This window comes from Cricetulus griseus, assembly GCF_003668045.3.
Source record: "Cricetulus griseus strain 17A/GY chromosome 1 unlocalized genomic scaffold, alternate assembly CriGri-PICRH-1.0 chr1_0, whole genome shotgun sequence".
NCBI lineage: Eukaryota > Metazoa > Chordata > Mammalia > Rodentia > Cricetidae > Cricetulus > Cricetulus griseus.
In genome coordinates, this window is record NW_023276806.1 from 91,832,176 (window position 1) to 91,901,858 (window position 69,683).

Genomic DNA, 69,683 nt, shown 5'->3' on the forward strand with positions numbered 1-69,683 from the left:
TATTGCCCGTCTTTTCCTAGGATCATCAATAAATAACCTTAGTTTATTTGTACCTCATTTAGAAAATCACATAAGAACTCTATCCTTGAATATTGAAGTTTCTGGTTGTTAATCTGTAAGAGTTAGGGACTTACACCAGAGTCCCTGTCCCTTGAGTCCTCAGGTCTTAAGCTTGCACTGACTTACATCAGTGGCATCTCTTGTTCTCCAACTTGTAAACAGAAGACTGTAGAACTTTGCCTCTATAACAGCATCAGCCAGTCTGGTCATTTTATATAGACCTCAGGTAAATATGGGGGTGTGTTTCATCCATTACAAGTTGAAAGCTTGTCTTTTACAGGAAGTATCTTCTTGAACCATGAGCTTAATTCAACCCTTCATCCCTTAAGTTATTTCTGTTAGATGTTCTGTCTCAGAAACAAGAAAAGGATGTAACACATGGCTCACCAGACAGTGAATCCCCCTCCTTTTTTGACTTTTCACCCTCCAGAACTGTGAGAAACAATTCTTTGCTGTTTGTTGTTCATTACATAGATGTTTTCCATAATATTTTACCCAAGTAAACTAAGACAATACCAAAATAGAATGGTGTTGTCTCATTATTTCATATAAGGGTAAATATTAGGTAACAAGAAAACGGACTGAATTCAGGTAATTGACATGAGTCATGAAAGAAACAGGGTGCAAAGATTCTTCTTCTTCTAGTTTTAGCTCCATCATAGACTTTTTCAGTTTTGGGCGGTACACAGGTACATAAAATATGTTTTATAGTGAAGCATAAAATTCAACATGAAGGGCCACAGCTTCAGAATGGCTGTTCTAATTGTACAGAGTTCATTGAGTTGTATAGACTTTTGTTCTGGTTAACTTCACTCTGTGATGTTTCCTTGGTTACAAGTTCTTTACAATAAAGTTTTAATAAACTAAAAGAATGAGGGCTGGTAATATGCTCCTTCTGTGTGTAAAGATGCTTTCCTGGATGCCTGATGACCTGGGGCCAATCTCTAGATCCCACAAGCTGGTAGGAGAGAAATGACTCCAGAGAGTTGTTCTCTGACCTCCACATGCATATATATAAATATATACACATACACTTGCACACAAAGACACATACACATAACAAATACATAGATAAAAGCATAAGAGCATTACAAAAATAAAACTCTACCATATATATTCTAGATTAAGCAATGAATCTACTGACCAAGCCTCTGGGTTCTCCTTGGCCAATTCATTAAAATACAGAAAGAATATGATAAACTGCAAAAAGAGTGTGCAATAGCAAACTGTAGACATTTTAAGAAACTACACAGGTCAATTACAAAGTTTGTTCATCAGATAAATTAGAAAATGTACTGTGCCCCTGTTTAAGGCATTTAAGATGTTAATTTTTTCAACTATGTAAGAATAAGCTAGAATTTTCAGGTATGCACAATGCATGATAATATTATGTAGGAATGTGTAAAGATTTTGCTGTAAAATCCAGTGGAACAGCTGCATTTGGAAAAGAGACAGCTGTGATTTGATTATAGCCTAAAAAAGATATGTGAGTGGCTATCAATGTTTCATTGTTCAACCAGTATTTTGGTTTCCAAATCTATTATAGAATGGCAGCTTATGACTTACACATTTGTGTGATGCATTTTACTATTATTTTTATTTTAAAAGTTCCTAAACACTATCCAGTTACATCACACTGAAAATCTTGTATTCAACAAAGGAAATTGCATGGAAAGTCCATCTTTAAGAAAATTAGATACCTAGGAGGTGGGCGTGGGTTAAAACATAGTCTTATAAGTGCTCAAGGAACTTCCTGGGAGGAGGCAGCAAGAATGCAAGAGCTGGAGAATGGAGGCGAGAGCTGTGAAATGATGCCTTCTGGACAGGGCATGCTATAGTATGTGCAAATGCACACAGCAGATCTCCATCCAGCCAAAATTCCAGCACAGATTAGGGAAGGGTTTAGGAATGCTCATGCCTTGCTAAGAAGCTATTGACAGCTGAGATCTGAGAGGAGAATGAGAGTGATTCTTCCTTGAGATTGTGGCCACTGATAGGTTTCACATGGCCCAATGAATGGCTTGTGCATATAACAAGTGCTAATTGGATCCAGTGAGTTATTTAAAAAAAGAAAAGAAGGGGAGGGGGAGGAAAAGAAGGAGGCAGAAGAGGAAGACATATAATTTGGAAGGAGACACACCGGGGAAGGGTTGACTTGGTTGGATGTTTTACCTACTACAGCAGTTTAACATTTCCTCTCCTTCCCCTCCCTTCCACTTTGTTCATGGGTTCTTGTCCCCCCTCCCCTTCTTTGAGGGACTATGCAATCTTCTCTTGGGTTCCTTGTTTCCTAGCTCCTCTGGTAGTATGGATTTTAGAATGGTAATCCTTTATGTCTAAAAATCATATATGAGTGAGTATATACCATGTTTATCTTTTTGTGACTGGTTTACCTCACTCAGGATGGTTTCTTCTAGTGCCATCCTTTTGCCTGCAAATTTCAAGATTCCATTGTTTTTTTCTGCTGAGTAGTACTCCATTGTGTGAATGTACCACATTTTCTCTATCCATTCTTCAGTTGAGGGGCATCTAGGTTGCTTCTAGGTTCTGGCTATTATAAATAATGCTGCCGTGAACATAGTTGAACATATGTCCTTATTGTATGAATGTTCCTTCTTTGGGGATATGCCCAAGCGAGAAATTGCTGAATCTTGTGGTAGACTGATCCCAATTTTCCTGAGAAACCACCTAAACTGATTTAGGGCAAGAAAGGAGGATGCCTTGATAGAGGGAGACAGTACAGGTATGTGGCACAGTGGAAATGTTAGGGGATCCACAGGGATGACCCCAACTAAGAATCCAAGCAATGGTGGAGAAAATGCCATTGATGCCATTCCCCTATAATGAGATTGGTGTCTACCTTGGTTACCACTCCTAGAGCCTTCATCCAGTAGCTGTTCAAAGCAGAAACAGGCACCCCACAGCTAAGCACTGAACCATACTCCTGTAATCCAGTTGTGGAGAGGGAGAAGGGATGAGCAAAGGAGCCAAGATGGTGCTGCAGAAACCTGAAGAAAGAGTTGACCTGACCTACTGATAGCATGGAGATCCTAGTCATAAAGCCAGGGAAACAGCATTGGACCAAACCAAGCCCTCTGAATGTGGGTGCCAGCTAGGAGGCCAAGACAGTCTATGGGGCCTCTAACAGTGGAGCCAGTCTTTAATCCTAGAGCACAAATGGATATTGGGAGCCCATTCCCTATGGAGGGATACTATTCCAGCCCAGATACAGCAAGGAGGGCTTAGGCCCTCCCCCAAACCATGTGACAGACTTTGAAGGTCCCTGGTGGACAGCCTCACTATCCCTGGGGAGGAGTTGGGGATGGGTTGTGGGAGGTTGGTGGGGAACATGGGAGGTTGAGAGAATGATGGATGGATGTGTACATATGAGTAGTAGCTAGAGAATTTAAATTAAAAAAAAAGGAGAAAAAAAAATTTTCCTCTCTGAGTGGCACTGAGAATTGACCCCTCAAGAGTTTGCTTACTTAAAAGATCTCTAAATGAAAGATGCTTTAAATCTGATATAATTTTAAGTAAAAACACAAAAATACAAGAAACCTGAAAATCAAGAGGATATGTCTCCCACAGAAGATCATTTTCTATAATTAGTAAATTGAAAGACACTAAAGTGTTTGAAAGGATGGACAAAAAACTTGAAGTCTACTTGTAAAACTGACCAGTGATTTCAAAGAGCATATAAACAAGAAGATGCACAAAGATGTCAATTGATGATCAAAACAAGAAAGGGGGCAATATATATGAGAGAATCAGCAATGGAATTCTATTTCTGAACAAAGAAAAATAGCAAAACAGAAATAACAATAAATATGCAAAGTGGCATTCTATTGCAATCTCACCACTGAGATTTACAAACTGAGAGCAGTTCCTCCCCAAAATAGGTATATTAAAAATTAAAATTTAGCAATATGGAAAATATCACCCATAGACAAGTTTTAGAAGGATAAAGAATATCAAGAATGAATAACACGGTTGAGGAAATGTTATGTTCTGATGTTGACAGAGTAAAATAAAATAATCATGGAGCTAACTATTCAGAACTATAGGATGAGATCAATTAAATGTCTTATTTTCTAGGACCTTGAGGTTCATCACTTAGCACACATAGGTGTAAACTTTCCTCTTATGGCTTCTTTTGTTCTGGGAAAGAGCTCTGATATGTTGTGTTTTCAGTTTCATTATATGTAAGAATTTGGTCTATGATGCAGTTTAGATAGGAAGAGTCTCTGTGATTTTTTTGTTTGCTTGTTTAGATGAAAGACAATAAAAGCCAAATTGAAACTAAGCTAGAAAATGTAATGAAAAAAATAGCAGAAATTAAAAGTACAAAGAAATAGTGGATAAAATATTTGATTCTTTGAAAATATAGAAAAGTACAGTCTTTACCAAAATTAACCAAAAGACAAAGGAAAACAAAATTAATAAAATATAATTTATAAAACACACCATTAGCACTGATACTAATGAAATCCAGAAGATCTTGAAAAAATACTTTGAATACATATTTCAAATAATATAAATTATATAAATTCCTAAACTAATATTAACTACTATACCTAAATCAAAACTGTATAAATAACTTATAAGATATATGCTGAACAAGGTAGAGGCAGCATTGAAGACTTTTCCGATGAAAGGAGCTGAGACTGTTGGGTTCACTCTTCAGTTCCACTAGACTTTTAGAGGGAAACAATAACAGTGCTCCTTAAATTATTCAGTAAACTACAAACAAGTAAGACTACAAAAACCAGTCTACAGAGTAGTATTTAATTTATTAAAAAAAAAAACAAAAATGAAAGGAAAGCAGATACCAGTTTCCCTGAAGAATATAGACATGACTCTCAGCAAAACACCTTTATTCTAGATTCAAAAGGCCAGCAAAATATCACACACCATTACAAAATTGGTTCCATTCTAGCAATGTGAGAGTGTCCCAACCAATATAATAAACCAAAAAACAGATAAAGCAAACAGGCTGTTTTGAAAGCAAAAGGGAAAAAAAGAAAGAAGGAGGGAAGGTGGGAGGGAGGGAAACGGAAATGAAATTAAATGAAAACTGAGTGTTTTGAGGAGTTGGCAGAGGGGAAGAGGTTTGGAACCTTCACAGCAAATGTGAAAACCCAGACAAACAAAAGAGGACACAGATTGCCCCACTCCAGGAGGCAAGTCTGAAGTAAAATTTTGGACACACGGATGAATAAGTCATTGTGGGTCAAAGGACATATCGGGGGAGTCACGGAAACATAACACATTGTAAATAGGGTGGCTTGGTACACTCTTTATGTGAGGTCACTATTCGTTCTTGTAGTTTGGACACTGCTATTAAAAACCCATTTCACTCTCAGAATGATCATAGTTTGAACTATAAATTGCCTGTTGGTCCAGTTAATAAAACTATTTCAGTGTAGCCACATGCCTGCCTTATTGTGTAGTTGGGCTCACAGAGAAGACATATTAGAAGCAGTCACAGAAGAATCAGCCCTGAATTGAGTGTTGTGAAAACCCTGAAAAAATGTAACAACAATTTTCCTGTTGCTTCACAAACATCAACAAACCTGGAGTTGACAAACTAAACTCCCAGAAGCATGTAAGCCCAATATGTATTTAAATGATACTATATTACCTCAATATTTTAGCAAAGATAGGAAACATTTGAAGCTAAAAATCCAGCACAAAGAAAAGTGGCAGTCAGGTAATGGCAGAAAAAAAGTCACAAATGAATGCAGACTGAGGTGACATAAGCTATGTGGCTCTCTGAGTTAGTCATAGACTACCTGAGGGGCAAGGAAAGCACCAGGGCCTGAGCTCTGTGAATTGTGATCTCTGTTCAGTTCCTCAGGTGTCTTCATCCCATTCCTCCCCTCTGTCTTCTCCCCTTCTGTATGTCTGGAGTCCCTGGCCTGATATTTTCAACAGATGCTTCCATAAACCACCTCTAATTTCCTCTTCCACTCAAAACCTACTCAGCTTTAAAAAGCTAATCTGATCTTTCATCATAACATTAGTAATTAATTTTGCCTGAGCTTGTATTTATATCAAGAAAACTAGTGCATTCTTAATAAAGAATTATAATCATCGTCCCATACAAGTCTCTCATACATATTGAATAGAAGAAAAGTAAGGTGCAGAAACTTGATGTCCTCTCCTTGAAGTGACCCATACCTCTAATTGCATCCTTGCGTTGGTGTACTGGCCTTCACCTATGCAAAGCTCTCTGCTTTAGCTCACCATCTGGCTCTGTATACTCACATTTAGAACCCATCAGTAAATTGTCCTTAATGTTGAGAAGCCATGAATTTTCTCTGTTTTTTTTTTTTTTGACTAAGGGTGAAAAAATGCCTTCAAGAAAGAGCTATGTGTTCCAAGAGAATATCTACCTACACTCTACCTTCCAACAGACCCAGTACTCAATTGTCCCTCTACTCCTCTTCACTGTGTGCCAGCCCCCAACTCAGGCAAACACCCCCTACCCAAGCACAGGCCATGCCTCCCAGAATATCAGTTAGGCTACCAACCAGCCTGTGGACCCCTTCTTCTCTCCATGTCCCTTCCCAACACTATTCACAATCTTCCCTCCCTTCCTTATCTCCTTGTCCCAACTCCCAACTTGGGCAGTGACTTCCTGCTGGACCAGAGGCCCACACTGGCCACCAGATCTCCATGCGGGCCAGCAGGTCCAGACATTACTCCTCAGTCAGGCCAGGCCTGCCAGATGACCAGTTAGACTGCTTGTCTGTGTACCTTTTCTACCCTCTCTGTGCTACTCCCCAACACTATTGAAAATGTATTCTCCCCTCTTTGTTGATTTGTCCCAGGATGCAATTCAGGTACATTCCCCCTCCTTGGCTCAACAAGAGACACACTAGCTATGAGAAGACCAGCCCCCAATTTGGATGAAGAACCCCTGCTCAGTCACAAGCCACACCAGCCAGAAGACCAGAAAGGAAACAGAAACCAGGGAACAAAATATTCATCCAACAAAAACAAACTCAGAAATTGATACCTAGACCAATAATAATCCCAAACCCAGATGCCCAGACACCATTGTAAGAATGAAATCAACAACAGCCAGGGCAATATGTCACCATCAGAGACAAGCTATCCCACTACAGCAAAGCCTGAAAATTCCAATGCAGATGAAGCATGAGGAACAGACCTTAAAACCAACTCTATGAAGATGATAAGGATAGGGGTCCTTAAAGAAATTAATAAATCCCTTGAAGAAATTGAGGAGCAGACAAACAAAAATTGGGAGGAAATGAGTAAATCCCTAAAAGAAAGCCAAGAAAACAACAACAACAACAAACAGTTGAAAGAAATTAATAAAACTTTTCAAGACCTTAAAATGGAAATAAAAGCAATAAGAAAACACAAACTAGGGGAATTCTGGGAATATAAAATCTAGATAAATGAACAGGAACTATAGAAGAAAGCTGCACTAACAAAATACAAGAGATGGAAGAAAGAACCTCAGGCATGGAAGACACACTACAAGAAATAAATACAGTAGTCAAAGAAAATGCTAAATCTGAAAATTTTCCAACACAAAACACCCAGAAAATCTGGGACACCATGAAAAGACCAAATCTAAGAATAATAAGAATAAAAGAAGAATCTAGCACAAAAGTCCAGGAGATATTTTCAATAAAATCATAAAAGAAAATTTTACTAACCGAAAGAAAGAGATGCCTATGAAGGTACAAGAAGCATACAGAACACCAAATATATTGAACTGGGAAAGAAATTTCCCATCTCACATAATAATCAAATCACTAAAAATACATACAGAACAAATAAAAATACTAAAAGATACAAGAGATATGATCAAGGAACATATAAAGATAGCTGTATTAGAATTAAAACCAGCTTCTTGATGGAATCTGTAGAAGTCAAAAAGTCATGCAGACTCTTAGAAACCACAGATGCCAGTCCAGACTACTATTCCAAGCAAAACTTTCAATCACCAGAGATGGAAAAAGCAAGATATGCTATGATAAAATGAAATTTCCACAATACCTATCTATAATCCTACAGAGGATACTGAAAATAAATCTCCAACCCAAGGAGGTCAAATACATGCAGAAAATAATCTCACACTAGCAAAACCAAAAGAAGCAAAGCACACTAAGGTACCACCACCACCACCAACAAAATAACAGGAGTTAACAATCATTGGTCATTGATATCTCAATAGCAATGGACTTAATTCCCCAATAAAAATACACAGACTAACAGAATGGATGTGAAAACAAAATCCATCATTCTGCTAAATATAGGAAATATACCTCAGCATCAAATATGATATTACCTCATGGCAAAGGGTTGGAAAAAAGATTTTCTGAACAAATGGAGCTGAGAAGTAAGCTTATGTAGCCTTTCTATTACCTAATGAAATAAACTTCAAACAAAAACTAATCAAAAAAGATGGGGAAGGATACTTTATACACAATAAAGGAAAAATCCACCAATTGTTTCAATTGTTTCAATTCAAGATCAGATGTTTCAATTGTTAACACAAGGACACCCATGTTTGTAAAAAGAAACATTAATAAAACTTAAATTGCACATTGACCCTCACACATCAATAGTGGGAGACTTCAGTACTCCAATCTCACTAATGGACAGGATATCCAGACAAAAACTAAACAGAGAAATACTGGATATAACAGATGTTATAAACCAAATGGACCTAACAGATATCTACAGAACATTTCACCCAAACGCATAAGAACATACCTTCATAGCACCTCACTGAACTTATTCCAAAATCGACTACATACTCAGTCACAAAGCAAGTATCAACAGATACAAGAAAACTGAAATAATTCTCTGCATCCTGTCAGACCACCACAGATTAAAGCTGGATTTCAACAACAAAATCCTACAAACACATGGAAGCTGAACAACTCTCAACCGAATGACTAGTGGGTAAAGACAGAAATAAAAAAGAAATTAAAGACTTCCTAGAATTCAATGAAAATGAATGCACAACATACCAAAATTTATGGGACACAATGAAAGCAGTACTAAGAGGAAAGCTCAGAGTACAAAGTGCCTCCATAAAGAAGGTAGAGATGTCTCATACTAGCAACTTAACAACATACCTCTAGACAATAAGAGGTAAACACACCCAAGAGGAGTAGATTACAGGAAATCAATAAAACAGAAACAAAGAGAACAATAAATAGAATCAGTTAAACAAAGAGTTGGTTCCTTGAGAGAATCAATAAGATAGCCAAAACCTTATCCAAACTAACTAAAAGGCAGAGAAAGAATACCCAAATTAACAAAGTCATAAACAAAAAGGAGGACATTGCAACAGACACCAAGGAAATCCAGAGGATGGCAGGGACATGCTTTAAAAGCCCCTACTCCAAAAGGACATATGATAGGTAAGATTTTAGTTGGGGAGGGTGGTAGAGGAGGAAGGGAGGGAGAAGGGAACTGGGATCATCATGTAATTCAATCTTGTTTGTAATTCAAATATACAAAAACTAAAAAAATTTAAAAAAGAGATATAGGATACCTAATAAAATATGAATTTCAAGTAAAAAAAAATGCAAAGCTTGGGGGAACAGGAAGTTTATGTCCTCCAAACTAGAACTGTTAATGGTGCTATCTGAAGCAGGAGAGAAAAACAGGGGAGAAAATGAAGAGAGGATGGAATCCCTGCTCTGGAGTCTGACTGGAGCCTCTCACCAGCTTAAAAGAAAGTTTTGACATAATTCCTTTTTATGAATTGTGTGACGATTGTTATCAACAGAGACATTTATGTTAGGAGTGTTAAAATAACAATACACCAGTCCTCCATATACAGGGTCCCAGGCAAGGCCTCCCTCCTACCCCCTGTGTTTTGTGAACCTCCCAAATAAGAATAGCTTTGTTTACAATGGGATGTCTAACTGCCTGTATCTCTGCAACCTAGACTTGTTGCCCTGCCAGGTGCACCTCAGGGATCACCCTTTGGAGACAGTGACTTCCAAAGCCACCATAACTCTGTGTATAATTTAGACACAGCACTGCACACCTTTAACCTACCACTGGGAGGCAGATCTCTGTGAATTTGAGGCCAGCTTGATCTACATAGTAGGTTCCAGGCCAGCCAGGGCTACACAATGAGACACTGTCTCAAACAAGTAAGATAAATAGTAAATTCTATGTAATAATACTGTAAAGCCCATGAAGGGAGGTTGTTCTCTGGGAAGCCAACAGCCATGGGCCTTGATTTATTTATTTTTTTATTTTATACTTTCAAGTGCCTTATTCTTGGTCCTTGTGTTAAAATGTATGGTAACATATCTTTGTAATAAACTCCAAATATCCTTAAAAAAAGAAAAAGCCCTTACTCCACAAAATTTGAAGATCTTTTAAAAAGGTTAATTTTCTCCATAGAATCTGCTTACCAAAGTTAAATCAAGATCAGATGAACTAAATGGTCATATAATCCCTAAGGAAATAGAAGCAGACATTAAAAATCTTCCAAGCCAAAAACAAAAAAAAAAACAAAAAAAAAAACAAAAACTAAAACAAAAACAAAAACTCAGGAACATTATTCTACCAATATTCTACCAATAATTCTACCAGAATTCTACCAAATTTTTAAAGAAGAGTTAATGCCAATACTGCTCAAATTGTTCCACAAAATAGAAACAGAAACATTGCCAAGTTCATTTTATGAGCCCACAGTCAACTTGATTTTCAAACTACATAAAGTTTCAACAAAGAGAATTACAGAGCAATTTCATTTATGAACATAGAGGCAAAAATACTCAAAAAATATTTGCAAAATGTATCTAAGAACACATCAAAAAGACCATCCACTGTGATCAATTGTCTTCCTCCCAGAGAGTCAGGCATGGTTCAACATACAAAAACCAGTCAACGTAACCCATCATATAAAGAAACTGAAAGAAAAGAAAAACACCTGATCATATCATTAAATGCAGAAAAGATCTTTGACAAAATCAAACATCACTTCATGATAAAAGTCTTAGAGTAGGGGTACAAGGAATATACCTCAAAATAATAAGGGCAATCTACAGCAAACCCAGAGTCAACATAAAATTAAAAGGAGGTAAAGTCAGAGCAGTTCCAGTAAAATCAAGAATAAGACAAGGTTGTCCACTATCTCTATATCCATTCAATATAGTACTTGAAGTTTTAGCTAGAACAGTAAGACAACTGAAGGCAATCAAGGGAATACAAATTGGGAAGGAATAAGTCAAAGTGTCATTATTTGCATATGATATGATTATATATATATATATATATATATATACATATATATATATAGTGACCAAAAAAATTCTACCAGGGAACTCCTACAGCTGATAAATACCTTTAGTGAAGTGACAGGATACAAGATTAACTTAAAAAAAAACAGTAGCCCTCCTATATACAAATGGTAACATAACTTAGAAAGAAACCTTTCATAACAGCTTCAAATATCATAAAATAACTTGAGGTAAATATAACCAAGCAAGTGAATGACTTTATGATAAAAATTTGAAGTTTTTGAAGAAAGAAATTAAAGAATGTATTAGAAGATGGAAAGAGCTCCATAGTCTTAGATCCATAGAATTAACATAGTACAAAGGGCCATCCTACCAAAAACAATCTACAAATTCAACAAAATCTGCACCAAAATTCCAATGCAATTCTTTTGTTTGTTTGCTTGATTTTCATTTTGCTTTGTTTTTTGAAACGGAGTTTCTTGTGTAATTCTGTCTGTCCTGAAACTTGACCAAGCTTGCCTTGAACTCAGAGATCTGCCTACCTTTGCTTCTGAGTGCTGGAAATAAAGCCCGCCACTCGGCTACAACATTAATTCTTTATAGACCTTGAAAGAATAATACTCAATTTTGTTTGGAAAGACAAAAATCCAGGATAGCTAAAACAACCCTGAACAACAAATGAACTTCCAGAGCTATCACCATCCCTGATTTCAAGTTATACTACAGATATGTAGTAATTAGAAACTGCATGGTATAGGCATAAAAACAGACACAGTGATAAATAGCATCAAATAAAAGACCGAGACATAAATCCACAGATGTATAAACACCTGATTTTTGTTAAAGAAACCAGAAATACACAATGAAAAAATAAAGCATCTTCAAAAAATGGTGCTGGTTAAGCTGAATGTCTGCATGTAAAAGAATGCAAATAGATCCATATTTATAAACTTGCACAAAACTCAAATCCCGGTAAATCGAAGACATCAATGTAAAACCACATACACCCTACCTATAGAAAAGAAAGTGGGAAAGGGTCTTGAATGCCTTGGGACAGGAAACAATTAACTGAACAGAGCACCAATTGATGAGCAGGCACTAAGAACAACAATTAATAAATGGGACCTCATGAAAAGCTTCTGTAAGGTAAAGGACACAATCAATTGAACAAAAGTGTAACCTACAAAATGGGAAAATATTTTCACCAACCCCATATCTGATAGAGGGCTAATACCCAGAAGTTTGGAAACTAGAGACTAACAAACAAAATAATCCAATTAAAAAATGGGGTACAGATACAAACAAAGAATTCTCAATAGAGGAATCTCAAGTGTCTGAGAAACACTTAAAGAAATGTTCAACATCCTTAACCATCAGGGAATTGCAAATCAAAGCTACTTGGAGAGTCCATCTTAACACCTGTTAAAAGGGCAAATATAAAAAACAAAAGTGAGACCTACCCACCAGGAGAGGTGTGGGTGGGGCCTTCTCTGGCCTACTTTTCACTCCCTCCCCTTGGAGCCTCCTGACTCAGGGACTGCACATAATAGTCCAATACTACAGACCAAACCATCCAGAGTCTGCCACCATTGCAGTGTTAGACCTGCCTTCACCCAAGGGAAAAGAGACCTGGGGGCAGACCAAACTGTCTAGCGACTACAAACATTGGAGTCCGTACCTGCCTGCACCCACTGGGAGAGGGAGAAACCCCACCTGCATCCACTGGAAGAAGGGATGGGAAACAACAATATAAGAACACATTCGACAACAGAAAGACCAATATGACACCACCAGAATTTAGGGACTCTACACCAGCAAGACCTGAGCATCCCAACACAGATGAAGCAGAAGAGAATGACCTTAAAAACATGACATAGAGCCTCAAAGAGGAAATGAGAAAATCCGTTAAAGAAATGGGAAAACAAAAACAAAAATTGCAAGAAATAGAGGAAAATACAAATCAAGAAATCAACAAATCTCCTTTAAAAAAAAAAAGCAACGAAAGGCAAGAAAAAACAATCAAACATGTGAAGGAAACAATTCAAACAGTTCAAGACTTGAAGGCTGAAATATAAACAATAAAGAAAACGCAGACTGGGGGAATGCTGGAAATAGAAATCCTGGGTAAATAATCAGGAACTACAGATGCAAGCATAACCAGCAGAATACAAGAGACAGAAGGGAGAATATCAGATGTTGAAGATAAACTAAGGAAATAGATTCATTGACAAAAGGAAATCTTAAGTCCAACAAATCCTTAAAACAAAATATCCAGGAAATATCGGACACCATGAAAAGACCAAAACTAAAAATAATAGATATAGAAGAAGGTAAAGAAACCCAGCTCAAAGGTGCAGAAAACATATTCAGCAGAATCATAGAAGAAAAGTTTTCCCAACCTAAAGAAAGAATCGCAATAAAAGTACAAGAAGCTTATAGAACACCAAACAGACTGGACAAATAAGTCCCCTCACCATATATCAGAATAAAAAAAAAAAACATATAGAATAAAGAAAGAATATTAAGAGCAGCAAAAGAAGATGACCAAGTAACACATAAAGGCAGAGTTATACCTGACTTCTCAATGGAAACTCTGAAAGCCAGAGGTCTTGGATAGATGTTCTACAAATACTAAGAGACCACTGATGCTACCCCAGACTACTATACTCAGCAAAGCTTTCAATCACATTAGATAGAAAAAAAGATATTGCATGACAAAACCAGATTTAAACAATACATATATTCAAATCCAGCACTACAGAAAGTACTAGAAGGAAAACTCCAACCCAAGAAAGTTAACTACACTTACAAAAACATAGGCAATACATAAACCCACTTTACCAAAAGCCAAAGGGAAAAAAGGAGGGGAAACCCACATACAATACCACTACCAAACATAAAAGCACCCACATTTGTAAAAGAAATATTACTGAAACTCAAATCACACATAACACCCCACACACTTACAGTGGGAGACTTCAAAACCCCACTCTCACCACTGGACAGGACTAACAGATAGAAGTTAACACATAAATAAAGGAACTAACAGAGGTGATGACACAACTGGATTTAACAGACATCTATAGAACATTCATTCCATACACACACACAAATATACCTTCTTCTCAGCACCACATGGAAGCTTGTCTAAGATTGACCACATACTCAGCAACAAAGCAAACATCAACAGAAAGGAAAAAAATATTGGGATATCCTCCTGTATCTTATTGGATAACCATGGTGTTAAGTTAGAATTAAACAAAAATAAAAATTAAAGAAAGCCTTCAAACACATGGAAATTGAACAGTGCTCAATTACATCTCTCCTGGGTCAAGGAAGAAATAAAGAAAGAAATTAAAGACTTCCTAGAATTCAATGAAAACAAAGAAAAACATACCCAGATTTATGGGACTCACTGAAAGCAGTACTAAGAGCAGAGCACTAAGTGCCCACATGAAGAAACTGGAGAATAGTCACACTACAGACTTAACAGCACAACTGAAAGCTCTAGAACAAAAAGAAGCAAACTCAGCCAGGAGGAGAAGATGCCAGGAAATAATCAAATCCAGGGATAAACTCAATGAAGTAGAAACAAAGAAAACAATACAAAGAATCAATGAAACAAAGAGTTGGTTCTTTGAGAAAACCAACAAGATAGATAAACCTTTATACAAACTAACCAAAAGACAAAGAGAAACATGCAAGTTAACAAAATCAGCAATGAAAAAAGGGACATAACAATGGACACTGAAGAAATCCAGAGAATCATCAGGTCATATTTTGAAAACCTGTATTCCACAAAACTGGAAAATTTAAAGGAAATGGACTTAAAATTAAATCAAGAACAGATAAGCAATTTAAATAAGCCTATAACCCCCTATAAAATAGAAGCAGTCATCAAAAACCTCCCAACCAAAAAAAAAAAAGCCAAATGGTTTCAATCAAGAATTCTACCAGAAATTCAAAGAAGAGATAAACCAGTACTCCTCAAATTGTTCCACACAATAGCAGCAGAAGGGTCATTGCCAAACTCTTGAAGAGGCTTCAATTACCCTGGTACTCAAACCCACAAAAACACAACTAAGAAGAACTACAGACCAATCTCCCTCATGAACATTGATGTAAAACCACCTACCATGATCAAGAAGGTTCCATTTCCAGAGATGAGGGGATGGTTTACCATATGAAAGTCTATTAATGTTATCAACTATATAAACAAGCTGAAAGAGAAAAACCACATGATCATCTCACTAGATCCTGAAAAAGCCTTTGACAATATCCACCACGCCTTCATGATAAAGGTCTTGGGGAGATCAGGGATAACAGTAACATACCTAAACATAGTAAAGGGAATATGGAGCAAGCCAACAGCCAAAATCAAACTAAATGGAGAAACTCAACTGGATTCCTCTAAAATCAGGAACAACTCAAGGTTGTTCAATCTCTCCATATCTCTTCAATATTGTTCTTGAAATTCTAGCTGTCGCAATAAGACAACAAAAGGAGATCAAGTGGATACAAATTGGAAAGGAAGAATTCAAACATTCACTATTTGCAGATGATATGACAGTCTACATAAGTGACCTGAAAAATTCTACCAAGGAAGTCCTACAGCTGATAAACACCTCCAGCAAAGTGGCAGGATATAAGATTAACTCAAAAAAAGTAGCCCTCCTATGTGGACAATGAATGGGATGAGAAAGAAATCAGAGAAAAATTACCCCTTTTAATAGCCACAAACAACATGAAATATCTTGGGGTAACTCTAACCAAACAAGTGAAAGCCCTGTATGACAAGAACTTTGTCTTTGAAGAAAGAAATTAAAGAAGATACCAGAAAATGGAAAGATCTTCCATGCTCAACATAGCAAAAATGGCAATCTTACCAAAAGCAATATACAGATTCAAGGCAATCCCCATTCTAATCCCAGCAAAATTTTTCACAGACCTTGAAAGAATAATACTCAACTTAATATGGAAAAACAAAAATACACAGGATAGCCAAAACAACATTGTATAATAAAGGACTTTCCAGAGGCATCTCCATCCCTGACTTTAAGCTCTACTATAGAGCAATAGTAATGACAAAAGCTTGGGATTGGCATGAAAACAGACAGGTAAAATGATGGATTTGCATTGTAGACCCCAATATTAATCCACACACCTATGACTAACTGTTTTTGGAAAAAGAAGCTAAAATTTTTCAATGGATAAAGAAAGCATAATTGGATGCTGACATATAGAAGATTGCAGATAGATCCATATCTATTGCCATGCACAAAACTTAGTTTCAAATGGATCAAAGGCCTCAACATAAATCCAGCCACACTGAACCTCTTAGAAGAGAAATGGGAGGTATCCTTGAAAGAATTGGTACAGGAGACTGTTTCCTGAACATAATACTATTAGCATAGACACTGAGATTAACAGTTAAATGGGACCTCCTGAAATTGAGGTTTCTGCAAGGCAAAGGACACAGTCAAGACAAAAAGGCAACCCACAGAATGTGAAAATATCTTCACCAACCCCACATCTGACAAAGGACTGATATCCAAAATATACAAAGAAGTCAAGAAACTAGACACCAAAATAGAAAATAATCCAATTAAAAAGTGGGGTATAGAACTGAATAGAGAATCCTCAAGTGAGGAGTGGCTGAAAGGCATTAAAGAAATTGTTCAACATCCTTAGCTATTAGGGAAATGGAAGTCAAAACAATTCTGAGATACCATCTTACACCCCTCAGAATGGCTAAAATCAAAACACCAAGGACAGTTTATGCTAGAGAGGATGTGGAGAAAGGGAAACACTCCTATGTTGCTAGTGGGAATGCAAACTTGTACAGCCACATTGGAAATCAGTATGGTGGTTACTCAGGAAAATGGGGCTCAGTCTACCTCAGGATCCAGCAATTCCACTCTTAGACTTAAACCGGAATGATCCATATTCATACCACCAGGACATCTGTTCAAGTATGTTCATAGCAGCATTATTTGTAATAGCCAGAAGCTGGAAGCAACCTAGATGCCCCTCAACCAAAGAATGGACAAAGAAAATGTTGTACATTCACATAATGGAGTACTACTTTGCAGATAAACAACAACAACAAAAAACAATGAAATCTTGAAATTCGAAGGTGAATGGAATAGTAGTAGAAGAGACTATCCTGAGTGAGGTAACCCAGACCCAGAAAGCAAAACATGGTATGTATTCATTCATAAGTGGCTATTAGACATAATGCAAAGGATAACCTGCCTACAATTAACAACAGCATAGAAGCTAGGAAGCAAGGAGTACCCTAAGAGAGACATCAACAACCAGAGAAGGGGAAAGGGACAAAATCTCCTGAGCAAATTGGCAACATGGGAGGGGCGAGATTTGGGAGGAAGGGGAGGGAGGAGGAGAACATGAGGGATCAGGAAGATCAAGTAGAGGGAAGACTAGAAACAGAGAGCAAGAAAAGAGATACATGAATAGAGCAAGACATTAAAGATTTAAATAGAAATCTGGCACTAGGGAAATGTCCAGGGATCCACAGTGACGACCCCAACTAAGAATCTAAGCAGTAGTGGAGGGGTTACTTTTAATGTCCTACCTCTATAATGAGATTGATGACTACCATAAATGCCAACCTAGAGCCTTCACCCAGTAGCTAATGATAGCAGAAGCAGACACCCACAGCTAAGCACTGAGTGGAACTCCTGGAATCAGGTGTAGAGAGGGATGAGTGATTAGCAAAAAGGTCAATACTTTGCTAGGGAAAACCCACAGAAACAGCTGACCCAAACAAAGGGGAGCTCAGGGACCCCAGTCTGGCAGCTGGTGAACCAGCATAGGCCCAAACCAGGACGGACACTCTGAACATAGGTGTCTGTTGGGAGGTCAGAGTAGTCTATGTGTTCTCTGGCAGTGAAACCAGTATTTATTCCTAGTGCATGAATGGGCTTTGGGAGCACATTCCCTATGGAGGGATACTCTCTCAGCCAAGATACATGGGGGAGGGCCTAGGTCCTGCCCCAATTGATGTGACAGACTTTGATGATCCCCCATGGGAGGTCTCACCTTCCCTGAGGAGTAGACGGGGGTTGGGATGGGGGACTGGTAGGGTTCAGGGGAGGGAAAAGGAACTGGGATTGATATGTTAAATAAGATTGCTTTTAATTTAATTTTTTTAAAAAACAGAAGGTACAGCCCATATTGACAAGGATGTGGAATAAAGGGAATACTCCTCTACCACTAGTGGGGGTGCAAATTTGGGCAGTCTCTATGCAAATCAATATGGCAGTTCCTCAGAAAATTGGGAATATCTACCACAAGCCCCAGCTATACCACTCTTGGGCAGATGTCCAAAAGATGCTCTATCCTACCAGGAGGAAATTTGCTGAACTGTGTTCACAGTGGGTTTATTCTTAATAGCCAGAAACTTGAAACCATCTAGATGTTCCTCAACTGAAGAATGGATAAAGAAAATGTGGTCATTTACACAATGGACTATTACTCATCTTATAAAACAGTGACAATATGAAATTTGCAGGCAAATGATTGGAACTAGACAAAATAATCCTGAGTGAGGCAACCCAGACCCAGAAAGACAAATATGCTATGTACTCACATATAAGAGGATATTAAATGTTAAGTTAAAGATAATCACATTATAATCCACAGACCCAGAGGAGGACACCAAGTAACAAAGAGGACTCTAAGTGACATGCATGAACTTCCCTGGGAAGGGGAAATGGATTTTGTGGTCAGACCAAGGGTGTGTGTGGTTGGGAAAAGGAGAGATCATGTTGGCAAGGGGAAAGAGAAAAGGGAGAGAAGACTGGAATTGAGGACATTGGGGGGTCAGTGTGGAGTCCTGCAGTAGATATTCCTTGGAATCTGTGAGGATGATCCTTTTTCACCACTTTTATTAATTTAAATTAGAAACAAGCTTCATTTACATGTCAATTCCAGGTACGTCTCCATTCCCTCCTTCCCTGCCCCACATCGACCTTCTATGCCCCTTTCTGCTCCTTAGGGAGGGTGAGAACTTCCATCAGGGATCTTTAAAGTCTGTCATATCATTTGGAGCATGATCCAGACCCTCCTCAATATGTCTAGGCTGAGAGAGTATCCCTCTATGTGGAATGGGTTCCCAAAGTCCATTCATGTAATAGGGACAAATGTTGATCCACTACCAGAGGCGCCATAGATTAATCAGACCTCCAACCTGACATCCAAGTTCAGGGGTCTGGAACAGTCCTAGGCTGATTTCCCAACTATCTGTCTGGGGTCCATGAGCAACCCCTTGTTCAGGTCAGCTGTTTCTGTGGGTTCCTCCAGCTTGGTCTTGTTACGATAAATCTTTCTGCCAAAAGCCACCGAGCCCCATAGCCACGTGTGAGCTTTATGCCAGCCGCCAGCCCGAGTTAGGCCCAAATAAATACACAGAAACTTGTATTAGGTTCAAAGCTGCTTGGCCAATGACAAGGATTCCTCATCTGTTAGCTCAGTCTTAATTATCATAAATCTATATATTTCATAAGACTTATCGGACGCCTTATTGGTGTCCCTCCTTGCCCAATGGATCACATTGTGTTGCTGGAGGAGCAAGGAGAAAAGGGACCCTTCTTGTTTCTCCTTTGCTTAAATATGAGTCTCCTTGTTTGTCACTTCTTGCCTGGATCACCACTTCTCTACTACATTTCCCAGAATCCTCTTTGACTCCTAGTCCTGTCTAATTCACTGTTTCATTGGCCAAACAATATTTTATTTAGCAATCAATAAGATAAACATACACAGTGCATTCTCCATCGTGGTCTTGACCCCTTTGCTCATCACTCCTCCCTCTCCGCAACTGGATTCCAGAGTTCAGCTCAGTGTTTAGCTGTGGGTGTCTGCTTCTGCTTCTATCAGCTACTGGATGAAGGTCTAAGATGGCATATAAGCCATCAGGAGAAGGACTTTTAAGGTAGCCTCTCAACTATTGCTAGTGTTGTTAGTTGGGGTCAACCTTGTAGATCTTTGGACATTTCCCTAGTGACAGATTTCTTTTTAACCCTATAATGGTTCCCTCTGTTATGGTATCCCTTTTCTTGTTCTCCTCTATTCTTCCCCTGACTCAATCTTCACACTCTCTCTTGTCCTCCTCTCCCCTCTTATTCTCTCCTTCTCTTTCTTCTAACTCCCTCTCCCCTCCCCATGCTTCCAATTAGCTCGGGATATCTTTTCCCTTTCCCCTTCTCCAGGGGAACATGTATGTGTCTCTTAGTGTCCTCCTGTGTCCTAGCTTTTCTGGAGGTGTGGATAGTGGGCTGCTACTCTTTTGCTCTATGTCTAAAATCCATATATGAGTGATCACATACCAGTTTTGTCTTTTTGGGACTGGGTTACCTCACTCGGGATGGTTTCTTCTGGTTCCATCCATTTTCCTTCGAATTTCAAGATTCCTGTTGTTTTTTTGTTGTTTGTTTTTTGTTTTTTTTCTGCTGAGTAGTGCTTCATTATGTAAATGTACCACATTTTCTCCATTCATTCTTCAGTTGAGAGGCATCTAGGTTGCTTCCAGGTTCTGGCTATAACAAATAATGCTGCTATGAACATTGTTGAACAGATGCCCTTGTTGTATGAATGTGCTTCTTTTGGGTATATGCCTAAGAGAGGAATCGATGGATCTTGTGGTGACTGATTCCCATTTTCCTAAGAACAGACATACTGATTTCCAAAGTGGCTGTATCAGCAGTGTAGAAGTGTTCTCCTTTCTTAAAATCCTCTCTAGGATAAACTGCCATTGGTGTTTTTGATTTAGCTATTATGACAGGAGTAACATGGTATCACAGAGATGTATTGATTTCCATTTCTGTGATGGCTAATGATATTGAACACTTTCTTATGTGTCTTTCAGCCATTTTAGATTCCTCTATTGAGAATTCTCTATATATTTCTGTACACCAGTTTTTAATTGGGTTATTTGGTGTTTTGGTGACTAGCTTCTTGAGTTCTTTGTATATTTTGGAAATCAGCCCTCTGTCAGATGTGGGGTTGGTGAATATCTTTTCCCATTCTGTGGGCTACTCTTTTGTCTCCTTGACTGTGTCCTTTGTCTTAAAAAAGCTTCTCAGTCTCAGGATGTCCCATTTTTTAATTGTCTATCTCAGTGTCTGTGCTACTGATGTTATTTATGTTCAGGAAGCAGTCTACTGTAACAATTTGTTCTAGGGTAGCACCTACCTAAGATGTTCAGTGTTGCTGGATTTATGTTGAGATCTTTGATCCATTTGTACTTGAGTTTTGTGCATGATGATAGACATGGATGTATCTGCAGTCTTCTACATGCCAGCATCCAGTTATGCCAGCACCATTTGTTGAAGATGCTTTCTTTTTTCCATTGTATAATTTTAGCTTCTTTGTCAAAAACCAGGTGTCTGTAGGTGTATGGGTTAATATCGGGATTTTCAATTCGATTCCATTGGTCTACCTGTCTATTTTTGTGCCAATCCCAAGTTGTTTTTAGGACTATAGCTGTATAATAGAACTTGAAGTCAGGGATGGTGATGCCTCTGGAAGGTCCTTTATTATACAATGTTGTTTTGGCTATCCTGTGTATTTTTGTTTTTCCATATTAAGTTGAGTATTATTCCTTTAAGGACTGTGAAAAATTTTGCGGGGATTAGAATGGGGATTGCCTTGAATCTGTATATTGCTTTTGGTAGGATTGCCATTTTTTTCTATGTTGATCCTACCTATCCAAAACATGGGAGATCTTTCCATTTTCTGGTATCTTCTTTAATTTCTTTCTTTAAAGACAAAGTTCTTGTCATACAAGACTTTCACTTGTTTGGTTAGTTACCCTAAGATATTTCATGTTGTTTGTAGCTATTCAAAAGGGCAATTTTTCTCTGATTTCTTTCTCATCCCATTCATTGTCCATATATAGGAGGTCTACTTTTTTTTGAGTTAATCTTATATCCTGCCACTTTGCTGGAGGTGTTTATCAGCTGTAGGACTTCCTTGGTAGAATTTTTCAGGTCACTTATGTAGACAATCATATCTTCTGCAAATAGTGAGTGTTTGACTTCTTTTCCAATTTGTATCCATTTGATCTCCTTTTGTTGTCTTATTGCTCCAGCTAGAACTTTAATACAATATTGAAGAGGTATGGTGAGAGTGGACAGCCTTGAGTTGTTCTTAATTTTAGAAGAATCGCTTTGAGTTTCTCTCCATTTAGTTTGATGTGTCTGTTGGCTTGCTGTATATTGCTTTTATTATGTTGAGGTATGTTCCTGTTACCCCTGATCTCCCCATGACCTTTATCATGAAGGGATGTTGGATTTTGTCAAAAGGCTTTTTCAGCATCTAGTAAGATGATCATGTGGTTTTTCTTTTTCAGTCTGTTTATATGGTGGATTACATTGATGGATTTTTGTATGTTGAACCATCCCTAAATCCCTGGCATGAAACCTACATGATCATGGTACATGATTTTTCTGATATGTTCTTGGATTCGATTTGCCGGTATTTTATTGAGTATGTTTGCACCAATGTTCTTAAGGGATATTGGTCTGTAGTTCTCTTTCTTAGTTGTGGCTTTGTGTGGCTTGGGTGCCAAGGTTATTGAAGTCCTGTAAAAGAGTTTGGCAATATCCCTTCTGCTTCTATTGTGTGGAATTCTTTGAGGAGAATTGGTGTTAGCTGTTCTTTGCATTTCTGGTAGAATTCTGCTCTGAAGCCATCTGGCTCTGGATTTTGGGGGGGGTTTGGGGGGGGTTGTTTTTTTTTCTTGTTTGGTTGGGAGATGTCTGATGACTGCTTCTATTTCATTAGGGGTTGTAGGTCTATTTAAATTTCTTACCTGTTGGTGATTTAATTTGGTAAGTGTTGTCTATCTAGAAAATTGTCCATTTCCTTTAGATTTTTATATTTTGAGGAGTTCAGGTTTTCAAAGTATGACCTGATGATTCTCTGGATTTGTTCAGTATTTGTTGTTATGTACCCCTTTTCATTTCTGATTTTGTTAATTTGCATATTTACTCTCTTCCGATTGGTAAGTTTGGATAAAGGTTTGTCTATCTTGTTGATTTTTCTTGAAGAACCAACTCTTTGTTACATTGATTCTTTGTATTATTTTCCTAGTTTCTCCTCTATTGATTTCTGCCCTCAATTTGATTATTTCCTGACATCTACTCCACCGTGTGAATTTCCTTCTTTTTGTTCTAGAGCTTTCAGTTGTGCTGTTAATTATCTAGTGTGACTATTCTCCAGTTTCTACATGTGGGCACTTAGTGCTGTGAACTTTCCTCTTCGCATTGCTTTCAAAGTGTCACATAAGTTTGGCAATATTATGTCTTCATTCTCATTGAATTCTAGGAAGTTATATGGATGACACCAATTACCACTTCTAGTAATGGAGGATATAGAGATTGAAATGGCTGTCTTCTGTAACCATGCAAGTATTTAATTGCTCAGACTGAGACATCAACCTAGGCACAAAACCTTCAATCTACAACATGTCCTGCCTGTAAGATGTGCTGGGGCAAAGGTGGATCAGAACTTGTGGGTTGTCCAATCAATGACTGATCAAACTTGATGCCCAATCCACAAGAGGGAGCCCATTCTTGAAACTGTCTGGATAGTCAGAAACCAGAAACTGGATGACCCAGAGAAATGATAGAGCCAAACATAACTGGCCAAAATATAAGTCAATGAAATGATTCTTATTTTGCTATACTCATAGATTGGTGCCTAGCCCCAATCATCTTCAAAGAGACTTTCTCCTGCAGCTGATTTAAGCAGACCTGCAGTCAAACTTTAGGGCAAGCTTGATGGAATCCATGCAAGAGAAGTAGAAGTATTATAGAAATGAGAGGAGTGGGGGAGACCAGGAGAACATGACCCACAGAAACAAACTAAGCAGAGTTTATAAGGGCTCACTGAAGCACCATTCCCAGTGCCTGAATGGGTCTATGCTAGGTTCTATGCTTATATGTCCTGGTTGTTTAGCTTGGGGTCTGTGTGGGACTCGTAACACTGGAAGTGGGGGCTGTCTCTAATGCTTTTACCTGCTCTTGGGACCCCTTTCCTCCTATTGGGTTGCCTCACCCAGCTTTGATATGAGAATATGTGCTGAGTCTTATTGCATGTTGTTATGCCATGTTTGGTTAGTATACCTGGGAGGAGAAGTGGATCTAGAGTAGAAAGGTGGTGGTGGTGGTGGTGGTGATGGTGGTGGTGGTGGTGGTGGTGGTGGTGATGGGGAACTGGTAGGAGTGGAAAGAGGGACAACTGTGGTCAGGATGTATTGCATGAGAGAAAAATAAGAAAAAAGCACAGTAAGCACTAAACTTCACTGAAAAATTATTGCACTCCATTGATCAACCACTCTTTGCCATTTGGAAATTCTTTGTCCTTATCTCTCCTGGTATTCCTTATATCTAAATTCATTGTGGTTGGCTTGATCATTACCAAATGGACCATTTACAAAAGACCTATCTTTTGTAAATGATAAAATGCCTTATACCTTCATGATAAATTAAAATAATTGTGTGTGGGGGGAAGGGAGACATTGCATCTCTACATTTTGAGTTATAGAGTTTAATACCTGTTAAATATTTTATATCTCTATGTTGCCTACATAAAGGAAAATAAAATCTCTAGTTATCCTTGAGCTCTTCTGTAAAACTTAACTATACATGTCATTTTGAAAAAGTTATAACATGTCCTGATAAAATACAATCTTTAACTAGACTTATTTTTACATCTCAATGAGAGCCATACATTTTTATTTTCCAGAAAATTATGTATTAGTTTAAAGGTACAGAATTTCCCAAGCCTTAGTTACCATAGTACTGTTTATAATTCAATATGACATTTATTTCATATATATTTATAACTTTCTAAATTTTATATTGCTTTATACTGAATTCAGATTTTTTGAATTGATTCATGATATTTTATATCATTGATGCTATCTTGATTCTGAAGTTTTCCTATCAAACAGCCATTGTTTCATTGTTGCACTGTTGTACCACAGCTTTAAAACAATGAGTGAGTGGTGATCCTTGCCTGGTCCTAAAACATAGTTGATAAGAACATTATATATAAACAGTGGCCTTGTCTGAGGTGTTGTGACTTATAACTTCAGGCCAAGTGTCACACTATCTCTGGATTGAGAAAGAATGAATGTCACAATCAGATTTGATGTTATCTGTCATCTCTTTACACTAGGTTTCCATTAAACTTTGATGATTTTTTTTTACTATTATTATCATTATTTACCAACAACTGAACACAATTATGATTTACAGGATTGTGTTTTTAATATGTGCACATTATTTAATGTTGATTAAATTTCAAGTTGATTAAAATTTAAAATATGCTCTCATCAATATTAAAGTTACAACACTTGATTAATAATAATACTGACTGTGAAATTATTCATCTAATATAATGGAAATATTATATCCATTGACCAACATTGAATTAACACTCCTTGCCATGACTGCCGTAGGTAGCCACTATGCTACTCTCACTCATGAGACCAACGTTCTTTTTCTGTTGTTTTCTTTTTGCAATCCTGGGGCAGTGTACTTAGGCCCTTGCTCATACTAAACCAGTGTTCTGCACTAAGATGTGTCTTTAAACTTTATGAGAAAAACTTTTATAGACCACAACGTCTTGTGTTTCTCCATATGGTCATTCAGTTAAGACAGTGTCATCCATATTTTAGAAAGCGATAGGATTTTATAATTTTATTAGGTTTAAATAACTTTTATCTTTTGCAAATGTGTACCACCTTTTCTTTATCCATTTGTCCAAAATTGGACACTTGGTGTCATTCCTTATCATAATAATTGTTAACAGCAATACAACAAGCAGGCAACAGTAAATTCCTGTTCAACACAGTTTTCATTCTCTTTGTCAGTATACCCAGAAATGGCATTTAGATATTATATGTTAATTATATATTTAAATATTTTAGTCTACTTTCACACTTTCTGTAATTGCTGGTAGTCATTCACCAGCTCATCGAAAGAGAATATAGTATCCATTTTCACCACAACCTCACCAAAACTTTTTAACTTCGGCATTTTCAGTAATATAATTGTCACATGAGCAGACATAATGCCTTCACTTGCATTCTTCAGTAACCAATGGTGTTCAGAAATTTCCTTCCTATGCCACTTGGCCATTTGTGCCTCTTCTATGAGAAAAGTATATTCAATACATTTACTCCTTTTCAAAATCAAGTTATTTATTTAATTTGGGGGCTGTTTAAATTTTGTATATTTTGGGCATTAGCATCATCTGAAATAAGCTCATTGTGCACTGATCAAGACTTGTCAAATTCAGATGAAACAGAAAACCTATCTACAACACCAGCCACATGAAGCAGATTTTCTAGTTGCAGACAGGTAACAAGGGAAAGGAAAGGTCTAAGTTCATTTGAAGTTGGTTCTTCTGACTGCAAGAATCAAATTCAGACTCCACATACCCACTTGCAGGTCAGGTGAAGGACTCCATAAAACAATCTCCCATGGTATTGTTCCCTAGGAAACATTAGATCCTGGGCTAAGGCACTGAAGGACCTGACATTCATAAAGAGGAGTACCAAAAGCTGGGTCTGCTTCTACCAGCTACCCATTCCTAACAATATTCTGTTCCAACACATTTTGAAGTTATGTTTGAGAATTTCAAGCAAGCACAATGAGGACAGCTGTGGGTATAGCTCAATGGTAGCTTGCCTGGTTTGCATGAGGTAGTTCCAATAGCATAATAAATAAATGAATGAGTATATACATGATGTGGAGAATGTGGTTGGACCAAGGTAAAATGAACAGCTGTTGTTCAGTACATACATTTTTATATGTCCAACTCTTCCCGGCTTCATTATGAAATATTGTCTCATTAGTTTGATATAACACCTGAACTGACACATCGAAATGAAACAGTATTGGACTATAGCCAACATACATTTCAATACACTTAAAGCATCTCCTGTTGCAAGAATGATTATTAGGCTTGCCTATGTCAGTGACCTAACCTAGGATCCCAGAAATCCATATAAGTAGTTGCCACAAAGGTCACAGCGGCTCCTTCAAATAATCCCACTGTGCAGCTGGTGGCCCTGCCTCCAGATAACTTCTACCCGAGTTTTGAAAATACTTACCTAGGTGTATCAGGTGGTTTGGCAACAACACACCCATATGCTTGACTAAAACAATGTTGAAGAAAAACAACTCTCTTGTGGCAAATCACATCCCTGTGAGCAGCAAAGAATGTCTATGGAGCAGCAAAGCAGTGGAAATAATGTAAGCAACACCGACCATCAAGTGTGTGTTTCTCAATACTTTTCATGGTTCTTCTGTATGGTGTCAGAGATTTGAAGGCAAGCAAACTTCAAACCAATTATATCTCTGGAGGAACCTAGTGATCCTAATAAACAGCTCCAGGCTCATGACCCAGGCTACTCACCTCATCTCCAGATATGGCAAAACAAAGATCTAACCATACACAGCTTCCAATGCTGCCTGGCCTGTCTTGTATCTGATTGTTTCTGGATACGGGTAAAGGTATAGCTTCTGGAGGCCACAGTGCATTTCCTTGATTTGTTCTTCAATGACAAGTTCATCAATAGGGTGGTATTGGTAATTAAGAGCTGCAAGGAACCACAGAGTTGACCTGGTCTAGTTTCCTTGAAAGGCATATATCATAGGTTTTTCAGGTTAGAGTCTGTGGCTTCTGGGCACTGTGTACCTTTCAGTTCCTGAGGAACTGTGGCAGTTCCTAAGACAGTGAAACATTCAGGCTACTTTGTGTTTCCATGTATGTTCCCTTGGAAGTCAGGGCAACATGGCATCTTGACAGGATAATTGGTCTTTCATACCCAGTATAGCTTGCAAACATCATTGTATCCTGGCAACTACAACTGCATTGATCCTGGCAATTGCCACTATATTCTGTTTCTGATAAGGGTACAAAAACTCTGGTTGCTCTCAGTAAAAATTGCCCCAGCTTCAGGCTTGTTGTGGCCCCTCCAATCCAAGACAGGTTTAATTTCTTTCTGTCCATATCAGGTAACCTTGGCCCAGTAAGTAAGCATAGGCACTTACAGACACAAATCAGTTAAATGGCATCGGTTCTACTCATACAATATTGTGTGTTAATTTGCTATGATGCTGACCTGTCCATGTTTTTATCAATGTTGCTTGAGTAGTTCACCAATATAGTCTCAGCTTTTTGCTTCAATACAACAGCTTACCAAGGGTGTGTTTTTCTGACTTTATCATATTTTCTATTGATTAATTGAATTTGACAAGCCCCAGCTAGGTGCCTCCTGTGAAGTCAGCAACAGATTCTCTTGGTAATCCAAATCTCACCCTCTAGTATATAACTGTAGCATAAGTAGGATTGTGTAGTTGACCACTCGCATGATGAGGGAATCTCTGTGGCGTGGGACAGAGTGAGATCTGGGATAGTATTTCTGACACCTTGCTAAGATGCCTACAGTAGCCACAGGTAAGGCTGTGGATGGTGTCATGTCTTCAGTCTTTACTACCACATCCTTATAAAGAACAAAACATCTGAGTTATGTGACTGAAGTCCTAGGTATTGCCTACCTATTGATAGAAGTCAGCCTGGGTTATTCCAGTCACCTAGTCATCATGCCCTAGTTCTGACTCAACTGATAATTCAATTGATTACCCTGTGTCCTGTTGCTTGAAGCAGACATTTTATCTTTGTGAGCTTAGTCATGCCCTGCTACCAAGGCAATTCTGACAACAGTGTCCACCCAAGAGGAAAGATAAGATGTTCCTAGCACCATTAGCAGGACTTCATTACTGAGGCCCTCCTTAGTCCCATTGTCTACTCCTATATCTAATTGTGCCTACATTAGGGCACAATTAGAATCAGCATCAGCTGGAGATTAGTCTACAAGATCCATGTCTACTTAAGCCACAAACTAGAGCCAGAAAGTCTAAGAAAGAAGTGTTAGGGAGACAGATTGGGATTTCTAAACACAGCATATGTAAGTGGCTCTCCAATCCATTTACACCCCCACCAGTTCAGTGTCCCTGTGCCATTCTCATTTTCTCTGTATTTGAATAGTGTTAACGGGCATAAGTGGGTGTAGCTTCCCACCTCTTGCCTATGCTTCAGTAAGTTACCAGGATTAAACTCATTGGATCAGCAAGTTATACTTAAGAGGATTCATGTCTTTGATGTATTGCAGCTGTCCTATCTGAGGTGAATAGATGTTTGTTCAAAGATCCGCAAAATGGTAAGGAAATGATAAAAAAAAAATTTCCTATGGTAAATCCATGGCATATGTGGAGCAGAATCACAAGGACCTGAGTTTATATCCCTAGTAACCACATAAAACTCCAGATGTAGTCATATGTTTGTAACCACAGCACTGAAGACAGAGCCAAGCAGATACCTATTAGTTCCTGGCCAGCCAGTCAAACCTAAATGGCAATCCCCAGGCTCAGCAAGAGTTCCTCTCTCAAAAACTAAAGGGGAGAGCTAAGAGGAAAGTTGAAGATGTTGACTATCTGCCTCCATATTCAAATGCAAGGATAAGCACATCCACGTGTACACAAACACACATATACAACACACACTAAAACCATTTACACACATGTCTACACTAGGAAACACCAGGGCCATGCCTCTTGAAAAAAGAAACAAAATGTACTCATTTTTCATTTGTTTGAGTGGCTGAGGGTCTAATTCTGCCCCCTGTTTGAGAGCTTTGGAGGAGTCTTGGAACCAGTTTGTTCTATTTTAAAGAACAGAAGAAGAAAAGAAAGTCTTATCCAGATTGCCCTTTCCCTACCCACACTCCCTAGTTTACCTGGAGGGCCATCATCAGTCTGTCAAGTAGTTACAATGGGTGCAGTCTATTCTGTGTGAGGATAGGTTAGAACAAGCAGTAGGATTTCCTCATCTGCCCTTGGTTTCAATCCCCTTCAATCTTCTAGTTTCCTCCTTTGGTCTTTCTCAGGCCATATCACCTTCTTGTCCCTCTTTGCTGGGACTCAGGCCCTGTTTTTCTATAGCCCCATTTTCATTTGAGATATTTGATGCTGGCTGTCATCCTTCAAAACATTCTATTTACCATCAGATTTACACAGAGATTGTAACAAGGAGAGGTCTAAAGCCATCTCTAGTCTAGAAGAGGGTATCCAATTGGGAGGAAACGTTGTCATAATCTCAGGGATTATGAAGCTAGAAGAGTCCTGGGTACAACTGGTGTACATTTGCAAGGACACTCTTGTCCATTAAGATAACACTATAGATTCAGAGATCCCTCCCCATCACTAATGACCAGATCAAGGACAGAATAAGGTCTGAAGTAGAAAATTAACATCCAGACTACAACATGCAGTGAAACTAGATGCTATGCCTGCCTTATATCCATGAGAAGCATGAACCAGGAAGAAGGGAAAACAAAACCTGGGTTTCAGAACATAGCAGAGCCCCAACACTTGTTCCCCTTTTATTCTCCTGACTGTGCAGGAGTGTGTGGTTTCTACCACACATAGTGTGTTCCTCTGTACATTCAGGGGCTTCCCTGAAATTGCCTTCTTTGCTGACAGTGCTTGGCATAAATTGTTAAGTTGTTGGGAAACACAGAGGCCTGCAACAGGTCCTAAGACTCACAGAGCAAGAAAACAACCCATTTTACTCACAACTCAAGCCAGCATCTTCTCACAGCTTAACCATGGAATGCTTAGCTATGATTTATTTTTCAGAGCTGGGGATGAAACCCAGGGCCTCTTATATGTTAGGCAAGCCCTGTCCCTGTGACCCCCTACCCTACAATTAGTGTTTATGTCACTTTATTATACACTCTCCCAGCAGCTTGAGGACCCCCAACCCATAGCTGAACATCTTCTTTAAGGCCAGAAAAGAACATTTGCACATATAACACAGGCATGGGGAGTCCTGGGTTAAAGACTTGGTATGTTTGAGTGGAAGGGAATTTTAAAGGTCAGAGCTAGTGTCTGCTAGATAGCCACCTAAGGGAGATGCTACTCCTGCCACCCCCAAACCTTCCCTCCACAGCTCAGATATCACATCCGTTAAGCAGATCACAGGTAAGTGACAGTGCAGGGTCCCATGTGTAAGTGTGGATTTTGTTAAGAAAGCTTTAAGGAGGGATATTCATTATTCTCTTCTTAAGGACTCTTAGGGAGATCAAGGACAAGTTTTCAGTAGCCATGTGGGTTCCAAATAAACAGCTAAAGTGCCTCAGGGGTGCCATCACCCAATGAAAGTTTCCAATACACGGAAGTTTCACTCCTACCTCACTCATAGCCACCCCCTTTGAATCTCAGGTACTTTCCAACTCAAACTCAAAGCAAGTTTCATATGACTTTCATTTCTCTACATCAGGAAACTTCAGAGCAAATTCAGGTTTTGCCTAGATACAGTGGCTCAAGAAGCAGAGAGAAAGCTTAGAAAGGCTTAGAAACGCCAGCCTACTCTGATGTACCTACACTTAGCTATTTCACAGTGGTTCAAACATAGAGGTGACCCTCTCAATGGGCCTTTCCCAGGAATATTGAGTAGGGAATCAGCCCTCTCTCATCCTTCCATCCTGGGAAGATGATCAGTTTCTTGGGGTCCAGTTGGCAGCGTCACTTGGCTTAGGAGTGACTGTGTAATCCCAGTCCTTGTTGTTCAGGAGAGATTTTTCTTTCCCTTAATGAGATCAAAGACCACCATCATCAGCTCCAGTCTCTCACTCTCCTCACTTCTGGCATAGATGGAGGATCTGACCATACATGGTACAATGGTTAGGGAGGGGGGTCCCCTCATTCAGAAAGAGTAGAGGCAGTAGCAGACTATTATAGCCTTTTCTGATTCCTCCTTTTTCAGTTTGGTATACCAATTCAGAGAAGAGACCTTCTCAAATTCTGACTGAAACTCCAAGTACTGTAACAAGAGTGCAGGTGGTCACTTGGGGAATTGTTGGGCACATTCCATGGTAAGAACAAAGAATTAAACATCCAGGGATGACATAACGCTAAGCCATAGAGAAAGAGAAGTAATAGATGTATTACAAACAGCTCCCTTTGGGATGGGAGATTCTAAGCTGGTCATTTGCTACTCAGGCTCTGGGTTTGGTGCTTTATGGGGCTACTGGGTCCTCATGTTTCCTCTATTATTTATTTTTAGATACCCACTTCTGGCCCATCTCCAGCTATTTTCCTCAAATATCTTCTGGAAGAAGAATCTGTCACCTGAGGGAACCCACTTTCACTTTCCATGTCTGCCTATGTCCTTGTAGCCCTCCTTAGGTTTTCCATTAATAGCTAATGAAGACAAGCAACTTTCATTTTTTTCCATTTTTATTTTTTGATTTCATTTTATATTCCAACTACAGTTCTCCCTCGAACCCCCCCTCCTCACTCCCTTTGCCTTCTCCCACATCCCTCACCTCCTCCAACCCTCCCCCTCCTCCTGCCTAACCCAGCCCAGTTCACTCCTCCTCATGGATAAGGGCTCCCATGAGGAATCAACATAGTCTGACATAGTAGGTTGGGGCAGGGCTAGGCCACTCCCCATGCATTAAGACTGAGCTTTGCATCCCACCATAGGGAATGGGCTCCAACAAGCTAGCTCATGTACCGGGTTTGTATCATGTTCCTACTGCTCTGAGCCTGACATCTCACAGTTTGATATAAGATGATCAATATTCCCTCTCTTTTAGAAATGAAGCAAGCAGAGTGGTGTTACTAAAGATGTATAGTGCCACAAACAACAGCAAAGAAACCTTCTAGTCAACTCTTCTGATTTTCTTGCAACAGCTTAGTGTCTAGATGTCAGTGAAGGCACTCATGTGCTGACGTCTGACAGATTAGTGAGCAGCTCATGGTTGAGATAACCAAACAAGTTCAAGCTGCAGAAAAGCATTAGTGAAAATGTGTTTGGAGAGGAGGGTCAGATTGCCAACTAAATCCATGAGACACAGATAACTTCCATTTCACAAGTTTATTCAGCATTAAGGAAAAAACACAAACAGGTCAAACAACTATACCCAAGCAGCAGAACCACCAGGACATCAGGAAATTGCAATTGATTTCAATGCTCCCCAGCAGAAATGTGAGTATTTATGAGTTGATTTGTGCTGACAAGAGCATAGGTCCCCTCATCACAGAGAAGCAAACAGGTCTGGGCATCACCAACTCAGATACCTCCCCAGATCTGCAGCCTCTGTGTGCACAATGATTCACTACAGAAATTCAAAACAATACTATAAATAACTCTACCTGTACTCCTCAGTTGGCTGGGCATCATCATGCAGTAAGAGACATTGTCTATCAATAAAACCAATCCATGTAGATACCTTCAAGTTTGATCTTACAAAAGTTTAAATAAGGCCAAACTGTTTAAACTTTAGAACAGTTTGTAGTACTGTTAACTTTTTCCTCCAATATACAAAGTGTTCTTGTAAAAGCAATATATAAACCTCATGGTGAATGAGTGAACACAGCAACCAACTTAAACTAGAGCAGACCAAAATAATGTATGGACAGCACATGACTGGAAAAACCATAGCAGAAGTACAGTAGAATGCTCAGTACATTCATGTCATTACAATTCCATTTTATCATACTTTATCCTCATTCATGGTTTCTTTTCATACTCTTCCTTGACTTTCTGAGACAGTATGTCACCATAGAGCAGTGGTTCTCATCCTTCCTAATGCTGTGACCCTTCAATACAGTTCCTCTTGCTGTGATGACTCCCGACATAAAATTATTTTTGTTGTTACTTCATAACTGTAATTTTGCTGCTGTTATGAATCATAATGTAAATACCTGTTTTCCAATGGTATTGGGCGAACCCTGTGAAAGCATCATTCAAACATCAAAGGTGTCGTGACCCACAGGTTAAGAACCACTGTTATATAGCAATGTTTGGCCTAGAATTAACTACATAAACCAGTCTTGTCTTGAACTCACAGAAATCTGCCGGTCTCTGTCTCTGGAGTGCTATAGAGTAATGTGTCAACCCATCCAGTTCTCATTGTACAATTCATTTTTGTTCAAAATTATCTTTTCATAGAATATATTCTGAATTTGGTTTATCACTGACTTGAATCACAAGCATTTTTTACATGTAACCACATACGCAGTTTTTCGATGTTCTACCTTTGAATATTCAAGAATACATCTTTCACAACAAATGGTAATTAATGGTAATTCAGAATTGTGTATCTGCATTTTAGCAATGTTTTTGATGTTGAGAAGATTAAGTAATTTTCTTAAACGTACAAAATAATCTTCATTCAAATTGAAATGTAGCTTTATCTAAAGCCAGATCATTTTGTTCTCATTCATCATACAACAGTTCAAAACATAACTTTCAGGTTACTTTACTAACTGCCTAGATACATTTACCATTGATTTATAGATTTTCCTCTAGCCAACTAATATACTTATCTCTTATTCTTAATCCTAGATGTAAAAAAACTGGAGCTCTGGTAAATGACAGGGCTCCATGGATTCCTTCCTCTATGTGGTCATGAGTAACTCGAACCCCAACATTTCTAAGCCGTGTGATGTAAATGAGACTATCATCTCTTATGGGATCATGTTCACATGTGAGGATATAAGTTAATGGCAAACACTGTAACTGAGAGTCATTGACTAGCAAAGGGGACAGCCTGCTATCTACAAGTGCTGGATAGGAAGCATTCAAATTTCCAAGAATTGGCTCAGTGTAAACATGGTTCTTTTTATACTTCTCAGGAAGGAAATCACTCCAATTAACAAACTTGAAAAGATGTCTTGACTCTGGTGGCATGTGCTCATTTCTCAGTATGGCCTGGGGCAGAGCTTTGTCTTCAGTCACATATAGGGACGCCAACTTAATTGCCATCTCCCTGGGCAGAATTGGACCATGTTCATACTCTCGATGAGATGGCAGAAAAGTATCAAGTGATTGTAGACCAGGGTATATCAAAGCTTGTGCCTTAATTCTGTCTTTAAATTCTGGATCATTCTGTAGCTAGAAATATAATGGATATTAATGAATCAATAGCTTTCAAACAATTTGCAATTTCATTTTAATAGCATGAGACAAGTAAATATTTTAATCTGAAACACTAGTGATCTTTCTCACAACACTTACACATTTATTGAGAGACACGAGAGTATCTTATTCCAATGTCATCTGTGCAGAAACAATTTATACTCTGTGGCTCACACATTGATTGACACATGTCAACCAAACAGGAAGATGAGCAGTCACATCCTAGTAATGATGACTGGATGACTATATTTCTGATGTTGGATTTTTGCACATTTGTTTTTCTTAGAAATGTAGCTTTTATTGTTTATAATAAAGTCATGTTGTGCAACTTAGTGTCCCTCTGTCTCGGTCTCCCAAGTGCTCTAATAATAAGCACACATTGCAAAATCTAGTTTTCCTAAAAGAATTTTTGACCTAAGTAATATAATGAACAAAATCTACAAGTAAAATGAGATACAACTGCCAAAACTCACATATAAAGTAAAGTCAAATTGAACTTGGCATGCTAAAGAAAATACTTAATGTTTATCTAAATAGTGTGGTGTGTTAGAAATGATAGAAGATATAGAAAATAATTTATCAAAACCTGAAGAGCAGAAAAGGATGTGGGATACTTCACGTGTAGCCTCTGTTACTTATCTGAAATAACAGGAGTGTGTAGCTCATTCCTTTCTTCTTGTGCACTCTGCAGTAGTGAACCTAACCTTCACCTGTGAGCATGAGTACTTAAACATCACCATTCTCTACAGAAGCTGTGCACCAGTGAATGCATCTACTGCTGTGCTTTGGGTATCCAAGATTTGCAAAGTGATATCAAGCCTGTGACCTCACAAAAGCAAAGGAAATGAAAGAAATCCTTGAAATTCTCATCAGCTCGTCACAAGTTTAACCATCTTACCAACTTCAAATTGCAGTAAAATAGAAAAGAGGTCCTGCAACTTCAGAAAGAAATGAAGGAGTAAAAACTTTCCTTAAGAGAATCTTTCCATTGTTCTTATTCTTCATAATGACTCTGGGACAGGACTTTTCTGAATAAAAGACAGTGTCTGAAGATTAGCATAAAAGTCAGTCGGAAGCATAGTGTCACAACTGAGGCAGGGTCATGTGCTAACTCCTTCATATGTAGTAGGATTGATGCCTCCAAGTGAGCTAGCACAAACTCTTGTACTTGAGGAACAGCAAGGTTAAGCCTTAGTTTAGCTTTTTAATTTTATATGTAAATATAGAAGGAAAGGAGAAATTAGTAAAATCAGAGTCTGAGGATATGGCTCAGTCAGTAAAATATATGCTGACTTGAGGACAGATGGCCAAGAACAAGAAAGCTGGGCATAGCAGAAAAAAGCTGTTACCCAGCATTATGTGGGTAAGGTTTTCACAAGGGGATCCCATAGTTAACTGGCCGCCCAATCTGGCTGAGTCAGTGTTCTCCAGGCTCTGTGAGATACCACATTTCAAAAATAAGGTAAAAAAGAGAGAGGGAGACACCAAGAGTTAACCTCTGACTCCTACATTTATGATTACATTCATGAACATGTACATGATCGTGCACACACATGTATATACTCACACAAACATGTGCACCCCACACAGAGACATTATATGAACATTATGACATTTAAAGGACAGCAAACAGGACAACAGTTCTGGTAGTAGGTGAAAACTCCACAACCATTAAATCAAAGAAGCTGGAAAAAAAGCCTTAACACCCTGCCCTAAAGGGAAGAATCATGAAGGAGACTGTCTGGGTTTCAAACTTTGCTACTCCTGTGCCGTCCTGAGTGACTCAATCCTGTTTTTCTTTTTCTTTTGTTTTTTTGTTTGTTTTTTCCCTAACAGCACTGTAATTGTAAAGGCGATGAGACCTGCTCCAAACCCTACCCAGGGTCCCAAAGGTGAAATGCTTCTGAGGAGCAAAGGAGGGGTTAAAAGATTTCTATAGTAACTTCTCACCCAATCTGAGGGTCACGTTCTTTATTTCATGTGCTCTTTATTATTCTGTTTCTACACTAATAATCCTCTCCTACTTCTAACATCCCCAATGCTTCTTCTTCTAGCTTCTTTTCCATTCTAAAAACTTCTCCTTCAGGAGCCTTGAAGTGATAGAGAAATTTCTCTCATTGGTCAAAAGCACATGCCTAGAGAAAGTGATAAGGATCTGAGCCATTTACCGTGGCAACACAAGGGTCCCAGACCATAGGAGCAAAACCTCAACCAGACACGGAAGGACACAGTGCCCAATTACAAATGTAAGACATAGATCTATTGTTAGTGGACTGGCAAGTGAAGAATAGGCATGCTTTATGGTTAATATGAGGTTAGCTTGCAACAGTACTTTCCTATCTCCTGGCACAGTGAATCCAGGACACTTTTGTTTTCTCTCTCTCGGAGAGCTATGGCTCAACAACTTTAGACGTAAGTTTTGTCCTTGGGCATCTGTGAATGTCTCAATTGAGGTCTCTTTGCTTTGGATACTAACACTAACCAACTACCTGCCAAGGAAGATAATTGCAGTGGGGCAGACTTCTAAGTTCATACAAAGACCTGGTTGAGAGAGTAAGGGTATTGACTGCCATTACTTTCTTGCCAGGATCAGGAATACCTGAAGGGAGTCATTCAATATACCAATGCACAGGGGAAAATGTGCACAGTATTTGATTAATACAATGCTGGAGTTTTTGGCATGAATTGTACCACAAAAAGGAGTGCTATGACTTCACAAGGAATTTACAGTAAGGACAGTGACTATTCGTAAAACAAGTACTCCCACCACCCTGTGTGTTGACCTCCTCCATCGGAAAATGATCCCATGGGTTAGCTCCAAGAACTGTCAGCTGCATTCTCACTGCATAATTCTGATGTCTGTAACATGTAATAAAGCTAGTAAAACTTCACGGTGGCAACATCTGTCTTTGCTACTAAGAAATCATTTTTTAAACTTTATCATAAAATCTTTCCAAATAAAAACATCATGAATACTCATTAATACCTATGTTTTCATCATAAACTGCAAAAGAGTGGGTCTCAGTACACTAAATCAGTCTCAGAATATCCTATGCCAAGTCCCCTAGAGAGACACTGGTGACCAGTTAAGGGTCTCTTTTCACTGAAGAGGGCAGTTAGACAATTATGGAAGAATTGGAAGTGCCTAAATTTATCTAGGACACTGAAGACCTGAGGAGCCGCAATGGAAATCTTGACTTTGGCAAGTCAAATGGACACAGGGTCTGCTCTGGGCCAAAGCGTCTGAACCCTGGAGCACAGAAAGAAGACCTGGTAGCCACATCTCTGCTCTTCACGGTATTTCCACATCTGACAGCCTTTTGTGGCACTGCACCAGGACTGTGGGAGGGGCATCACCCTTACCACAGAATCAAAAGAAGGCCTAATACTCTGTAAAGTCTTTGAGACCTTCTTCCAATTACCCTACTGTCAGAACCTTGGAATGAAAAACAGTGCTGTTGTCAGACTAACTCCAATCTCTTCAAATATAGAAAACTTAGGATTTTGTAAAGAGGGATATAAAAACATGATGTCTTAAACTGCTTGACTTATAGACTTCTCTTCCATACATTCTAACAGAATTTTAGTAGCCACTCCAATAAAATGCAAAGGCATTTTGGGTAGCAGTAAAGCAAGGTTACATAAGGCTCCCACTGTGGGTGGTGAAATATGGGGCACAAAATGTAGCAGGCAGCATAAGGGCTGTAGGAGCACTGTGGGTCCTAGCATCCCAGCACAACAGAGAAAAATCACCACGGTAGCTCTGTGTAGTGGTTTCTTTTCTGAGCCCTCCAGTACATGCTCCTAATCCCCTAATCATTGTTGCTGATGTGTCTCTTTTATAATCTTATTTTTCTCAAAAAACTATATTACATTTATTTATTATTAATGTACTATATGTGTGTCCAGCACCTTTACCTGATGAGCCTATTTTCTAGTCCTCAGTAATTTCATTTTGTTAAAAATATTATAATCTACCAGCCCTAGGCCTTTCTTCATGTATTTTTGTTAATCAAGCACATAGAGTTTTCCTTATCTTAGTTCAAGTCACAGGCAAAATTGACTTTTGTCAATCAGCTGAGGATTAAAATGTCAAAAGTTAATGAATTTTTACCAGCTACAACCAGAGGGTTAGTATTCTGACAACAACTAACCCATGTATTTTAGTATGTTTTGCCATAATCATATACACTTGTGCTTATTGTACCTAATTCAGAAAATCATTTCTGGTGGACAGTGGTGATGCACAACTTTAAGTCCAGCACTTGGGAGGCAGAGGCAGGTGGATCCCTATGCGTTCCAGACCAGCCTGGCCTACAAGAGTTTCAGGACAGCCTCCAAAGCCACAGAGAAACCCTGTCTTGAAAAACAAAAACAAACAAGAACAAGAGAATCCCTTCCTAAACTAAAGAGCAATTTTCTTTAATCCCAGTGTACCAATGATCATTCCTCATTGTATGTTAAACACTCTGTGTGTGTGTGTGTGTGTGTGTGTGTGTGTGTGTGTGTGTGTGTGTGTGTGTGTATGTGTGTGTTTCAAGACAGGGTTTCTCTATGAAGCCTTGGCTGTCCTGGAACTCACTCTGTATGCTGGGATGACCTGGAACTCAGATATCTGCCTGCTTCTGCCCCTTGAATGCTAGGATAGAATGAATATATATATATATGTATGTATATATATATATATACATATATATATTTGTGTTTGTGTGTGCTATTTATGCTATTATGCTATTTATGTGCACACACACACACACACACACACACACACACACACCCCTTAAAGCTTATTCTGTTAAATACAAAGTTATATCTTTATTCATCACGCTAGTTCTGTTTTTTGTTGTTTTAATTTTTACTCCTGACACTTTCTGAGCCATCACAGCATGTAACTATCATTTATCCTTACTTAACTAATCCATTCATCATTCTTTTACCTTTCTAAATGACTTGGCAGAGCCTTGTGAACTTTAGGTTTCATATGAAAACATCACAGTGCTGCTCCCTAGTGAAGTACCCATTTTAAATCTCTAAATCATTATGTTAGTTTTCAGTCGCAAAGTTTAGAATAGTGTCACTCTGAGGCAAGAGCAGCCAAGGGACCTCAGGCTTATTTACAAGCTCAGCTGCTACAGTCTTGGTAATTTCTTGTTATTTGGGTTTGTGCAAAGGAATTCTGACAGCACAGTGAATCATGCAGATGAGAAGAGGACCTGTCATATCATTTCATTCATGTTGCCATGTAAAACTCACAATACCTTTCATGAGTTAAACGTTTTCTTAATGAGACAGATGAAAGAAAACTTGAAAATCAGAAATATATTATTCATAGAGAATGTAGACAATGTCTTAAAGGACAAGCACAGACAAAGCTCATTATCTATGCCAACAAATAATAATTATGAAAAAGAAAGGAAAATATTCTGTAAAATAAATTAACAAGAACAGACAAGCAGACACCCTAAAGAACTAAATTATATGTACTTTTTACTTATACAGTAAAATATTATAATTTATTGCTAATGAAAGACATGCACCTTTATCTGTGTAAAAGAAAAGATCTTTGTCAATATGATTATGACATGAACCTTATTCATATTAAGATTTCTAATGCCTATGAAGAGGGTTAAACAATGTCTCTCCATTCTTAAACATCATTAGTTTTCCACTCGTGCAAATATTCTGTGTTTATATAATAAAACTAAATACGAAAGAAATGGGATTCCCAAGAAACTCTTTGCACTTTATAAATGAAATCGTTTTATAAATTATATTTTTTAAATCACAAACACACAGATTTATATTCTAGTAATTTATCTTCTGTTTTTATGTTAGAAAACCATGATCTGCTTTAGGACATTGTTTCTTTGTGCAATAATGACTCTATCAAACAGAATAATAAAATGATTAAAGAAAAAATTTTTGAGTATTTTTGGATTATAAGAGATGGCATTTAATTGGAATTTTATAATAGTTGAATAATTAAAAAGATGGTTTTCTTCAAATAAATTAATTAGTTTTGAAGAAGGAAATATATTGGTTGAATGGTTAGAAAAAAATTTCACAAAAACAGAAACACCTGGAAGTATTCAGTAAAATTCAATAAATACAAATTTTGAGACTACATCTATTTTATTAAAAGAAGCTAATCTATATAATGGAAAAGATACAATTTTGTTCTACAAAAGCATTTGGGAGCATATGAGTCATATATTTGACTGAGATAACTTTTAAAATATTACCTATTAGAGAATGGTTATTTAGCTATACTCAGCAAGAATTTTAATATTAAGTATCTTGATTTCATTAGACTATATATCGAGATATGTTATCTTTGACAATCTACATGTTTATCACATGGCTACTCATCAATATCAACTTTCCTGGACTTAAATCATGTAAGAGATTAAAGCACATGCCTGGAAGTATCTCTAGAGTATCACAGAAGGGTTTAACTAAGGGAAAAAGATTCACCCTGAACATGGAGGCACCTCCATATGGGTTGAGCTTCAGGAGAACAAAGGAGAAATAATGAGAAATGGAGCTGAGTACCAGCAAATACCTCTTTCTGAATGTTAGACTTGGAAATAAGAACAAGCAGCCTTCCCATCAGCCACAGTGATAGACAACTGTCACTACCAGACCTTTTCCTTGCTATGATTCACTGAACATTTCAACACAGGATCCATTATAACTCCTTTTTCTCCTTCAGTTTCTTCTTGTGAGATGGTTAGTTTCAGAGGAAGAAAGAGCAACTAATTTACTCATCAACTCCAATGATACAAAAATATTGAGTTTTTTAAACAGTTTTCCTTGTAAATTCAGTAAGTTGTGAACAAAAAAATTGCTTATTAAAATAGGGTTAGACAGTTTTCTTTCTTTTTTATTTTACCACACGACTGTTTTATTTTGTTAGTGCTAAGAATGTCAACATTATTTGTAGCACACCAAATACAGTGGACTGGAATTAGAGACATAGCATGGTTCTTGAGTTGCTAGACCTGTAGGATCATAAGTTCAAGGCCTGCACAAACTACAGGGAAATGTATCAAAGGCCAATGTTGAAATAGTAATTTTAAAAGAGAAGGTTGCATAATCCTGTGGTAGGGTGTCTACCTGGCAAGCACACAGCTCTGGGTTCAGTGCCCAGAAACTGCCTCCTACTCCCTAAAATAGTAGGATTGTAAAAACCGGCTTCCATAGCATTAGGCAAAGCCACATATAAAGCTAATGTTCATCAAAATGAATAATCTATCTTGTTTATTTCAAATTTCACAGACAGAAGTTTAAAAGTAATGCAATTACACCTAAAACCAGCTTTTTGTGTTCAGATTAAAACAAATATAATACATACAACATACCAGTTGAGTCACAGTTGCTACCAAGGTACCCCCAGAACTGTCTCCCATAATGCAGATGCGAGAGGGATCCACTCCATATTCTGCAAGGACTTTATCCTGGAGAAAGAACTTGATCACAAAAACGCAATCTTCAAGGGCAGCTGGGAATTGATACTGAGGAGCAAGTCTGTAGCTGTAGAGGTAAATCAAGTAAAAACACAACAAAGCCCTTGTTAAAACTATACAACTAAATATCTCTCACTCTCACCAACAGATACACTTTGAATCATAAATCATAAGTCTCACCAATTAACCCTAAGCTCACTAGTAACTTCTGTCTTAAAAGTGAGGAGTAGATTCCAGTTGAGGATTTCAGGTACTGGTTTTAAGGAGGAATGAGTGAGACAGGTGAGTTCTCCCTGTGAAGCCTGTGTGCTTCAGTGACCTCAGTGTGCTTGGTGACTCAAAAACAATTCAGAATCACTGTTAGAATTATCGAGATATTTTAAATGCAGAGAATATAATAGTAAATATGACTATTTTGAAGAATGTGAAATATGAATATTTTATACCAATGGATTTACTAAAACTTTTCAATTGATTCATAAGGTTGAAATAAGACTAAAATACTGTTGCATTTGCTTGTCTTCAGTGGTGTGTGTCTGTGCTCCATCGTAGGATTATAACTCAATTTGACTATCTCACTTTTTAACTCTATTCCCTTTAAATCCATGGGAATTGGTGAACTATTCGCATGATTATATATAAGGCAATGTTTATCAGATGGTCCTTGTGTTCATATTTTAATCTGTGCCTGGAATATTTGAAATTACCTTGATCTGAGCATAATAATACATAAACAATATTCTTCAAGGTAAAGAACAGCCAACACCTTAAAATGTAACCTGTAGAAATTTTAAACAAATTTCACTATTTAAAAACCTTTCACTAAAATTATGTTGGGTTAAATGCAGTTAAAATAATCCAGGCATTGGTGGCGCACACCTTTAATCCCAGCACTCGGGAGGCAGAGACAGGCAGATCTCTGTGAGTTCCAGGCCAGCCTGGTCTATAGAGCTAGTTTCAGGAAAGGCTCCAAAACAATACAGAGAAACCCTGTCTCAAAAAATCAAAAAAAATAGCAGCAGTAACTAAAGGCACTGCATATTTACTGTCACAATTTAGATATTTCTTAAAACTTAAGCAATTTGTCTGGTTCCATTTTGAAGTAATTAAGAGCAAGACAGAACTGATCTCTCTAGTATATCCTATCTGCCCCCAATATACCCTCAACCATGAAATTCTTTAGAGTGATTTTGTCTGAGGTCGACAGTTCTGTATATCTCTTTGTTCATCAAGGAACTGGAAAGATGTGCAGCAATCTCTTCATCCTCCTGCTGAGAGTCTCAGTAGTTCAGAGAACACAATGAAGTCCTAAAGTAATAAGCACTTATTCATATTTTTGCTCTATTATTGTAAATGTTTGCAAAAGTCATGTCATGAAATATTAAGACTGATCATTTGGGTAATATCTTGAAATGTTCAAATATTCAAAAACTTTCACCTAATAGAATTAGAACCAAGAACAACTCTAACCCCACTCAATGTTTATAAACAGCTCCCATGACACCCAATGTCTCAAACATATAATGAATAAACTTCCAAGGAATGTTACTTGCAGGTAAAATTAGGTACTTTAGAATCCTGGAGTTAATAGTCCCATAGATTTCATAGCTGTATTAACAAAGATGCTTATTCCTCTGGCCTCACACTTGTTCTACAATGACAGAAATTAAAGTTCAGACTGATGCCTTTGAGTATACATTAACAGTAAAATCATAAGAAAATTAATGTAAACAAAAATCCATAGGATATGGGTATTTGATGGCTTGGTGACAAGCACCTAGAAAGGCTATGATAAGAAGTATTATCATTCTCTTACTCTATTCCCAGAACAACAGCATCAAGCTTGTTTGCTGTCCATCTGTTCAGGTCATCATAAGCTGACATCTCTGAAATGAAAGAAATGAATATAAAATGGTGTCAGAGTCCGGGGGAAAAAAGATTGTTTGCAACTCATTACCACCATTTTTCATAAGACTCTTGGTAGATGTATTAGAAAATCTGAAATTAAGTTGATGATAATATTGTAGACAGTATTATAATTTTCACAAATTCAAAGATTCACCATAGTTATTCTTTTTAGGAACTTTTCAATGAAGGGGTATCAACTTACTTAAGGCAAGGTATACTATTTGGTGTAATTAAAACAACTGAGCTTTTCTTTTGCAGCTTACATATTTACAGAGGGCCATACATATTTAATAATCTTATAACTAAACTTTAGGTTACCTTTCTGTATAGAAGTGACAATTTATATTCTCATTAAAACCAAATAAGGGTGTACTTGTACATTTGTAATTCCTTACAAAAGTTAACCATATTAAAAATAGTTAATAAACTTAAAAGAGGTAGAAGTGAAAATATTTTCTGAAAATTTTAATAGAAGGTAATGCCAAGATTCTTTTTAATTATCAACATATACTAATCCACCTCCAAAGCATAAATTGCTATCTGTCATGTTAAACATAAAAAAACATAATAATTGCCAGAAAACAAATAAAAGAAAAATAGAATTATATTTTAGCAAATGTGTAACTGAGAATTCACAGCTTGGGGAAACATTGCAGCTAATCATGTTTGAAGCATAAAGTCACAGAGAGCAGAGACAGAAAGTGGACAAAATAACAAAATGTGTGCATCTATACTCCAATAGTTGACAAAAGATTTATCAAGATTGAATACTATTCATGAAATGTTTATCAATAATTCATGTGGCCATATTTTCACATTATGGAAGGCTGAAAAAGAAGGTAACAGAAATAAAGAAGTGGTGGCGAGCAAGCAGAAGTGAAAGAACAGGAGACAATATAAATGATAATCTACATAGTGTGGACAAGAACAAGAAGATGCTCAAAATTTTGTGTCCAGAACATGTCATAAAGTGTAGGAGCTAAAAAAGAGTGAAAGTAGAGCATGGTTGTCATTACTGGGGGATAGCTGCATTTATTGTGTTCTTGTGTTATCCCCATTTAATCTTTGAGAAAAGAATATAATGCTATCTGTCAAGGAATCCATGTGATACACAAATGACCAGGTATGCAGCCCAGTCCACAGTTGAATTTATTGAACTTAAATTCAGCAACAATGGTAAAGATGGTAAACAAGGCCAATATCTACAGGATGGACACGAGGGCTAGGGCGGGAACAGCAAAAAATAAAGTAGAAGAACATGTAGGCTCAACACCTAAAACATGTAATAATAAAATCTAAGGATTATTAGTATTTGTAAAGTCTAAACAATAACTTATTTCCACATGGTTTTAGTTTTTCTTTGTTTTATAGTTGTAGCTGCAAATGAATGGATAAAGTTATGGAGAAAAGGGAAGTGCAAAGAAATTTCATTCATTCAATGTAACAATAAAGAATATTAGTGCAGCAAAAGGCACAGGTCACTTTCAGATTACACAGCTTATAAAGAATCATAAGAGAAACAGACAGACACTGCAGTATATGGAAACGTGTGTCAGAAAATAAAACATGATAGCATAATAACTTGAAAGAGAAACAGAGGTTAAGGCAGAAGACACAGTATACATTTAGGAGTCAACAAAGGGGGTACAATTGCAGGTAGAAGAAACACAAATCTGATGATGATTTGGAAGAAATAGCCCAAGGAAAACAGAGAGACTCACTTGACCAAAAGATAACCATGTTTTTTTCCCCAGGATATAAGTAGAGGGTAGTGAAGAGGGGATCATTAAGATTCCAGTAAGATGCCAATAAGTGTGAAATGGGAAAGGGGAGTAGTGGCCTGGGAGATGTCAAACATATGGACTTATGTGCTGGAAGTAGTGGCTAAGGCCGGAAACAGGATGGAAATTTAGAAATGTCATTGAAGTAAAACAGATGGACTAACTGCTTTTGAGAGGTGGCATTTTCCAGCAACAGAGAGAGCATAGATGGCCTGCTCAGCAGGAGCAAGAGCTTGAATACCTTGATTTCTGCTGATCAGACTGTTGCTTCCTCCCTTTCTAACTGTGAGACTTTGAAACATTCCTTAATCTGTTTCTTCACCACTAAAACACTATCTTAACAATGCTTACTTGGTTGGCTGCCCAGCTGAACACAATAGTATTTCTGCTTATCTTGAGATGTTCTAGTTTATGAGGACAAAATAGTGGATATAATAATTAAGCTATAGGTTCTTTGAGGAAAAGAGTGTTATCAGTTGTTTCTTAAGTACATATTGCTATGGAGTGAACCCATAAGTCATCAAAAGTCTAAAATGGTGTGTGTGTGTGCTCATATGTGTGGGTGTGTCTGTATGTGTTTGTGTGTCTGTCTTAGCTACTGAATTAATATCCAGACAGGAACTGATTACTCAGCTTTATTTTACTTTATTTTACAATTTTAACAAAAGATTATAATTTGGATTCTAGCCTCTAAATTATTGTTATATCACAATCTACAACTTAAACAATTATAATTGAAGTATGGCAGTGATTATATTATTTCAGACACAATAATTTAAACACTTGGTTCAGTTCAATATATATCTTATTTATGTGATTAGGTTATTTTAATCTAAATCTTATGCTTATTGGTTGCATTTTCAAATCTAGGATATCAATATATTTATTTAAAAATATGTTTTTCTAATAAACCATCTTATTTCTACTTGATTTTTTACTTTCCATGGTGTAAACAAAGAAATATTTGTGATCTATGACCCATACATTCCAATGTATCTTTGTTAAGATGCATGTATTACCCAAATCAACATTTGGGTAATACATGACAAGTATGCTGTCAAATTATGGATACAAGGCATACAGAAATTATGTCAACATGAATATATGAACAACACACACATTAAAAATACACTTACTACAACTTCCCAATACAAAGGCACCACCATGAATGAATATTATAGCTGATCTCTGCTTTTCAGATGTCCCTTTTGGCAAGTACAGACGAACAGGAATATCACTAAAGTTTGTGTCAATCACTGTAATGTTTTCATCTGAAATTGGTTTTGTAAGGTGAATTGCTGATGCAGTTAAGAATACTTCTTCATATTTCATAAGACCTATGTTTTCAAATAATGTGGCCTATAAAAAAGAAAAATTTAAATATTATACATTTTTATTTTAATAACAATAAATACACATAAATACAATGATAAAAGATAGACAGTGTGATGATACTCTAGACTGATTTTTACATCCTCATATTATTTTGGTAGCATGAAAACCTCAGTGTGGTTATCTGCATCAGAACTGAGCAAGTTTGAGTTCACCAATAATTTATCAAGGTTAAGGAATGGGTCAATAAAATCCTTTGTCTTCTTGAGAAAATATTGTTCGTTATAGGCTAATAAGAAGGATGAGTCATTTTCTTGCAAGTCTGTTAATGAGTTACCCTTGCTATAGCAAATAATCTCTTCCCAATGCTCAAGCAAGAAACTCTATTAAATTCGTTGAATCACACAAAAGAGTGAAATAATGAAAGTAAGAGGGGAATCTTTTGAGAATTCCTGTAGGCTCAGAAGGGGTGGGAGAAGAGAATTCATGAAGTAAATTCATGAATCTGTCAAACAAACAAACAAACAATAAATAAAGAAATAAATGCTTAGCGATCTTAAGCTGCTACTGACCTGTAAACTTCATCCCCACTTGCTAGCTTTTCTAGGGCTGTAAGTTATGAAGCATACTTTCAGAGGAAGAAAGCAATCACCAATCTTATCCAACAGTGAACCCTGAGAACTACAATAGTCACTGGACTGGCAAGACTTGCCCAATCTTGCAATAGCCCTTTGAACATTATTGGAATAACCAACAAAGTTCTTATTGGATTTAAGTTCCATTACACAAGACAAAACTCATACCTGACACCATTGTTGCGTGATGAATTTGTGAATAGCAGGGCATAGGCTATAGGGATGAACCTACTACTGCCTCTCTATTAAGTGTACATACTATTAAGCTAAGTACTAATGATGCATTGTTATACCCACACATTAGTACATCTCTCAGTCCTCATCAGAGAAAGTTCTATTTGCAGTAGATGGTGATTAACACAGAAAGGCAAAATGGGCCAAGGTGAGCAAAGTAAAAGACTACTGAATACTCAAGTCTGATATCTATTTGATTGCATCTATATGGAACATATCTATTGCCTTTTCTCCTGCCAAAACTCAGAGATTATTGCAGGAAAAGGTACTGAAAGGCTATATAAGTCAAAGATACTTAATAGATACAAAGAAACAGTGTCTTGCAGACACAATATGGTAGTGTCATAAATGAACTCAGTAATTGTGACAGCATGCACAAGGACTGCACAAGCCAAAGTCAGACCAATGCCTACCATGGAGAGAGAAGATGGTCACAAAAATGCCACACTTAGCCTAAGATCTGTTGGTAATTTTTAGACACTGGGAGAAGAAGAGTAACCTTTCTTTAAGGATATTTCCCTGGCACATCCACTGTATGGTCACATGATGAAGGGGACTAGGTGAATGGGGGTAAAGAAGGAAGACACAAATCTAGGTAAAGAAGTGTGGGTGAATCTGGAAGGAATTACAGGAGGGGTAAATATGGTCAGAAGTCATTGTAGACAATTATTAAAGAACTATTTTTAAGAGGAAAAATTTAAGACACAAATAAATAAATAAAAATTAAAATAATCTTAAGTATTCAGTGTTTGAAAGTAATAGTACTCTGATTTATTTTGACCAGATTTGTCAATATATCTTGCACTGGTGTAATTCCTAACTGCAGTTTTATCTAAAACAAAATTAGGTGAAAATGACATTCTATACAAATTCTAATATTTACATTTTGATTTCTCAACTCTGTGTTATAAAATTGTCTGTGTGTGTGTGTGTGTGTGTGTGTGTGTGTGTGTGTGTGTGTGTGTGTAAACACGAAGACTGTTGACTATGTGTGTTGGTGGAAGTCAGGTATAATCTTGGGTTTTGGTCCTTATCGTTTGGACTTGTTAAAGACAGGTTCAATTGATTCAACTCTACGTGCCAATCTTTCTGGCCCAGGAGCTTCCAGTGATTCTCATGTCTTCATGTCCCCTCCTACTGTAGGAGATGCATGCTATCATAACCAACAGTCTGTGAGTTCTGAAGTCCTAAGGGCAGATTCAAATGTTTGCACAGCAAGTGTTTTACCCACTATGCTGTCTCCATCATCTCTAGCTTAGTTTAATGTTTAAAAATGTTATTCAGTAAATACATTGATCATAGTTCATGTTCCCCTTTTCAGCTATAAAACAGCATCTTCTCTTGTTCTTAAGATGACTTGAAGAAACAAGAAGTCACATTTTATTTATACTATTGAAGTCAGGCTTTCTTTAGTATTCCTGATAGTTTATCTATGACATTATTGACCAATTTCAATTAAACCAGTGTATAATTTTTATGTGACTAGAATATACTGTTGTGTCTGTCTCATGCTGCTAACTTACAAATCCATACAGATATTATACCCATCTACATTAAAGGTGAATGTACTGACTCTAGAAATTCCTTTGTCTGATCAATATTACACAGATTTAAACTGCAAGAACAATATGATTACCACTTGTCCTTGTCAATGGTACATATGGTCTTCTCTATATAATTAACTAATAAATCATATATTGAAATAACAGAATAAAATAAAAATTCCAAGTTCTGGAAGAATGTAACAAGTAGATGATCAACATGGCAGTTGTATAGGAATAATATTTGAGAAGTGACAGGTACTGTTGATAGTATCAGAACTGTAGTTTATCACATTCAACAGTTTTTTAAATATTATGAAGTTTCAACTAAAAACAATGCATGCATATATAGAAATACCATGCATATGTTTAAAAATATCTGTTAAGAATTTGTAAAGTAGACATTCTTTTTAGTTACCAAACTATTTGTGTCTTTGTGTCTTGGAAAAAATGCCATAGATACTTATTATCTTTTTATGCTTAGTAGACATAAATCTCAGTATTCTTAGCAACAATGTCTTAGGTCTCTTGAGAAAGTGACCATTTCACCATTAAAGTTTCAGTAGGGAAATTTCTCAGAGGGATAGCCACTTACTAGTTAAGATCTTAATGGTAATCCCTGGTTATTTTTATTTTAGCCAACTTGGATACTATATCTTGTCTTAAGATAAAAATAATGAGATTTCATGACCACCCCAGTCATGTCAGGAATGAATTATTTTTATTACCAATTCAAAGCCATCTATCTTCTTGTTCTATTCTTTAAGTAATCTTTATTCCAGTAACAGGAAACCAAATACAGCAAGCATTCTATCATATGCACACCCTAAATTTAATGCTTTTTATGTGCAAAGGTGGAGTTAAACTTATGATGTTAGCAAGAGGATCGTAAAATGGAAAAAGAGACTTAAGAAATACAGAAGAAACAAAGAATATATGTGAACTTAAAATGCAATGGCGACTACTTGGGTGAGAAAGATAAGGGGCAGGGGATGAAAGAAACAGATAGGACAGTGGTGAAATAGAATTTTAAAAAGTGTGCATGAAAATACCATAAGGAAACATATTACATTATATGCTAATTAAAAAGATAAATCTGCTGAGTTCAAAGTCTTCATGTAGCATGATTCCAATGACTCTATTAGATGATGTTGTACAGAGGGTCAACTACAAAAGCAGTTACGGTTCATGGTTATTGGGAGTTAACAGTGAGAGGTTTATTACAAGAGTACACAAGAAAAGTTACTTTGAGGAGTTGTTTCCATATCCTAATTGTGATATTTCTTTTTTATCATTTTTATTTGAATTAGAAACAAGATTGATTTACATGACAATACCTTCTCCCTCCCGTCCTCCCCTACCACCCCCCAACTAAAACCCTACCTATCACATACCCTTTCTTCTATTCTTCACCTGACTCAATTGTGATATTTCTACATAAGCTATTTGTTGGTATGTTAGTCAGATTGCTCTCATCGTGACAACACATCAGGTAACCAACTTAAATGGATAATGATTTGTTTGTTTCACATTCTCAGAGGTTTCAGATCACAGTCTTGGAACCATGTTTCTTCAAGTATAGAGTGGCAGAGTATATCCTGGAATGGATGCTCTAGGTCAGAGTCACATTTACCACATGATGGCCAAAAGCAAAGGGACAGATTGAAGCGATCCCAATAGGACCTCTATGATGGCAAAGTGTGCCCCAAACGACCTACCTTCTTTCATGTAGGGTCAAATCTTTTTTTGGAGGGGGGCGGGGGGCTTAAAAGTTTTATTTCAGAGGGAAGATGTGAGTAACCAGTTGTGATTCCTTATATTGTCCATTTGATAGGACATAGTACCGCCTAAGAAAGGAGACTCTGAGCATTTTCTAGATAGGTTTATAGTATTAACATGATTCTGAGGAATTTTTCTTAATGCACATTAAATGTGGATGGGCACATTGCATGTGCTAGATCCCAAATTGCCAGGAAAATATGACAAAGAATAAAAACTGTACAGTCCAATTTATTACCCTCTTCTTCCTAAAGGAAGACACAGTGCTATGTTACCTTTTTCCAGGAACTCCTGTCATATGTGATGTACCTGAGGTGATGGATGGTACCTCCAAACTGTGAGACAAAATAAATACTTTTTCCCTTAAGCACAGATAAAAAGATATTTTACAGTACAAATAGGAAATGTAACTAACAGAAAATTGATAATAGAAGCAGGCCATCACTGTACAAATCTGTCTGTGAGACTCTTGAAATTCATATGTATCTAGAATGTGGAAAAATTTTTACTTTGGGCTAGAAAAGGCTTAGAATGCTACAAGTAGAGTTTAATGGGGTACTCTTGTGAGACTTGGCAGACAAGAATGCTAAAAGAATTGCAGATAGTAGAGATTCCTCTCAAGAAGTTTCTGAGAGGAATTAGGGTAGAGGTCATTCCTGATATTTTGTTCATTCTGTAATAACTTGAGTAAGGTTGAATTTAAAGATGGTGAACTAATTTATTTGGCTTAGGACACTTCAAAACAATAGAACATTCAGCATGGACTTACTACTTGCTTGCAGTTGATGTTAGTGGCTGCACAGTTGAAAATATGATTTTTCTTACTGGCTTTGCTTTAGGGTGAAGGTGGAGTTTAAATGAGTCCACAAGACCCAAGATAAACAATAAACCGGTATTTACTAGGGAAGCGCTTACACAAATAATAGTAAATAACTGTCACAGTCTTTCTGCTCCTGAAGATGCAGTCTCTGCCCTTCTGAGGGCAACCAAACTCAGGGCTGAAATCAATAGAACAAAAACAAAGAGAACAATAAAATGAATAAAATATCAAGAAAACAGACAAATCCTTATCCAATCTAACTAAACAGCAGAGAGATAAAATATCTAACTTACCAAAACAGAAATGAAAAGGAGGACAAGAACAGATACCAGGGAAATTCAGAGAGTCATAAGGATATTTTTTAAAAATCTGTAAACCCTCAAATTAGAAAAATCTAAAAGAAATAGATAATTTTCTCATTAGGCACCACTTATCAGAATTAAATAAAAAACAAATAAATTACTTAAATAGACATATAGCACCTAGTGAAATAGAAGTATGAATTAAAAGTCTCCCAACCAAAATAAATGCTCAGGGCCAGATGATTTTAGTAAAGAATTCTATCAGATTTTAAAGAAGAGTTAACCCCAATACACCTCAAATTATTTCACAAAATACAAACAAAGAAATATTGGCCAATTCATTTTATGATGCCACAGTTACCTTGATATACAAACTATATGAGGACTCAAAAAAGAAAGACAATTATAGATTAATTTCCCTTATGAAGATAGATGCAAAAGTAACAAAATACGTGCAAAACAAATAAAAGCATATATCAAAAGATCATCCATGATTAAGTAAGATTCATGCCAGAGATGCAGTGATACTTCAATATATGAACATCAATAAATGTAAATCCACCACATAAACAAACTAACCATAACAAACACATTAAAAAACTGACCATCTCATTAGTTGCCTAAAAGGCCTTTGACAAAACACAACACCTCTTCATGATGAAAGTCCTGGAGATATACAAGATCATAACTAAACATAAGAAAGACAGTTTACAGCAAGCCTATAGCCAACATCAAATTAAATGGAGAGAAACTCAGAGCAATTCCACTAAACTCAGAAAGAAGATGAGGTCATTCACTCTCTCCATTCAATACAGCACTTGAAGTCTTAGCTAGAGTAATAAGACAATTTAAAGAGATCAATGGGATAAAAATTGGAAAGGAAGAAGTCAAAGTATCACTATTTGCAGATTATATGATAGTATACATAAGTGATCCAAAAAAGAATTTACAGGGGAATCACAGCTGGTAAACACTCTCAGCAAAGTGGTTGGATACAAAATTAACTCATAAAAATCAGTAGACTTCTTATATACAAATGGTGATTTTATTTTGTTTTCTTGGTTTGAGGGGTTTTGATATTATATTGAGCTTTTGTTTGTTTTAGGGGAAAGAATTTAAAGTTACATGGGTATGAAAGGGAGATAATCTGGAAGGATTTAGGGGAAGGGAAGCATATCATCAAATATATTTAAAGATAAAATCTGTTTTAAATAATAAAATATAATAAAATTGGAAATAATATTTTGTCATGTTGAGTAATTACGAAAATACTTTAAATCAAATAAAAATGTCATATAAATTTAACTTCTATACCTTTCTTATCTCTAGTCACAAAACAAATGTAGGTACTCTCAATAATTCATTAGCTAAAATTCCAGACATTGTTGAATGATGCTTGGCAACATATACTTTCTTAGAAATTACAGAAGATATCAGAAAATGGAAGGATCTCCCATGTTCTTGGATAGATAGGATCAACACAGTAAAAATGGCAATCTTGCCAAAAGCAATCTACAGATTCAATGCAATCCCAATTAAAATCCCTGCACAATACTTCACAGACCATTAAAAAAATAATTCTCAACTGCATATAGAAAAAGAAAAGACCTAGGATAGCCAAAACAACCCTGTACAATAAAGGAACTTCTGGAGGCATCACCATCCCTGACTTCAAGCTCTATTACGAAGCTATAGTCCTGAAAACAGCTTGGTATTGGCACAAAAATAGACAGGTAGGCCAACGGAATCAAATTGAAAACCCTGATATTAACCCACACACCTATGAACACCTGATTTTTGACAAAGAAGCTTAAGCTATACAATGGAATAAAGAACGCATCTTCAACAAATGGTGCAGGCATAACTGGATGCTGGCATGTAGAAGATTGCAGATAGATCCATGTCTATTGCCATGCACAAAACTTAAGTGAAATGGATCAAAGACCTCAACATAAATCCAGCCATACTGAACTTATTAGCAGAGAAAGTAGGAAATACCCTTGAACAAATTGGTACAGGAAACAGCTTCCTGAACATAACACCAGTAGCAAACAAACTGAGAACAACAATTATTAAATGGGACCTCCTGAAATGAAGAAGCTTCTCTAAGGTAAAGGACACTGTCAACAAGACAAAAACGACAGCACACAGAATGGGAAAAGATATTCACCAACCCCACATCTGACAGAGGGCAGATGTCCAAAATTTACAAAGAACTCAAGAAGCTAGTCTCCAAAACACCAAATAATCCAATCAAAAAGTGGGGTACAGAACTAAATAGACAATTCTCAATAGAGGAATCTAAAATGGCTAAAAGACACATAAGAAAGTATTCAACATCCATAACCATCAGGGAATGCATATCAAAACAACTCTGAGATACCATCTTACTCCTGTCAGAATGGCTAAAATCAAAAACACCAATGACAGTTTATGCTGGAGAGGATGTGGAGAAAGGGGAACACTCCTCCACTGCTGGTGGGAGTGCCAACTTGTACAGCCACTTTGGAAATCAGTATGGCGACTCCTCAGGAAAATCGGAATCAGTCTACCACAAGATCCATCAATTCCACTCTTAGGCATATACTCAAAAGAATCTCATTCATACAACAAGGACATCTGTTCAACAGTGTTCATCACAGCATTATTTGTAATAGCCAGAACCTGGAAACAACCTAGATACCCCTAACTGAAGAACGGATAGAGAAAATGTGGTAATTTACACAACGGAGTACTACACAGCAGAGAAAAACAACAATCTTGAAATTGGCAGTCAAATGGATGGAACTAAAAGAAACCATTCTGAGCAAGGTAACCCAGTCACAAAAAGACAAACAGGGTATGTACTCACTCATATATGGATTTTAGACATAGAGTAAAGAATTACCAGCCTACAATCCACACTACCAGAGAAGCTAGTAAACAAGGAGGATTCTAAGAGAAACATACATGGTCCCCTGGAGAAGGGGAAAAGGACAAGATCTTCTGAGCAAATTGGGAGCATGGGGGAGGGGAGAGGGAACTAGGAGAATGAGAAGGGGAGAAAAGGAGGGGTGAGGAAGACATGTTGGGGCAGGGATGTTGAGTTGGAGAAAGAACAGAAGAGAACAAGATAAGAGATAATATAATAGAGAGAGACCTTATAGGTTTAAAGAGAAATCAGGTACTAGTGAAATGTCTGGAGAGCTACAAAGATGACACATTGTAAGCAACAGAGGAGAGGCTACCTTAAATGCCCTCTCCTGATAATGAGATTGATGGCTAATTCATATGCCATCATATAGCCTTCATCCAGAAGCTGATAGAAGTAGAAGAAGACACCCACAGCTAAACCTTGACCTGAACTGGAATCCTGTTGCAGAGAAGGAGGACTGATGAGCAAAGGGGTCCACACTAGGCTGGTGAAACCCACAGAAACAGCTGACCTGAACAAGGGAAAGCTCTTGGTCCCCAGACTGATGCCATGGAAACTAGCATGGGACTGAACCAGACCCCCTGAATGTGGGTGTCACTGAGGAGACCTTGGAAATCTATGGGATCTTTGTAGTGGATCTATACTTATTCCTAGCATAGGAATGGACTTTGGGAGCCCATCCGACATGAAGGGATATTCCCTGAGCCTAGACACAAGGGGGTTGGCCTAGGACCCATCCTAAAAAATATGAAAGACTTTGAAGACCCCGTATGGAAGGCCTCACCCTCCCTGGGGATCAGAAAGGGTATTGGATAGGTAGGGTGTTAGTTGTGAGGGGGGCAGAGGAGGAGGCAAGGGACCTAGGATTGACATATATAACAATTTTCTTTCTAATTGAAATTAAAAATTTTAAAAAACATATACTTTCTTAGATACTTAGTGCCAATGCTACAGTGTAGTTATTCATTTTACCATTGAGAAAAAAGAAACAAACTTAATTAACCAAACTATTTAAGATCTACCCTCATTTGATACTTATGTGGTTCAGAGAAGTAAACACAGAAAAGGCAAGGAGGGAAATAGCAGGGTACACGTGATAGGGGAAATGGGAAAAGAGGGAGGGAAATACAAAAGAAATAGGGATGTAGATAAAACAGCAATAAAGATATCTGAAAAGGCTACCACGAATAATACTATTAACTATACAGAAAACTATAATGCATATAATTCTGTGTATAAGTATACATGTGAAATTTTAATGAACATTTTTCATCTGGGATGTCAGTGATTCCTTTAAGAATTAAAGACTACATAACCCAAACCCCAGGTAAGACATAAGATGCTCTCCTTTGAATTGTTGGACACAGTGGTCCAAGAGACTACCAAACATTCATCCTATCACCATTGTCTTTATTACTGCTAAGAGGTGGAAAGTAAGATCCTGTTGCTGAAGATATCATGAATATAAGAAACAGAGACCAGAGAGTCATGAACTGGAACTGACCTGAATGTCCTCTTCCTGAGAACTAGCTTTCATCGTATCAGAAGGCAGCACACCAGGTTCCAAATGAGGGAAGCAAAGAAGAGTCATACCTACATATGATTCCTATGAACCACATCAACAACCAGCATGGCATAATGACACTAAGAGTAGTAGTGGCACACATGCCTTAGCAGTAACCAATAACTCTCTGTCTCTTTACTTGTATTCACTCAAAAACAGGGAAGCTTGGGTGGCACTGGAAACCTAGCTAACCCCTCAGTATGAATCTTGCAAGTGAAGTGAAGTTATGAATCTTGGAAGAGAATCAACCTAGCCAGTAAATTCCTACCAACAGTCCAAACATCTGTCCTTATATTCACAGATAAGTATAGTCTTCACATCTCATCAAGGAAACTTCTCTTTCCACAACAAAACAAAATGAAGAGGTGTGGAGCTCATTCCCATTAGGTGCATCTACAAAACACCCCCATATCTAAGAAAGACCAAGGAGCATTGAGGAAGAGAAGGTGGAAAGATTTTAAGAGACAAAAAGTCAGAGGATTTACTGTGCGATTGTCTATCCTAGTTATGCCAGAATCTTCACCAATAAAGTGTCTCTCCAGCATGTCTGCCCAACAAGAATAGCTCCAATAGACAAACATGCCAATGTAGACAGGCTAAAGCTCATAAGGCCTCAACTGCACACACACACACACACACACACACACACACACACACAGAGAGAGAGAGAGAGAGAGAGAGAGAGAGAGAGAGAGAGAGAGAGAGATCTATTGGCAACTGAGGAAGGCTGACAGCCGGAGAGGTGGTCTTCTGAAGCAAAGACCACATGATTTGCTTATCCAATACCAAATGGTCAGTCCTGAAGCATGCATACAAGTATCATTATTCAGGTTGAACATGTTCTATTCAAGAATATATGTATGTAAAATACACATATATATGCCACAATAATTAATATGAATATAAAATATGAATGTGAAAGAGAACACGGAATGGTATATTGGAGGCCATGTAGGTAGGAAAGTGAGAAGAGAAATGTGATTACATTACAAACTCAAAAATAAAAAGTAAAACAAAATTAAAGTTGATGTGCTCTTGCCTACCTTATACTTTATATAATTTGAGTGGATTAAAGATGAGTACTTAATATTTTTACATCATTTTATCAAGTCTGTTAAATTTATTTCATAAAATATATTAAAATACACTTTTATGGAAAGTGAGCTATTATAATTCAACTTTCCTGAGTTCTAAGTTTCTGGAAATCAGACCTTCTTTCTTTTTTTTTTCTTTTTGGCAGTGATATAACTTATACACAAGAAGACTACCTCTGTCCACCACAAAGGACACACTAGTTTACAATTAACACAGCCATGCTTCTGTCTGGAAGCCTTATGGATACAAAGATACTAGGAAGCTTAGGCAGAAGACAGGAGAAAATAAGGGATTCCAGTGAATGAGGCAGATGAGGAAAGGACAAGTACATATTGTTTGAAATCCAGTGGGTTATTCTCAATCACTAGGATGTCCATTTAAAGAATCATATTTTGTTCCTATATTACATATATAAGAAAGGTGTATATATATGTATATATATGTAAAAATATATATGTATATATACTTCGCATGTGTCATTCTATTTTGAAACTTGAAAGAATAAAATTCAAGTTCAACAACTGCATGTTTTTAGAATACATTCTTATCAATGACAAGGTGTCAGTTGTGAAGTCCATATGCTCATGAGAGCCTCAGAGAAGATGTAGCAGTTTCTCTACTTACAGGCATTGGCTCATGCACCTCTTCTCATACTGTCCAGTAAACAAAGTGAAACATGGCTTAGTAGAGAAAGAAAATGGCTCCAGGATGACTAAGTAAATGTTGAATTCTGAAACTAAAATATGGTGGGTGTCCAGATGCATTAGGTAGAATTTTCCTCATCTGCCTCATTCACTGGAATCCCTTATTTTCTCCTGTCTTCTGCCTAAGCTTCCTAGTATCTTTGTATCCATAAGGCTTCCAGACAGAAGCATGGCTGTGTTAATTGTAAACTAGTGTGTCCTTTGTGGTGGACAGAGGTAGTCTTCTTGTGTATAAGTTATATCACTGCCAAAAAGAAAAAAAAAGAAAGAAGGTCTGATTTCCAGAAACTTAGAACTCAGGAAAGATAATACAGCAGCATATCACAAGAGGTGGCTTTTGAGTTGCTGTGGGTGTCTGAGACATGTCAAGAAGTGTGCCAACCATCTCTATTCATGAGTACACAGTGTAGCCTTCCATCAGGTATTACAAATGAGGTATCACAACAGACTACTGCAAACCCAGGCAGCAGAGTCAACTGTTCCACACAGATGTAGTTAAAAAGATCTGATAAAATATAATAAATGTCACTATTATTTCTGTATGTTACTTAAACACACATTTCATCTAACTGAAATATATTAGCTGTATTAACATACAATGACAGCATCATTATCATCATAGGGAAACTGCTAAGGTAGTTTATTTTGACAAATAAACCCAAATCAAAATTTATTTGGAGGCCTCACAAAGCTGTGAACAGAAAGTTTGAGAGTTACATTAAAGGAGAAAATAACTAAAAGTATAGTGATTAAAATTCACCAAAATTTTTAAACTTGATGGAGGTAATATGTGAGATTCCAGAGAGCATATGAGTCTAGATACTGTCAAAAGCATCAAGAATATCCAAGTTTCCTAACAATTTCCAAATACTGCCTTCAGACAATACTGCTCTTTCTATTCTGATGTTTATATTTCACATCATTCAGTGTGTTAGAAAACACTGTGTGTCCCTCTGTTTGTAGAAAATTTGTTAAGCATATTAGTGATTAAATAAACATCAAAATGATCTGGTTTATATATCATAGATAACACTGGAGTCTCTTTCAAACCCTTTGAAATAAAACAAGTTTCAAATGTACTTATAGCATGGCATCCCAAATCACTAGTAAAAAAATATATATTACCACAAGTGAAGTCACTTTTATGAGAGCATCCATGAATCTCACTTTCCAGGGTTCTTCAATGTTCTCTGGAACAGGTGAATAAACAAAATAAGCCAATAGAACACAAGAGAATCCAAAGCACAGAGTTTTATACCCCATGATAAATCTTTACCAAACTTAAGTGTGGTGATAGTCAACAGCATCTCATATATAGACTGCGGAGCAGTAAGGCAAAGGTGCAAGGTGAGCTGTTTAAGGCAAAATGTTGGTTTTAGCAACTATGACTTGAGATTCAGTTCTAAGATCAAGCCACAGTCAAAACCGGTTATGCAACTGCACAGCTTTGTGGAACAGAATTTACTACAGTCTAATAAAGTGTGCAGTAATGGCAAAAACATATGAGAGTAGTGGGCTCTTCCAACTATATAACACCAGAAAGGCAGAAGCATTTAGGACCCTAACTAGAGTATGATTTTTTTAAAAAAGGATGAAGAGATCCATTTGTTCTCTTACCATTCTACAAAGAATAGTGACAACAGTGTAAAAGCAAGATATTAGGTAACATTTGATCAACCTTAAGGCTAACGCCTACACCACAAGTTATGAGAAATTTCAAATTACTCTGTCAGTGAACTGTAAATGCAATTAGAAATGAAATTGCTATTCTTTCCAAGTTATGAAACAATTCATCAAATGCTTAAATATGTATGCGTGCCACCATCTATTAAACCTAAAATTTGAAGATTCATATAGTTACTTATATGATCATAGAAAATCTATATGTTGATTGGGCAAACATTAGTTGCTTCCTGATAGTCCCAATAATACTCAGATTAGATGAAAGATTTTAGAATTGAACATAACTTGGCATTTGTCTGTTCCATTATGAAAATTCCTCTGTTATCCATATTCTACTAGTTCTGCCATAGAACAATTTCCTAAGATGAGGGCTCTCACACCTTCCTCCATAACTTGTTGGCAGAAATTGTTTCTGGCATTCTTAATTGTTTCATGTCACAATCTTAACCCAAGCCTGCTTTGATACCTATCTAAATACCAGAATGTCGGTAAAAAGCCATCCATTCTGAAAAAAAAAATTGGGTCAGAATGAGAGGAGAAGAGGAGGGGAGAGGAGGAAACGGAGGAGCAGAAATATTGAGTTGGGGGAAGAATAGAGGAGAGCAGGATGAGAGATATCATATCTCAGGGAGCCATTATAGGTCCGAGGAGAGATCTGGCACTAGGGAGATTTCCAGAGATCTACAAGGATGACATGAACTGACAATCTAGGCAATGGTGGAGAGGATAACCTAAACACCCTTCCCCTATAATGAGTCTGATGACTACTTTTTAATGCCATCCTAGGGCCCTCATCCAGTGGCTGATGGAAGCAGAGGCAGACATCCATCTATATACACTGAACTGAACTCTGGAACTTAGTTGCAGAGAGGGAGAAATGAAGATCGAAGTGGTTGGGACCAAGCTGGTGAAAGTCACAGAAACAGCTGGCTTGATCCAGGGGGAGCACATTGACCCCAGACCCCTGTCTGGGAGGCCAGCACAGGACTGATCCAGACCCATGAACATGGATTTCAATGAGGAGGCGTCCACACTCTAGAGGGCCCCTGGTAGTGGATTAGTATTTTCCCTGGTGTAAGAAGGATTTTGAGAGCCCATATCACGTGAAAGGATGCACTCTTGGCCTGGACACATGGGGGAGGGCATAGGCCCGGCCCAGGATAATGTGGTGGACTCTGGGGAACCACCATCAAGGGCCCTACCCTGCCTGGGGATTGGAGGGTGGAGGGGTGCGGGGCAGTTGGGGGATTGGAGGGAGGGTTAGGGAGATGAGAGGGAGAGGGAGACAGGATTGACATGTAAGGCAAGCTTGTTCCTAATTTGAACTAATAAAAATGTAAGAAAAAAAACATTTGGGGAAATAGAACCATATGGATGGAAGAAGGTTAAGGAGGCTTAAAACAAATGGACAGAAACAATCCCATACGTGCACCCTGGAAACACCAATCTACTATGAAAATATTAGGGTGTATTTATGCGTTCTCCCTCCCTCTCTCTTCTGAGCTGCATAGAACTCGCATGGAATTTGTCAAGCATTATCTTCCCTCCCATCCAGGCATGTAACCACCATTTACCCTCACATTTTCAGAAATGGAATTTATAATCAGTAAGAAAGAAAAAATAAGAAGGTTTTAACTGGCTTCTGGCATCCCATTTTTGTGTAATAGGAAATAATATAATGAAACAATGAAATGAAGGGTTTTTTTCAGAGGTTTTAGTAAAAACATAAGCATGAAGGCATGAAGGGAATGCCAATATAACTTATATCAAGTGAATCAGAGAAAAAATAAAGGGAAAAGGTAACAAGACATAAAAGACATGCTTTTGTCCATTGTTCTTCATTCATGGTTCATGCAAACACAAGAGAGGAAGGAGCTGGGAGACATTGAACAAGACTTAGTTCCAAACTGACAGAAGACACAAACCCACACTACAGTATCTCAGTGTACTGCAAGCGGTATAAACACAGAAGAATCTACAACAAACTCAGAGCTGCATTCAAAACAAAGCCCAAACCCTTGTAGTAAGCAGGATTGCAAGATAGCTCATCAAGAATCCCAGTCTCTGGGAAATACATAGTCTAGTCAAACAATAATCTTAGTATTCTGTGAAGAAATTTTGTAGGTAGAATGAAGTTTTCAAACAAGGGCCTTCAGACAAAGTGACTAGATGTGTTAGCCTAATCAATCACATGATACTTTAAACCAAGGAGTTTATTCATCATTGTGGTGAAACCTTCTGGGAGTCAGCAAAACAGAAGTGAGGAGCATAGAGTGTACTTCGAGTTCACAACAGAACTTGTTAAATGGTATGTTTCGAAGAAGTCTCTCACATGGTACCTTTTAAATGCATGAGGGGTCAAGGAGAGCTGCTGAGGCTCAACATTGTGTGGCAGGTTTAGAGGCTCCCTGCTGAGACTAGAACATGCCATTGGTTAGTGTGAAGCTTCAGTTGCAGTAGAGACCAGAAGACACTGGAAATTCCAGGATCAAAAAGTCATTGGTTATCCATATTACAAAAATCCCACTATTGTAAATTAGGTTGCATATTTTGCAAGACAGAATGGGTTTTTTTTTGGAGCTTACAGGGTTCACACATTTTTAAGGATTGATGACTACTTTTCTTCCCTGTAGTATGTATGGGGAAGCAGAGCTTACTGATCCATATTAACAAAATTTCTTCATGTCCTATGACTCAAATGTATTCAGCAATACTCTTACCACCAAGTTCTGGAGTGTATCCAAGAGCAATTGCAATGTCTTGCAAGATTTGGTAATAAAATATAGGATCTACTGATCAAAAATTGTAAAAAGATAGCCCTTACCTGGGACTGGGCCTTTTCTTTAATAAATGATGGTGTCTGAGAGAGACATTGCCTCCTTGATACATAACAACTCTGCTTAAATTGTTTTTAAATATTTATATTATTTAGGAAGCATCTAAAATGTGTATTTCTATAAGGTTTTTTAAAAGGTTTTTGTCTCCTTCAGGATACCACACTCACAACACACAGACACCTGGGTTCCTCCTGGGTTCCTAGCCTTCCTGGGACTGTGGATGGTTATCCTTTATTTTTCAGCTAATATCCACTTATGAGTGAGTACATATAATGTTTGCCTTTCTGAGTCTGGGTCATGTCACTCGGGATAATATTTTCTAGTTCCATTCTTTTGCCTGAAAATTTCATGAGGCCATTGTTAATAGCTGAGTAATATTTCAATGCACATGTACCACATTTTTCTTTATCCATTCTTTGATTGAGGGGTATCTAGGTTGTTTTCAGGTTCTGACTATTATAAATAAAGCTGCTATAAACATAGTTGAGCAAGTGTCCTTGTAGTAAGATTAAGCATCCTATGAGTAGATGCCCAAAAGTGGCATAGCTGGGTCTAGAGGTAGATTGATTCCCTAGAATTTTCTAAGAAACTGCCATATTTATTTCCAAAGTGGTTATACAAGTTTGGATTCTCACCAGCAGTGGAGTATTACCCTTGTTCCACATCCTCTCTAGCACAAGCAGTTATTTGTGGTTTTGATCTTAGGCATTCTGGCAGGTATATATAGAGTCTCAGAGTTTTTGATTTACATTTACATGATGGATAAGATGTTGAACATTTCTTTAAGTATATCTTGGCCATTTGAGATTCTTCTATTTAGATTGGTACCCTATTTTTAATTGGATTTTGGTTTTCCCATGTTTAGTTTCTTGAGTTCTTTATATATTTTAGAGATCAGTCCTCTCTGTTGGATGTGGGATTGATGAAGATCTTTTCACATCCTACAGACTAGCATTTTGTCTTATTGACAGTATCCTTTGACTTATAGAAGCTTTTCAGTTTCATGAGGTTCCATTTATTAAGGGTTGATCTTAGTGTCTGTCTTACTGGTGTTGTAATCAGGAAGCTGTGTCCTGTGCTAATAATGCATTCAAGGCTATTTCCCACTTTCTTTCCTATCAGGTTTAGTGTAACTGTATTAATGTTGATGTCTTTAATCCAGTTAGACTTGAGTTTGTGAAGGATGTTAAATACTGAACTATTTGTATTCTTATGCATGCAGACATCCAGTTTGACCAGTACCATTTGTTAAAGATAGTTGATTTTTCCCATTGTGTAATTTTGGCTTCTTTGTCAAAAATTAGGTGTCCACAGGTGAATGCTCTCGATCCTCTTCAGCATTAGATTTCACCATGCTTTTTAACTTAGCCATTCAGATATGAATGGAGTAGAGAAGCATCAGCCTTGTTGGAAATAAAGGAGATCCCACACCAATACAAAGTTCATTAGAAACTTTTAAAAAGCAATCTTAGTGTAGTGTGCCAACAATCTGAATAAAGGCAGCCAACTACTCTTAATAGGCTAATGAATGAACCAGAACCAGAACATACATACATATATATATATATATATATATATATATATATATATATATAACTCTCTGTGTAACTCTTTTCCAAATAAACATATAACTGATTATGTTACTGTTAAGATAAGAAAAAATGCTCAAAATGCAGGGGAAAAGTTAAAGAAAGTAATGAAGATAAGGGTTGATTATCAACTGAATTCACAGACATACATAATTTCCCCGAGTTTGCTCAGCTTTAAGCAAAAGCGCAATACAGGTGAAAACAACAATTTGGAAACAGCAGCAATATCAAGACATCAGAAAATTTGGCAGTGATTGTAGTCCTCTTGGTGGAAATGATGTTATTTTCTCAGTTGTTGGTACTGACAGAAGTGTGGGTCCCCTAGTAACAGGAGTAGGCCTACATATTATCAGCTCAGATGGCTTCCTAGGTTAAGCATGCAGTTTCTATGTAGGACACTGATGCACTTTAAAATATGAAAACAATACTGTGAATAATTCTGACTCCCATATTGAGTTGGCTAAGTATCTCAGATTGAGAATCATTGTCTAAAAGTGAATGAAGTTTTAGCTTTTAAAAATTAAATTAAAGTGCAATTGCATAATATTCAGCTTCCATTTCTCCCTGAAACTCAACCCAACCCATGTATTTCTCCTATTCCCTCTCAAATTATATACACACACACACTCGCATACACATGGATATATATATGATATATATATATATATATATGATTAAATATATAAAGACAACATGCTAAGTTTATTTAGTGCTACTTGCATGTATGTAATTCTAGGGCTGACAACTTGATATCAGGTAGCTAATTAGGAGGTTCATATCTGCTGTAGAATATTAATTTAACTATATAAAAGTATTTGTTTATACTCTACTTGTTTAACTATGTAAAGATGTGTTACATTTGTTTTACCTTGCTTGCCTAAGGCACCTGATTGATGTAACAAAAGCTGAACAGCCAATAGCTAGACAGTAGAGGGATAGGTGGATAGTGGGCAGAGAGAATAAATAGGAGGAGGAATCTAGGCTTCAGGGAGAATGATGGAGAAAAAAGAGTGATGCCTAGAGTCAGCTAACCAGCCAGCCACTATCCAGCCAGACACTGGAGAAGCAAGAAAATATGATAGCGGTTCATCATCATTGCTCAGAAACATCTGAGGCAAGCAACCTGCATGCCAGACCCAATTCGGCAGCAGCGGTGGGTTCCGAACACGGGTTCCAAACAACGAACACCCAGAGGCAGCCCGGCTTCAATCCACCAGCCCAGGTAGGCCAGGGGCTGTTTCCGGCTCCTGCTCGTCGTACTTCTCAGAGTCATCTGACACAAGTGACCATACAGAGTTTGGCAGCGGGATCTGACAACAGGAGGCCCTGTGACAGCTCTGCCTCCAACTGTTCGCCCCACAGGACCCAGCATGCCTGGACATTGCTGACACCTGGGTAACAGTGACACTTCCATCCACGAGAAGAGAACCAACATCAGAGTATTGGATCTATTTGCATCTACCAGAATGGAACTGTGGACCCACACCCACCAGGAGAACAAGAAACACTTGCTACACCCACCAGAAGAAAGGATGAGAATAGGACAAGGTAAAAGCACATCCAACAACAGAAAACCCAATATGACACCACCAGAGACTAGGAACCATACACCAGTAAGACCTCAACATCACGATGCAGATGAACCAGAAGAGATTGACCTTAAAAACATTTATTTTCCTAAATAATAGAGGACCTCAAAGAGGACATGAGAAAATCCCTTAAAGAAATTGAAGAAAAAACAAATCAAAAAAATACAACAGTTCAAGACCTAAAAACCAAAATAGGACAATAAAGAAAGCACAATCTGAGGCAATGGTGGAAATAGAAAAGCTGGGTAAACGATCAAGAACTACAGATGTAAGCATAAACAACAGAATAGAAGAGATGGAAGAGAGAATCTCAGGAGTTGAAGACACACTAGCAGAAATAGATTCATCAACCAAAGAAAATCTTAAGTCCAACAAATCCCTAACACAAAATATCCAGGAAATATGGGATACTGTGAAAAGACCAAACCTAAGATTAATAGGTATAGAAGAAGGGGAAGAAATCCAACTCAAAGGCACAGAAAACATATTCAACAAAATCATAGAAGAAAATTTTCCCAACCTAAAGAAAGACATGCCAATGAAAATAGAAGAAGCCTACAGAACACCAAATAGACTGGACCAAAATAAAAGGTCACCTCACCACATAATAATCAAAACACCAAGCACACACAAAAAAGAGAAAATATTAAGAGCAGCGAAGGAAACGGTCAAGTAATCTATAAAGGCAAACCTATCAGAATCACCCCTGACTTTTCCTTGGAAACTCTGAAAGCCAGAAGGTCCTGGATCGATATTCTACCTACACTAAGAGACAATGGATGCCAGCCCAGACTACTATACCCAGCAAAGCTTTCAATCATTATAGATGGAGAAAACAAGATATTCCGTGATAAAACCAGATACAAACAATACATATCCACCAATCCACCCCTACAGAAAGTACTGGAAGGTAAACTGCAAAACAGGGAAGTTAACTACAACCAGAAAAACATAGGCAATAGATAATCCCAACTTACCAACAGTCAAAAGAAAAAGGGATAGAATCCCACACATAATCTTGCCACCATCACCAAATCAAAAACAAACAAGAATGAACAATAATCAATGGTCAATAATATCCATCAACATTAATGGTCTTAACTCCCCTATAAAAAGACACAGATTAGCAGAATGGATAAGAAGACAGAATCCTTCCTTCTGCTGCTTACAAGAAACTCACCTCAACCTCAAAGACAGACGGTACCTAAGAATTAAAGGTTGGGGAAAGATCTTCCAATCAAATGGACCCAAGAAACAAGCGGGGGTAGCAATCCTAATATCCAACAAATTGGACTTTAAACTAAAATCACTCAAAAGAGATGAAGAAGGTCGTTTCCTACTCATCACAGGAGAAATCCATCAGGATGAAGTCTCAATTCTGAACATTTATGCCCCAAATACAAAGGCATCCACATTTGTAAAAGAAACATTACTAAAACTCAAATCACACATAAAACCACACACACTTATAGTGGGAGATTTCAACACCCCACTCTCACCACTAGACAGGAAAACCAGACAGAAACTTAACAGAGACAAAAGAACTAATAGAAGTTATGGTGCAATTGGACTTAACAGATATCTATAGAACATTTAACCCAAATACAAAAAAATTTACCTTCTTCTCAGCACCACATGGAACCTTCTCTAAAATTAACCACATACTTGGCAACATAGCAAACCTCAACAAGTACAAAAAAATTGAAATAACCCCCTGTGTCTTATCAGACCACCATGCTTTAAAATTAGAATTCAACAACAACACAAACTACAGAAAACCTACAAACTCATGGACATTAAGTAACACCCAATTGCACAATTCATGGGTCCAGGAAGAAATAAAAAATGAAATTAAAGATTTCCTAGAATTCAATGAGAATGTGAACACAACATATCCAAACCTATGGGATACTTTGAAAGGAGTGCTAAGAGGAAAGTTCATAGCGCTAAATGCCCACATGAAGAAACAGGAGATTAATCACACTAGAGAATTAACAGCACAACTGAAAGCTTTAGAAAACAAAGAAGCCAATACATCCCGGAGGAGCAGATGCCAGGAAATAATCAAATTGAGGGCTGAAATCAATAAAATGGAAACTAGAAGAACAATAGAAAGAATCAATATAACACAGAGTTGGTTCTTTGAGAAAATCCACAAGATAGACAAACCTTTATCCAAACTTACCAAACAACAAAGAGTGAACATGCAAATTAATAAAATCAGGAATGAAAAGGGGGTCATAACAACAGACCCAGAGGAAATCCAGAGAATCATCAGGTCATACTTTGAAAACCTATATTCCTCAAAATTTGAAAATCTAAAGGAAATAGACAATTTTCTGGACAGATTTCACTTTCCAAAGTTAAATCAAGAACAGATAAGGAATTTAAATAGACCTATAACCTCTAATGAACTTGAAGCAGTCATTAGAAGTCTCCCAACCAAAAAAAAAGCCCAGGGCCAGATGGCTTCAGTGCAGAATTCTACCAGAAATTCAAGTACAGCTAATACCAATTCTCCTCAAACTATTCCACACAAAAGAAGCAGAAGGGTCATTACTAAACCCTTTT

The 69,683-nt window shown here is 37.5% G+C and overlaps 1 protein-coding gene across 1 annotated transcript; it reads right to left on the reverse strand.

Annotated features, from left to right (window-relative positions):
• Positions 1 to 34,712: 34,712 nt before the first annotated feature.
• LOC100771682 (arylacetamide deacetylase-like 2) lies at positions 34,713 to 60,677 on the reverse strand. Its single transcript, XM_027391619.1, has 5 exons — positions 60,540 to 60,677; positions 47,631 to 47,853; positions 44,622 to 44,691; positions 42,701 to 42,872; positions 34,713 to 35,315 (listed from the first exon to the last, which is right to left on the reverse strand). The coding sequence occupies exons 1-5, from the start codon at positions 60,675 to 60,677 to the stop codon at positions 34,713 to 34,715; spliced, it is 1,206 nt and encodes a 401-aa protein (XP_027247420.1).
• Positions 60,678 to 69,683: the final 9,006 nt, after the last annotated feature.

What these genes read in the sequence shown, in the direction of transcription:
- LOC100771682 (XM_027391619.1), bottom strand. Translation starts at nt 60,677, where the DNA reads ATGGGGTATAAAACTCTGTGCTTTGGATTCTCTTGTGTTCTATTGGCT. An exon ending in TAAAAGTGACTTCACTTGTG is followed by an intron (nt 47,854 to 60,539) that starts GTAATATATATT and finishes TCTTTTTTATAG; the next exon opens with GCCACATTATTTGAAAACAT. An exon ending in CTTTGTATTGGGAAGTTGTA is followed by an intron (nt 44,692 to 47,630) that starts GTAAGTGTATTT and finishes CTTTCATTTCAG; the next exon opens with AGATGTCAGCTTATGATGAC.